Source organism: Falco biarmicus, chromosome 2 (genome assembly GCF_023638135.1).
Source record: "Falco biarmicus isolate bFalBia1 chromosome 2, bFalBia1.pri, whole genome shotgun sequence".
NCBI lineage: Eukaryota > Metazoa > Chordata > Aves > Falconiformes > Falconidae > Falco > Falco biarmicus.
Genome location: NC_079289.1, coordinates 93,420,469 through 93,487,705, shown reverse-complemented (window position 1 = coordinate 93,487,705; position 67,237 = coordinate 93,420,469). Strand labels below are relative to the sequence as shown.

The following is a 67,237-nucleotide window of genomic DNA, read 5'->3' as shown; positions in this document are numbered from 1 at the left end:
AAAGATGTTGATTTACTTTCATACCCAGCTGTGATGTCAGGCTTCTAGTGGTCTGGGCTTGCACACAGTTCACATCTCTGTCCTTACCAGTACAAGACAGCTGCCCACGGTGCATTGAGAGTTGCTGCAAATAATCCTCTTTTACATCACCTAGGTGTAAGTCATTCACCACTTCCATGCAGGGACCATTTTGGCACCTGAGCACCTGGTCTCAGAGTCCTTCCCAGTCCCTAGCAGGAGCGGTCATCACAAACAAAGCCTGGGTACTGCTTGTCTTCAGCCTTCTCAGCCGAGTCAGGGCTTCCTGAATGGGGCAGAAAAAAATCCTGGTCACACTACAAAGTGATGGCTGTGCTCTCCCTGCCATTTGCAATCCATCAGAAGGACTGGTTACCTTTGTACTGACAGACCTAAGGGATGTCTGTCCTGGAGCCAGTGTACAACCAGCATCAACCCTCTAACCAGTCATCTGACTAATTTGATGGAAATGCAGTTCTGCCTGTATCTGATCTGGATACAAACCAGATCTGGTATCAGTTATTACGAAGCCACAGCCTGTTAACCAGACTAGATTTTGTTTTACTTTTATTCCTCATCTGTACTAGAAAGCTGAGATAGTCTGTTTAGTTGCAGATCTAAATTTCTGTTTCTGCAGCCTTGCAGCCACATCAAAGCACCTTAACATTCGTGCATCAGCTGTGTTAGAAGGTCTGTCTTAGAGGTCGTCTGTTTGTACCTTTAAGACTGTACCTGACAAACTCTTTTAAAAAATCCTGGGAACTTATATTGTAGTTAACACAAACTGAAGTGCCAGAACTCTCAGTTGGGTTTCAGTATTAAAATGCTAACAAAATGGGCTTAACTGAAAGTTAAAGAAGTGTAAGTACTTCTTGTTGGAAGAAAAAACAAAGGTGCAGCAGCAACAGCAGATGGAGCTATTGGAAACTTTAAAATGCCTTTGTCCTGGCGGGGATGCAAAGTATTCTCAGTGCAAAGCTGGAGAACCAGCACCTGGTATGTGTTATTTCCTACTACTAATGCTCCTGCCACGCTGAACGTTGCTCCAGAATATATGCTCCAGGACATTATCAGCACTGTCCTCTGTGCTCATGATACCCGTTAGTGTAGTACCTGCCTGCTTTCTGTAGTTTGAATAAAAAGAACACTGAGTTTCTTCTAAAAACTAAACATGAACGATCCAATATTTTGATAGTTTATACCCAGTTTTAAACTCTAAAGCAAGAGTAATTCATTGTAATTATACTTTAAAATCCATGAAATGAAGCAAGGATTTCTTTACATTGATAGTGTTATTTAAGTTGATAACCTTGAGTACCCAAAGATAAAAAGAAGTTAAGGTCTGTGGAGGAAGCAGTAATTTTTTTTTTTGACTGTTAGAATTGGGAAAACTCAGAGGAGCTTCCAGGCCTGCAAACCCTTCTTAAGGTTTGGAATGGAAGCCACAGATTTCGAGCTTTGGACAGGTCGGAAACAAGCGCTCTGAGTTGAATTTAATTAATGTGGAGCAGAGCAAGTTGGTAAGGTGATTGGCTTCCAGGGGACAAGTGGAGAGGCATAGGTATTATTAGCTGTGTAAACTTTAGGAGTGAGCTGTGGGTAGTTTTAAAGTGTGATGCACAGGGAAACAGTAGATACAAAGAGACTGGATGACTTTGAAGGGATTTACATGATATGCCTTCTTAACTGAGCTACAGGAAACTACTGCGTTTTCTTGTGGAGACAATATTGATAAGTGGTGCACAGTTCTTGTAGCATATGTTGAGCTTTTCCTTGTGTTTCATCACTTGTGTAAGTTATTTTATTCTGAGTGAAGCTAAATAACCACTATGCAGCCATATCTGAGTGTTCGAACACAATTCTGAACAGTTAGCCCATTCACAGGGAGCAAGAAATGCTCTCCCAAGAAAGAAAGAAGTGCAAAGGAGGCATGTGAGTGTGCTTAGACAGCAGGATCTGGGGTCAAGGGAAAGTTTTAGATAAAAGCTTTGCCAATGAGTCACCTAACAGAAACCCATGGGTTGGTCTGGGTGTCTCACGTCACCGTTTCACTTGTACCTGTGATACTAAGCCTTATGTTAGAGACACAGCACCAATTAAAAATACCACTTAGCAAAACAAGTGGGGCAGAAGACTAGGGGGAATGCTTCCTGTTTTATCTTCTTTTCTAGATGCTTGACTTGTAATATTTTTTATATAACTACAGTTATATTTTTAAATATATAGCATATAGTAACACAAACTAGAAATTAAATCGTTAAATCATTGATTATTCAGCTATAAACATTTTAGAGGTAGCTTTTGATGTTTAAAAAATGAAGCAGTTCATGCTAAGTCATGGATCCTCAATGCTGTCAACCTGAGAGGACTTTTCACGTTCAGTACTATTGTGAAGTATGACAAAAGTGGAAACAAAGAAGGGTGTTAATGGCATAGAAGTCAAAATACAGGCCATGACAGCATCCTTTTATGCACTCATTTTGCTTTATTGGCTAAAGAAGCAGTTTCCTTTTAACTTAATTTAAAACAGACATTCTTCCCCCCAAGTGAAAAGTTTTTATTGAAGTTTTTGAGTAACTGCTGATGTAGGAGTCTGACAGAAATGAAATGAATGGTAGTACATAATTTATAACCACTGACTTGTTTGTTTTTTTAATGTAATCTGTAATAAATGAGAACATAGATTCACTTTTCCTGGTAGCCACCCTGTAGTTCCAGAGAGACTAGTTCACTCCATGAGTCAAGAATTAGAAGGTGACAACCTCTTGGATATTTTAAAGTTGAAATGCATTTATCAGTCATTTAGACAATACAAAGGAAACTGGCAGCTGAAGGAGCTTCCACAGATTTTGGTTTGGGTTTTCAAGGTTTCCCTTTTCTTTTTTTACACTGCTGTAAAGCAAAATAACTCTCGATTTAAATAGCATAGTTCCTGGTTTGCAGTGGCATAAGAAAAGAAAAAACACCTCAAGTAGATTCCCATTTTTCTGGAATTTTTTTGGCTGGAAAACAGGAAGGGATCTAAAGAGTCCTTTGGACATCAGCTGGAGTTGATGCCCAAAGGATACATATAGATTTATGTGTTTGCAGTGTACATGAGTATGACAGGATTTATATATGGTCTGTCAACCTTCCTATGAATAATGCTTGCTATAAGCAACGTCACAGTACGTGACATACGATGGCTTTCCAAGTAAATGATAGCAATACTTCCAAGATTTGCTTGAATTTCTTCAGTGTCACTGGCAGTTTCTAAGATCACACATAACTCTGTCTTTCTAGAAGTCACGTACATTTTTTTGCAAGTAGATAAAGTTTTCCTGATTCTTTCAAATGCAGTGTGCTTATTTTGCTATTGTTCTTATTCAGACTTTTCCATTGCCCCCTCTCTGCAAAAAGCACATGCAAGTGAAAGAGAAGTCATGAAAACTGATGGTTTTAGAATCTTCATGTGAATTTATTCAGAATTAACAATTATTATTTAAGTATTCTCATTCTTGTTATACACAGGAATATGTAGAGGCCATAATACAAATATTCCATAAAAGTCCTCCCTCACTATATAAAAATTAAGACACAATGTGACAGGAAGTTTTAGCATTATTATTCTGGCTATGAGATCTGTAAATCACGTCCATATGCTTAAAAAGCAAGTCACGCTGAACACAGTAATAAAAGGCATTTCAGACTTCAAAGAGAATGTTCCTCCTCTGCTCAATAACCTTCCCTCTGAGAAGGTCATTTAGTCATAGGTTAAGAGTTAATGACATCAGTCAAAAAACAGATCTGCTGTGAATTTTACATGCCTCATTTAAGTCTTCTGAATTGTTATATTAAATCTCTGTTATTAAATTCTGAATCGATATGAAAGATAACATGAAACATTTCTATTGTAAAGTTTGTTGAATATTTTTGAATGGATCGAAGAGCCCAGAATTTCTCAAACAAAATAACATTATGAGTTTTTATAAATCCTCATCAAATTCTAATTATCTGCTCGTGTTTCCATCTCCACCCAGAACCTCCTTTTAGTCCTGGCTTTCCATGTGAAGGGTTCGTGGCTGTGCTACGTTGCTAGCAACATCCAGATCTTCTTGGGAGTGTGGCAATGAAGACCATCACACAGCCCTGGCAGTCACAGCGTTGTGCTTAAACTTGAGCTTTTCCACACGGTATAGCAGTGAATGTTACAAATATGCAGTATATGCTCTAGCTTTGGTAATTTCCTAATCATGCAGGAGGGTGGGATGGAAAAGAGCCGTACCCTGCAATGCAGAGACTGGCACGGGGCCTTGGGAGCAGATGATCTGCTGGGATGGGAAGTTGTTGTAAAAGAAAGCAGCTGTAAGATGCCTATGCTGCAGAGTGCTGCACAAGTGCAGTCCAAGCAGTAGGTGGGTCAAGGCTTCAGAAGGTGGTAGTGCCATTCCCTATCCTTTCTTTGACAGGAGTCAACAGAAGAGGAAGAATGGCCAATGCTCATACTCAAACAATTAGTTTGTGGGGCTAGGGAAAGATATGTTCCTGCGCAGATCAGTGTGAATCTGGTCAATTCAGAGCTCTTGGGTGTCTGTGCTTTCCTGCCCAGGACAGTCTCATACATTAGGCGAAGTGGAAGGGGTTGCATCCATCACGTGGAGTTACAGGGAAAGGTAGAGGACTGCATCGCTATCCTGGTGTGTGTGGTGTCCTGCAGCATGGGACACCGGCGAGAGGCATCTCCTTCCCCTGCCAGCCCTGACACAGTGAGTCTGCTCACCTCCACCTTGTTTTGTGACCTGGTGGACCAGAGGCAACTGGGTGACAGATTCATGGATTAATGGAGAGAAAAGGAGTTGTGTGAGGTCCTGTGCTGCACCAGGAGAGAAGGAACTGAGGGTGAGGTAGTGTGCACGTACTCACATGCGTGCACACACACCCAAGTCTGCTATCCTGCAAAGGTTTCAATGTGAGTTTTAATGTTGTGTACCAGAGTCGACAATCATATTTGAAGCTCAAAAAAGTATATTCATAGGGCTTCTGGGAATTAGGGCTAAGAATCTCTAAGAAGCATGAAGGTTATAAACTAGATAAATACTTAATCATGCTGGCTGCTTAAATCACTCTTGTTAGTGAGTGCCACCACAAGCAGTTTCCTTTTCTACCTTCACAGTAAGCCTAAGACCTGTTCTGAATGTGCTAGCTTTCTGGTACCTTGCTGCTGCAAAACAGAAATCCCTCACAGGTAAAAGAACATGTAGGGTATTAAATGTGAAAACAACACTGAATTTTTTGTTGACCTTCAGGTGTGGTTTTGATGATCACACATTCTCTAGCTTGAGTGTGTTTCTATCAAAAATATTTACCTAAGCATTTAACAAAGTGATCTGCGAGAGTTAAGCAAAAAATTTTGAGGTTGAGGGTTAAGTTCACCCAGAGGCTTAGGCTGGAAGAAGCCGATGGACACAGCAAGATCTCACTACTTCCCATTGGGTTGGATCTTCAGTCCTGAGTTAGACCTCCAGACACAGGTCAGTTTTTCAGTGGTTGAGGAAGGTGTGGAAACCTCAGAGCAGGGTTCACAGTGGTGGTGCTCAGCGATGGTACCTTTCTAGCCTGGGTAACCTGATGGCTATTGCACTCTCTTGGGAGTTTGGTGGCTCATGTTCAAATCCCCCTCTGCCTCAGTGAGAAAAGCATTTGAACATGGTTTTCAGCCCCTCAGTGACTGCTTTGTCTAAGAGTTCTCTGGAGCTGAAGCAGACTTATTTGTCTCTCAGGTTGGAGCAGTTCTGTTTTGTAAAAAATAGTTAATATATTCAGTGGGCAGGACAGAAAACTGAGGAAGTCTCTACAGATCAACATCGACAAGACTCAGACATAACTAATACAGGGTTCCAGCTGCTAAGCTTCAATTTAAGAAAAGCTAGGAAATGCAAAAGCCTGAACTCTTTTTACAGAATTTAACTGTTTAAATACTATTGTATAGCTTCACACAGAGGTGTATTTTGTACTCCATATGCCTCTGGTGCCACCAGTTAAGTGTCTGGTTTGCCTTTGCGGCTCCCTGGCTTTCTGAGGAATGTGCTGATGGTGTAGCCTATCAGTAAGACAACCACGAGGTCAGGGTGTCCCCAGCTGAGCTAGGTGAGAAGAAGTGATGGGGCAGTACATTCCTGTTATGAACCCTTGTATAGCTCAGGGACTTCACCCACCATGTACATATGTCTGAATGTAAAGCCTCTCAGAGCAGTGAGGGATATGTAGGAGTGTGCTTCTGCTGCCAGGCTGGTTCACCTGGTTTGCACTGGGGTCACGTACCCCTTCTTGTCCATGCAGAGTGCATGCTACTTGCATGTGGCCTTTTGCTCTAGAGGAAAACCTTCAGCACAAAGCCCAGTGCAGACCAGTAGGTTACCCTGCTGCAGAGGCTCCACCCAGTACACTCACAGGTCAGACTGTGTTGCTTGGTCAGAGGATGCCAGGCCAGTTCCCAACACAGATAACAAAACCAGCCTGCTGGTATGTTTGCACAGATGGCTTAGGAAGTGCTCAGAGCAGTCACCCAGGGTCAAATCCTAAATACCTTACTCGGACAAAAGACATGTTAAATTGTTTGGTTCTTTGTCCAACAATTCAATCAATCATACAGTATTTGCTTCTAATTTTATTTTAGAGCAATCTATTTTTTCCCTATATAAATATAAAAAATCTCAGATGCACATCAAAAAGCCATTTTCTATTCCCTGTGTTGTGTCAAGCTTTCCGTCTTTGTAGCAGTTGTTTCATTTTCTCTGTTCCCTTCATTCACAGTGCAGCGTAGAACTGGAGGATTCAGCAGAGGGGAAAAAATGATTCAGTCATCAAGACTATCACTTCCAGTTTAGGATTATTGCTCATAATATTTTCTCTGGGCTGGCTCAGCCCGGACTTCAGGGGCTCAGAAAATAATGCTGTTCCTGTACTTGATTGGTCTAAAACTGTTACTCAGGCCTCACACTTGAAAGGAATTTCAGTGCAAAGGAGATATTTTCGCAGTATGGTAAGCTGAAAGGAAAACCATCTTTCAGTGAATCGTACCTTTCCAAAAAATCACTGAAGAGTTAGTGCAAGGGTGGCTGTTAAGAGTTAGTACACGGGTGGCTGTTATCCCCTTAGGGAGGTTAACATGCTACACCAGGAACAAATAAACAAATCACACATGGCTGTCAGGCAGATGTGGGAAAAATGACTCTTCTTTACTGAAACTATTGGATCGAGTGACCTTGTCTCGACCTGGGTTTGGGCAGAAGCCAGTCCCAGTGGGACAGACATAAGAAGGCTGTACTTGAGATGGCTTTGGGGTTTTGCTTATTTTTGTTTTGTTGGGCAGAGTTTTAAAATAACAGAGAAAAATGAAAACCACTCGAATAACTGATGTATTTATTTTCTTATATACACTTAAATATGGCACATCTGACAGTAGTTGTACAATAAACTCAAAATGATAATCAAAGCTGGACAGTAGATCAAATAACTCAGTGCTGAACGTATTAGAAGCCAAATCCTGCACACTGAATTTCTGAAGAAAGTCTCACCCAGGAGCTGCATTAGCTAAGGATTGGGAGGCTAAGATTATCTAGTCTCAATTTCTGAAAGACTGACTGGTGACTGTAACTCTATTACCAATATACCAGCTTCATCTTCCACAACGTGACACTGAACTGGCACTTTCCACTCTTTCTCCCACGCAGCCAGCAATTCAGTGGTTGTTGTTACATCTTAGAGATCAATTACCAACGTCCCAGAGGATTCACCTGCAGTTAGTGATTACTCTAATAAATAAATGCAGACTGGATTCATTCTTTACTATTAAGGTGGAAGATGTTCATGTTTACTATTGTTTGAAAGTCAGTGACAGCTACTTTTGCAAAGCAGTGGATTTTCAGAGAACAGGGGAAGCTCAGTCAAGGAGTTTCTTTGCTTTGGGACCCATGAGAACCTCTTTTCTCCTTTGGACAACGACAGTGCCTGGAACACATTGGTTTTGCAGTTGGGCATGTTCTGGGTTGGGATGGACATTTGTCCTCACAGCTGTTAGATAAAGGAGGAAAAAGCAAAAAGAGAGAAGCATTGTAATTTAATTCTTCACTGTCACATTCTTTTTTTTTTTTTTTATTACTGAACACTGCAATGCTCTCTGGACAACATTTGGGAAAGTGTTGACACCCTACAACACAGTGACACAAGACTTTGCTGCCTGACAGTTCTTGTCTACAGAAACATGTCTTGCTGTGGTCCATTTGTCCACAGTCACAACCTAAGTAATGCTTTCATTTCTTGAGAGCAGTGAGGTCCAGAGCGTCAGCACTGGCTAATGCTGCCCTCAACTTCTGCAAAGTACCTTAGCTCACCTGATGCTTCAGCTTTGGTCCTCTAGGAATCCTGGGTATAAAAGTCTGGCTTCAAAGTCCTATGTCCAGATCATAGAAATTTCTAGAAGCCAAACTCATTTAAACAAATGATTGCATTGATCACCTCCCGCCTGTCTGAAACACATAAATGACCAAGTCTCTCATGCTCACTTTAATCTCTGGCGATTCTTTTTAGCTATTTTTATACTTGTTGTCAACGATTTTATGCTTGTCCTTATTTTCAAAACTGAGCCTAAAGGTGCAAAGGTTACTTCTTCCACAGCTGCTTCTCCATGAAGGAACCTACAGAGTCTATGAGAATGGACCCTGTGGGTGACCATTCAGTGAAGTGCAGCTCTGCTGAGGTACCCAGGGAAATTGGATGCTGACTGGCCATGGATAAACTTTCAGACCAAGCTACTGCATGCTCCTGGGTCTTTATGTGAACTAAAGCTTTCTGAGAAATTTGAAAAATAAACTAATGCATGAAAACAGGTAATTTAAGATGGCATTTTCTAAGTTTTGGCAAAGGAACCTCAAAACTAGTTACACAAAAGGATTAGGGAAATGCATGAAGTATAACAGCCCCAGAACAATTTTCCTGCTTCTCAGTGGAATCAGAGCTGATTGAGTGGGTTTGTATGTGTACAAAATTGCATTAGCTGTAGAAAATCACTTGCTCTGAGGACAAACTGAATAAGGAATGTGGTGTATGGTGTGTGTGCCAGCTGAGGGGGCCTTTGTCCCTGCATGTCCATGAGACTGCATTCAGCTGTCACACAGAACACAGGATGGGTTCTGCCTACCTACAAATGCAAAACTCAGTATCTCACTGTATCCCGTGTCACACAGTAATTTCAGTTGTGGCACATTTTTAACCATCACTCCCTTAAGACTGGGGGGGTGGGGGGAGGGGGGATAGGAATAATATTGGTAGTTGAATAGCATCCTTGTCCAGATTTCTTTTAAATATGTTAATTAAATAAACCTTAGACTCCTTCTGTGAGGTAAATATTGTAAATATCTCTGTTATTATTATCTCCTTAACTGCAGCAAGGTGTTTTATCCTGGGTAGACCTCCTAGCTAATTCAGCACTTGCACCTCCCACATCTATGCAAGCTAATTCAGATCTTGTAGCTTAGACACTGAATGACAAGGAGCACTTACCTGCAGGTTTCAGCATGAAATATCTTGTGTTTTAGAGCACAGCTCTCCTGGCTCTCCCTACACAAATAGCAGCTGCAGTTCTCTTTACTTTGAAAAAAATCTGTGGGACACTTCTGTCTACAGATGCATTCACAATTTTCTTCATCAAATTCCATATGTTGTCCACACATAGCCAGCTCAGCTAGAGGAGGGAGTCCTGCAATAGCACACACATCTTTTACCAGTAAGCTTTAAATCTCTAAATCCTGCTTTTGAAGAGACTAACTCTTTCTTTGCAATCACTAGGACTCACACATGTACTCCCTGATAGATTCTAGTCTTCAGAATTTCTGTGGTAAATTACAGTGCAGAAAAGGACTTGGGAGGATTAGGTTGATTATTTCACTTACTGTAATTCTGCTTTTTCTTGTGGGTTGAACCCTGTAGAAAAATACTTTATTTTTGGGCTGTGTATTAAAAGATCCTGGCATTACCTTTTGGAATACAAGATTCTTTACTGGAGAGCAGTTTTTTTAAAAAAAAAACAAAACAAACAAACAAACAAAAAAAAACAACTCAAAAAGGATTTCATTGATACCCATGACAAAAACGCACATTCATGCAAACTGTGACACTCGTCACTCGATGTACTTCATTATCCATATGCTGCAGAAGGTTTGCAAGAGTAATGCTGTGTCTAGTAAGGTGCGAGCTGGTGTAGTGCTTCCGTAAGGAGTATATGCACACTTGTCAGTTAAAGACAGAAGAAAATACTTTGTTTCAGAAACAAAACCCCAGCCAAGTGGATGCACTGTCTAATACTTCATCTATCTTCCCTCAAAATACACATCTGGAGTACAATATGAAGCTAATCCTAGCAAAAAAGGAACACATTTTGTGAAAGCTTTATTAAAATGCTAGCAGCACATCTCCGGTTAAAGGTCATGGCATGTGATGTGTCATTGGGAAGGTAATTTCCTGTAGGTTTACAATTAGGTCTTGGATTTAACCTATGGAATGTGGAATGTAACCTGCATCTGTGACCTCTGCAGCCTAAGCTCTGATCTCAGTGGCCAGAAAAGGCTTACACATTACTTGAAAGAAACCTTCATTATTATTTACTCAGTGCTGGAAAATCAATATCCAGGCAGAATAAAACCTAAGTCCTATTGGAAGGGAGGAGGAATCTGCCCCAAATTCTTGGAAGACAAACCCCTTCCTTGGGGTGATAAAGGTTGGCATGCGTGAAGTGGTGTAGAGTGTTTTGGTCTCACTTTATTTCAACCTCAAAGATAGATTTTAAGTTATTTTGTCCCAGTCACTGCCAAACACGATGTACTTCAGAGAATGATATTTTATCTGAGGAGATATTGAGTCTATGTCAACGAAAGCTATAATTCAACAAGCCACAGATTTTAGTGCTCCAGGCTGACCTTACACAACTCTAAGTTAAGAGGACACGGACTGTTCACAGTCCTTTGGACTTACCCTGAAATATAGAGTACTAATCCTTTAATGAGTGAAAAATCTAACTTGAGCTTACCTTCCTAACCAGAGTGAGAACAGATCCTACAGAAACCACTATGCAACTGATCTCTTGCTTATTAACATTAGGAGATTGTAAGCAACAGACCAGTTTATGAGGTTATTTAGTTTTATTTTAGCTTGCTAGTCTAGGAATTGCTTGCCAGCTTGCTTTTATTGTTGCCTTGGATGGTTTATTCTTTTGCTTGCTGCATGTAGGTTAAACCACAAAGGCAAGGTTCACTTCATTCTGTGTCCATCTTCTCTAGTGCTATGATAATTTTATTTTGACCGGTACAATTTCCTGAGAAAAACAATTTAAAAAAAAACTTTATACAGGAGGTGGAGAAATTTTAACTTCTCTTGATGTGTACTTCTAGGAAGTGTCTTTAGATTTACACAGTTACCCCCTAGAATAGTTCCTGCAAATTTCTTTGACAGATTAAAGTTTTCCAGAAAAAGCAGAGGGATAATGGAAGTAGTGAACACTTCTACAAATTTTACCCTCTTCCGTTTCCTTCCACAGACCTGAAAGGGTATACATGTGTGCCTCTGGGTATGTATGACATATCGGTTTGAAAAGCTTCCTAAACTTAAGACTATAATAAAAAGTAGTCAAATACTTTGAAAAGTCATATAATCTTTTGCACTGACTACAACTAACAGGCAGGACTGATTTTCCCTATCTTACTCCTGATAAAGGCTGTTCTTAAGAATGACCCACAATAAAGATTTAGCATCTTCCCTATGCAATAAATTCCAGGGTGTACTTTTTCTACAGTTAAAAGGTTTTCCATAATGCCTATCATACAATTTAAGGCCCATGTAAAATAAAAATGTACCCAAGGTACCTACGTTACTCACTCTTTTTAGTACTTTCCTATTACCTATTCAGGTTGTAAATATAAAGGGAGTAAAATGTCCAAGCAAAAAACGTGAGACGGGGATAAGCACATATGAGTGTTTATTTTCAGGTGAGTTTCTACACCATAAGCCAAGTCTGTCTAGGGATGTGGAGTCAAAAATGTAACTCTTTCAATGAAAAATTGGGACAAACCCAAAATGGAACATAAGCAGCCTGGAGATAGTAATCAAAAATGTCCGTTTGTATTTTCATCTTTACCTTCTCGTCTGTTGGGGTGCTGTACATCTACAACACATTCACATTTGTCACTATCCCAGATCCATCCATTATGACAAAGTTTGTTGGTAAAGGGGCAGCTAGAAGGAAAAAAAAAAACAACAACCACACAAAGAAAAGATAAGAATTAAAAAAAAAATATATAAATTAGAAGCATCAGTGTAATCATTTGGCAAAATGAGCCTGCTAGTATGCTGAGTCTGCCACTTGTACTATGTGAAGGTATGGCATCAGTGTGCATTACAGCTGCAAAAGAAAACCTTGGGACTGGATGGTTTTGCTGGTAAGGGTCAGCTGTCCAGCTCCCAGCAACTAGAAGTAACAGGTACAGCACCTATTTCAGATACACCCTTGAGGAAACAGCTACAATTTTGCAGCTCCACTTTTACATAAAACAGCTCTACCCCACCCAGGTTAGTCTTTGTTTTACAGTATTCATGCCATGCAACTATTCAATTTCTCCATGATGCCAGAAAGTGCAGCTCCACTTCAAATTTGTCCATACTTGAGGATGTACAGTGGACCGTTTACAAGGTCAGAGAAGCCAGTTTGACTTTTAGGCACTTTGCTCTCGAGGGGAACTCATAAACTGGAAGAAGGCTTAGGTTCTTCTGTATTTTTGTTGGAAGAGGATTCATAGCGGCCAGCAGGCTTTGTGAGGGCCGGAGTGACTTTGCTGAAATGCCACCTCTCCCCCAGCCCAGATGTCTAACTGAAAGGCAGTTATGGGGGCAACCCTACATGCAGGGCTAGACAGAGACATCTGAGCTGACTTTCAATGACGTGTTCAAGCTATCTGTGTTTCTAGAGTCTTTGTTAAATTAACATAGCCTGTTCTCACCAGGACTACAAGTATTTTTTACCGTATTTTGGAGTTAGATGTGAGATCACTTTTCTCCAGCCAATGAGCCTGAGAGTTGAAAACAAGGGTTGGACCAGAAAGTGAAAAGCCACAATTCACGTTGATTCAGATCCAACGTGCCATGAGGTATGGCAGAGGGCTTTAGCTTGAGCACAGCACTCTGTGTGCCCTGGCTAAATATTGCGTGATCAGAGTTGCTCGTGTTAGGCTGAAAAAGTCTATGCACATGTACTCAAACAGCTCCAGTAGAACATATTGCTAATATGTGCACTCTGAGTCCCTGCTCAAGCACCTGAATGTCTTAATGACTCCAGATGCTGCTAAACTAGCTTGCTGTTTGTTGGATTCTGATGTCCATTCACTTGAAATTCACCAGGTTTAGCTGAAGCTTTCTAAGCCCAAGTGATAATCATATTATTTGGAAAAACTGTTAGGATACCAGAAAGTGAATGGATACTATAATGGCCAGATCAGGACAAAATAGTTTTCATACTTTGGACCACACAACATGTGTAGGAGTTTCTAAAGGAGGGAACTTACCCATCTTCTTCTGGGTACTGGACAGATCTTCGTATGATGGTGTACTGATGGCGCGGAGTATTTGATAGACACTTACAGGCTGTGTGATTGGCAATTTTGATTGGCACGGGCTCAGGAACACTTGTCAAGGGAACTGAGATCTCAAAGAGCTAGGTGGGTGAAATAACATTTATTTTTCAGTTTCCATTATACAGTTAATATTTGGACTTTTAAATCTTATTCTTTGCCACCATTTTTCCCACCCTTGCTCCTTTCTAGATACGGTTACTATAGGTATAAATGAGCAGGTATGCCCACTAAGGTAGGAACTTGCCAAAACAGTGGTCCCAGTGCTGTATTACCAGCTATTAAACACCCAAGACCATTCAAAATCATCTGCAAACACACTCAAAAGACTTTTCTGGATGCTAGGGCCAAATGGAAAAGATATAGGCGATGGGAACTCTGTTCTCAGTTACATCTCAACCACTTAGGGAGACAGCTACTTAACTGTCCTAGGGTGTAATCACAGCATGCATCTTTAGGAGTCTAACTTAACCTCCACCCCCTCTTCCAAGAGGGAAGAAATGGGAATAAATAGAAGAGAGTTAATTTATTTTGCTTCAGCTGGGTTCCAGCAGGGAACCATCCTGAAAGTGTTTCTTTGTGGATGATAGCAGGAGCCTAAGGAGCCAAGCAGCCTACCTTCAGTGCATCAGAATTGTTTAGGGCAATCCGAGTAGCCTTGTGGAAGCCCTGGTTCCTTGGCAGCTACCTGTGGGAGCTGTTGAAGTGACCCACACCCTCTCTGCCCCCCCCCCTCCCCCCCCCCAGCCAGCTTCCTTCCCATGGAAGCCAAAACATAGGGACATCTCTGTGTGCCAGCATGTCTTGGCTTAATGCTGCATCCACATGCAGGGACTGAGTATTCCTAAGCCAAACTGCTTAGATATTTAAAGTTAGGTGTCACACTGTCTAACTTTAAGTGGCATGAATATCCTTCAGTGGATATTCATTACCAAAGAAAAACCAAAAATCCCACATGCTTTCACCAATATGGGAGCAACCCCATTCATTTTAGAGGAGTAAATCTGGACTGATGGTGATGTGTCCAGTAGTGGAACTTATCTGAGGGCTTTTGAGGGAATTGTTATTTTGAAGGATGCTAAAGGAATGTTACACGCTGCAAAACTGCAGGTTTTCAGCAAACTTATGAACTGCTCCTCCAAAACCACATAAATAAATAAATACTTTTTACCCTGACCTAGCTCCCTGAGCATATCAGATGTCTTTTATGTGTGGCCAACCGCTCATAACAGCTTTCTTCCAGTGTGGAATAAAAGCAATTAATGAACATTGACACAACAAAAATGGGCCCTGATTTGTTTTACTCCAGCTCTATTCCAGTACAACCAGACATAGTGGAATTACATTCCAACAAACCTGAAACAGATACGGAAGTGAATTTGACCTGCTTCCCATGAGGACTTCAATTTTATTTTTAAAACAGCCGCCCTTGATCTTTGTTCTGATTTTTAAAAAAGCCTATTTCATAAGTAGAATTTAATGTAGTCAAAAGGTGTTATCACTGTGAGTAGGGATGCACAAGGTGAAGATTCATTAGAAAGGAGCAGTTTCCTGTCCTCCTTCTGTAGGTATAAACACAGATGGTTCCATCTGTAAGGCTGATTGAAAGTACTAACCTTGGAGCTCTGCTCAACCACCCACTGGAGCAAGATGGCTCTGTACGTAGACCCTAGAGGGAGTCTACAGAAAGAAGCTCTCTGGCTACTCTCTGTGTCCTCGCTTTTTGGCGTTGGTCATTAACACAGATATTTGTCACCTGTTGCACCTAAGCAGTATCTGACTACGGGTTTAAACTTTTTTTTTCAAAGTAGCTTGTGATTTGGGACATTTAGATCCTGAGGCATTCAGATTGAGAGCGTCTGGTGTCTCCTGCTGAAAATGTCTCCGCTTTAGGCTCACGAAACTGCCCATCCAAAATTATTAGCCAGCCCTTTTGGCATTGACGACAATTTTGAAAATGCAGTGCTTGGACTCCTGGCCTCACACGGCACAATTTCTCAGAGTTTCTCTTAATCCTTTGGTGCAGGGGATACCCATAAGCCAATATTCTCAAGAAGCCCCAGGTCCAAGTAACAATATATTAAAGAAGAATTAAACTCCTTAATATAATGGGAGCCTACGGTCACTTTCTCAGGGCCTGATTTTCCATCTTTACACATACATATCCATTTTTTATTATGCAAATGAATGTAAAATGCTATTATTGCACATGTCTGCATTCAGTCCACATGGATAAAAATTAAATCTTCAGTTTGTTATGATAGTGCAGACAGATCTTTCATAACAGGATTTCAGAAACCATACGTTCTTCTTCCCCTCACTTCTTGGAGAGCCAGGGTAAAACCAAAACAGATGAATAGTCTCATTTACCGTTTTTGACACGTAAGTTGTACTTGTATTCATGCAGCTCAGACTCTCCTCATTGCAGCAGCCTCCACATCTGAACACATTCACACAGGGAGGCTTGAAAAATTTGTTGGTTGTTGTGCCCAGCTCTTTGGCAACTTCCACACAGGTTTCCCTTGGCACGCATTGAGTCTTTTGCCATTCCTCATCTATGACTGGAGAAAACACCATTTGTATGAGCAATCACGGCAAAGCTAAACCTTTGATTAGTGAAGCAGAAGCATTATATAAATAAAAATGAAGTGCTGGCAGGCCATTTGCACTTACTTGGATCGATTTGCACTTACTTGGATTGATCTAAGCACCAGAGAGAGTCTGAATGCAAGATTATCCCAGTAACTTACACCAGCTGCACTGGCACAGAGGTCGGTGTATTTATCCGCCTTTAGCTTCCAACATGGATGACCAAAATCTCCATTAATTCCAGTGGGTTAAACAGAGCTGCATCTATTTTCCCTAGCTGAGAGTCAGCTCTACAGTGTCTATCTGACAAAACTGGCCCGCACCCTGTCCTCGTACTCTCCAGGGCCGACCTCCTTACTGCCATTTTATCCTCTCTTTGTGTATACCCCACCACAGACTTAGCAGACCCTGGGCCTGACTGAAAAGCACATTAATGATTAACAGATTCTGGTCAGAGAGCATTAATACTCCTACTGGATGTCAGCCAGTAAGCACCGTTCCCAAAATGTCTAATGGAATCCAAGACAAACATTCTCACACCTCAGTACCATCAGGGGGTTCAAGTTTGAATAACAAGAATATGAATTCAAGCGTGATTTATCTATTCAAAACACAGTGGCATCTTTCAAATACTGAATTGTTATAGCCTAGTAATTTATTTTAGACTGATCTGTCAAATTCCGACTGTGGGAAGGAATAATATGTTAAGTGACTGAACCAGAGGGAGAGAGCAGTGACATTTACGTAATATTATCTAAAGTCTTGTTAAGAGGTGGCCCTGCTCTTTTTGTCTTTTGCTTACCTGATTCAAGTTATGGAATTACTTGAGAGTCATGAATGCTTATGCTTTAAGTCCTTCTCAGAATTATGGAAAACATTTTTCCTGTCTGTCCCTCCTCCACCAGGCTTCTAAAAGTTCAAAAGCAACTTCTGTACTCTTAAGAAAATTGCTTTCTCTTCCAATGCAGTCCACTTCTCTACTATTGTGCAAGCAGTGCGTACATTTACAGGGAAGTTCTGGGAAAAGAAAATCTTGAATACTTTTAATCTACATGCGATACTTTGTCTACAGATGAGCATTTATTTCTCTCTTTCCTACATGACTTTCCTTTTATTATTGTTAATTTTTTTTCAACTGAATGTGTATATTTAAATCAGTTTGTTCATTCCTGCAAAGTCCTTTCCCAGGGTTGATTAACTCCACTTTCCAGTCATGGAAAAATACAAGACATAAGAGCTTGGTGTCCAAATTCTGATTTTATAGCATAAATTAAGAGAAGAATCACTAAAATCAATAGAATTTTCCAGAGTTATGTTTGTCTATCAAAACAGCAATCTAATCCTAGGCCTTAAAATAGAAAATAAAGTGTTTGCCAAACTCACTAAGGTATGTACATGTAATCACCTCAGATGTCACTTCAATGAGTGTAAGCAGCGATGACCTTTCCAACTGCACACATCCTCACTTTATTAACCACTTTTTAGCAGAAGGGCCATTATAGGAAGGGGTGATCAAAGAAGTAGGTGTCACATTTTGTTCAGAAGCACTGTGGTCATGCTGATTTTTTCTGTGAGCAAGCACAGAGCAGCTCCTGAGAAATTTGGCTCTGATACAGACTCCAGCTTGAAAGCACTGCAGTGCTAGGTGAGCTGAGCTGCTCAGGAGAGACCGTGGTTACACGGGGTGACACAAGCTTTCAGAGAACTCATCATTGAAGTTCAAGAAAGGAGGAATAAAGTCCTGAATTCACCCTGCTGGAGTTTGGGGTGCTGTGGAAGATGGTCTAGCAGTGAAAAAACAAGAAGCTTTGACCCAGCCTTCTCATCAAAACACTTTATTAAAACAAAACAGATGCCCTTGGCAAAGAGGTCAATGCTTAATGACTGGGAAGGGTGTGGGAAAGAAATACATGTTTATGGGCTTGGGTTTTTTTAAAAGGAGCTTTAGTACCTTGAACATATTAAGATATTAGAACAAAAGTAGTTTCTGTCTTGGGATAATTCCACTGTGGATTGAAGAACGGAGAAGATGACCCAATAGGGTTTTTTTAACTTAAATTTCCATGGCTTGACTTTGAATGAGAAAACGGACATCTCTGTGCCTAATATTAGACTTTTAAATGGAAAACAGAAAACACTTAACAGATGTTCCAAGCAGAAAATTACACCTATATGACTATATAGTCATCTGACTTTATTACCTGAACAGTTACATTATCCTGCCATTTTAAAAAGCCCATTGCAATATGCACAGGGTAAGTAACACTTGATAACATCATCTGTTGTATTGCTGTTTTCACAAAAGGAACATTTTATTTTTTCAGAAATGCTGGTGCTTACTAAATGATCAATAGTGAGTAGAGAATTACGGTATTTGACACTGGGTACTACTTCTAATAACTCTATGGATCGTTAATAGTGCTATGTAGACTTGTAAAGGTATGTAAACGAAATGTTTATCATCAATTAAAGCCCTCCAAGTATTCTTCCAGTATGTATTTGATTTAGCTTCTCTCTGTACAAAATTTCTATGAGAAGTTTGAAACCATGCCTTTGATGTGACAACCCTTTTCAGACTGGTACTCGTATCTGCATTCCTGTGCTGTGGCTCAGAGAAGCAAATTAAGGCCTTTGCTCAGCCATAATTCAGCTGAGTAATAGTGTGCAAATGTGGCTGTGGTTATTGTAAAAGTGGTATTGGAACAGGGTCAGCAATATCTGATTTCCCAAAAGGAGAGTGATATGATCACATCACTTCAGGGTAAAGACTGAACAAAAAAAAGTATAGCTCAGGCTGTCCTTCGTTAGGCTGCAGTGTGGCTTTGCTGTAGGATATCTGTGTGCTAGACCAAAGCATAGTAACTGATCTTTTATTTTACATCTATGAACATACAGTGCCTCTTGGGTGTCTGACCTACAAGGAACAATATTCATTTTTGCTACAGATAGGGCAATAGATTGTGATTCCCTGCATTCAGTTGTCAGTTGGTTGTTTGAAGATATTCTTCTCTCTGGAGAAACTGCCTCAGATGGATTGAAATTAAGGCAATACCTTTTTCCTCTGCAGTTCCCACCCGGACACTGCTGCTGGTGCAGCCAGTGCCTTATGTCAGAGCACACCTAATAAAAAAAGGATTTCTATGCCTGCAGTAAAGCTCATTCGTTTCTACCTGAAAGCAAATTCTGAGATTTAGCACAATGTTGCTGGCTGGCCCCTCGGCCAGTCATTCCAGCCTGTTCTTTGCACACTGACTTCCCCTCTTTTCTGTGGACTGACAAATCCATACATAACACATCTTCCCTTCGGAGAGTGTACAGGGAGCAATAAGCCTGATTTAGCCACAAAACAAGGAGGCATACTCAGGCTGTTGTCTGACATTTTTTCATACAAAGTAATTCTCCATGAATGCCATGTTGTTTCCAGTGCAAGTGTATTTTAGGAAACCCCTGGTACTTAATGCTTTATTGCACAAGAATTAGTGGTCCTGAAGCCAAGATCAGACTCAGCCACTAGCTGCACCTACCTTTCAGTGTATCGATATCATAGAAAGCAGCAGCAAATCTGGTGGAGCGATGTGATGCAGAGCGGGAGTCTAAATTGGCCAGACTCTTGAGTTTTAGCCTGCATTTCCACAGCTTCCAGTCCTCAGAGTGAGTGATGCGAAGCAGCTCTTCCAGGCTGGATGCTCTCCTGATCTGCTGTTCTGACCGTTCCAATGCTGACAGAGATGTCCTCTGGAAAGGAAGAGGGCAGTCAGAAAGGCAGTACCTACCTTTACAGCCTGCCCCCAGTGCAGCACATGGAGCGCTGGCACAAAAAGGCAGCGCATCACTGAGGACAGCTGAGAGTCCCTGGGAAAACAGCAGCATACAGAGATGTACTGGGCTTTGATAGTGTGCAGCACCAGATTGAGCTGCAGGATTTGCGCCCATATAAATTGGGAAGGGGCGGTACCGACTTCCTCACCCTTTCCATCACAGGCCCCAGAGCTATTTGACAAATGCAGACTTTACTGTACCCCTGGTCCCCAGGGAACCTGGCAGACACTGATCTGAGTTGGCCAGCCATGCCAGCATGAATCCCCAACCTGAATGAGTTCAGCTGGTGAGCACAACACGCGTGCCTTTGCAGCAAGCCACCTTGGGTGCCAAAACTCTGGTGCCAGCCATGAGACATCACCGCAGGGGCAGGTGATACAGCTGGAAGCTGCCCTAAGTACAAGGGCCCATCCACAGGGTGGGCAAGCACAACATTCAGCGTGCTGCAAAGGCAGGATGCACCTGCCATTTCCCATCCTGACTACCCTCTGGGTCACGACCAAGTCAGCTAAAGCGGCCTCAAGTCAGCCTCAGCACTGTGGCTGTGCAGCAGCATTAGCACAGTCACTGTATTTTCCACCTGTATGATGTACGTGACCATTCTCTGCTCCCATGGGAGAACGCTCCCTACAAAGAACTACCCTATCAGTTTAATGTTGCTATTCATTGAAAAAATACCTGTTTAACAGAAACTTAATATTGCATAGCACCCCATAACAATACTGGTTTCTTTGGCTGCTGCTTTCCAACATCTGTGTTTGTGCCTTTATCAAGGCACTGAGTATTTATTTCCACTGACTCACCAGTTCTGCTGAAAATTGTTGCCTCCAACCCAAGTAAAAGGTTATCTTTGTAAATGGCTGTGTTGCACTGGGCTGGTGCTCTCAGCTGTACTCTGGTCATGCAGCTGACTGTACTTTTTGATTTGCAAATAAAGGGCTGCAGTGCCAGCTGTCATAAATAAAACACCAGTTCTTAAAAGCAAAGCTGAAGTATAGGAAGCTGGCAGTGAGGTGTGTAGCAGCCTGGAGTCAACCAGTAGCAAGCGAGTGCTCTGTATAGGACTAGGGAAGGGGTAGGGGAAAGGGTCACCTATAAGAGGAACATTTTTAGATGAGATCTGAAACCCAGGCACTGAGTGCATCTGTTATTTATTATTAAAACATCTGTGGCATTTATTTTGCAATGATACAGATGTTAGCCTGTACATACGGGCCAAGTTAGTTTTTTCGGTAATTACCTTCCACTGACCTAAAATTCCCTATGTAGTTAGCTCAGAATAAGTTATTTGCTCTTCTTTTATGCCCATACAGAACATTATATTGTGCACTAGAAATCTGCCATGTTTTGTTATAGGAATAGCTGTTTTTCATAGATGAATGACTTCTCATATATTTCATATGTAGTAAAAACTGGAAAACCCATCTCAATACCTATGGACAGACAGCTCGGATGGAATGTGAATTCTTAGCACCAGTAACTGAATTTCAAGTTAGTTTTACAAACAAGCTGCCCAGAATTTTGCTGATCTAGGAAAGCTGAAATTCAGCTTGAGGTCAATGTGTCAAGAGTTATTTGTTCTAAGAACCGCAGCTTATATTCACTCCTATTCACAAACTGTCTCCTTGACCTTGCAAAATTTGAGAGTGTAAGACCAGCACTCTCACGATAATGGGACCAAAGATATTAAAACTGAACTCTGTTAACTATTAACAAGACTTTTTTTCTCTCTTTGTGTTAAAAAGATGTTCTAGCTGAATCAGCATCCAAAACTTCTAGACCAGACTGAATTTACAGAGAACCTGCAAAATGAGATGATGGTATTCTGTAAATTACAAGACATGTCACTGTACTTCTTGTAAGAGTCAGTAGTTTGAGACTATCTTTTCTATTTCTTTTACTGAAATATCAAGAGGCTTTATTAATTGTTATTATATGAGCAAAATAACCTAAGATGAAAGGCACAGAAAAAGTATACATGCCTCCTCAGGGTAAGCAAAGATCTCTGGGTTTATCTAAAGCAAGAACTTGTACTGTTTTAAGGATTTTTGTATTTTTAAAGCTATACAAATTCCTTAATGTGGACTGAATACACTGAAATTAACCTTATGCCTTCGGAAGTATTACTGTATAGAAAGGAGGAGAAGTTATATTAGTAGAAGTCATTTTTATACCAAAAAGTGCATCTCCAATAGGATTTGAATTCTGGAAATTAAAAAAATGTACTTCTGATATTGACAAGTAGTAGTGTTATTGACAAAGCCTGCCTATGTGTGCAGGGCTTTCCTAATTTTACTGGTCTTCATATATTAGAAATTCAAGAATGGTTAAAGGAATGGAAGGAACAGTGCTCATTACAGAATTCCCTCAGCAGTCATCAGAAATGTGTCCTAATTTACTGAACCATGATCATCCAAAACTCACACAGAGTCCTTGGAACAGAGTTATCATATCTCTGTCAGCTCCAGCCCCGCTCAGCATTGCCTGGGCTATTCAACCCTGAAATTAATCTTTTGCTTCTATTCATTTCATGTTTCCTAACACCTATCCAAGCTCTGCAGTTTGACCTGATCACCAGTTGCCTACCATCACAATGCCAGAATAATTGTCTTCCTTCTTGTATTTGACTTCTTCTTGGAGGCAACGGTTTTAAAGTTGGTTTTCTAACTTCTTCAGAGGAATCCTGATGCAGTACAGAATTTCTTGATGCCCTTTCCAGTGACAACAACAGCATGAGACAAATCAGAGTCTCTTCCTTTGAACACTGCTCACACTAGGTAAGATAGTGAGCTGAAAGCACTGCTAGCTTTTAACAGAGGGCTGAATCCCAAATAGTTGTAGGTTTTTACAGTGTGGACACAATGGTGAGCGGAAAACACTGGTAGCTTTTAATGGAGGGCTGAATCCCAAATAGCTGTGGGTTTTTACAACGTGGACATCTATTTTGTTTGTGAGCTAGTCACTCTCAGCTTCCTCTATAGCCAGGGCAGAGAAATATAGATGCTTTCAGAGCATGATTCATTTGAAAGCCTTTCTACTGGCTGCCCAGCAAACCTGGGCTCACAAGATCACAAGAGGTATCAGTGTGGTAGATCTTTGGTCAAACAAAGCTCACCACAGCTATCTGGGGTATAAAACATCTGAAGAGAAGCACCTAATTTTGTTTCATTCTACCTAAGCACCAAAACAGGAACGATGAATACCACCTTATGTGTTTGGTTTGAGTCCTTTGAGACTACTACAATGCTCTCAAACTAAAATGTTCTTCTAAACACTTGCTACAGCATGGACAGACTGTTCAGCATCCAGAAGGACATCCCTCATCCTTATACACTTTGACCATAGAGGTAGCTATCCGCAACTTAAAAGCATTCAAAACTAAGAGCTTAAAAAATGAAAAGAGCGTGGAAGGTCCATCAGCCCCCCCAGGTGGGCACAGCTCTACAGCCTTGGACACCACAGACTGAACTACTTCAGTCAGGCACCCTCCTTGCTATGACATAGCAGCACTGAATAACGTGTCATCACAGAATCTTTCCAAACCATTAATTTCTAGTTATCCTGTTTTGGAAAGGATGGTATCAAATGAAAACACAGAACCTCATACATTCTCAGATAATACCATAGATGATGTGCCCATAGGGCTGCTGGCACCTCACAGATGTGGAGACTTCTTTCATATATTGCAGTTTAAGTTCAAGCCCTGTTTATATATAGACAAACAGACTGACTGAAAAGTCCCACTTAGAAGAGTGCAGCTTTGCACAGAAAAATTAATGTTTCACAATGTGAAATTGGAGGAAGGTGTTAGGTTTAACAGTGTCCCAAACCTACCTCTCATGTGATGATAAAGGACTTCATCCCTTCTTATAGTGATATGGAGTGGACAGCAGTTAAAATCAGTGTTTGAACAAGAGTGGAGCTCCCTGCTCAGCCACAGAGCAGGGGGAAGCGCGCAGAGAGGTCAGACCTCCACTGACATTTCTGGGAGACCAGCTCCTCACAAAAAGCTAGAGAAACAGAGCTTCCACCTGTCTCCTTCTCCTGACTGTAGCCAGCTGCACATGCTATTTCCCACTTTTCAGATACCCCCCTATTTTAGGCTTTCTCTGATAACTACAGGCCTGCCTTCCAAGTTCCCCTCCCATTCTCCTCTCTGCTGTCATCATCTTGTACTGCTTGGATACCACTGTGCTTTTAATCTTTATTTTTAACTCCTTTCCCCATATTTTGCCATGTGGGAGTCTAATGAAACTTACCTCAGGCTAAGCTGTTCAGCCTCCTGGTGCAGAAGAACGTACATTTTTCTCCCCTCCATAGCCTCATTCTACTTCCCTTACATTGACCCAAATTTTAGTAGTCAGCTGGGGTGAGCTGTCACCACTATGGGAGCTGTTCTAATGGCTGTAACCTAGGTGTGGAGCAGGACTTCACTGCACTTCGCATGGTTCACATAGGTAGCAAAATGCTGATCTCTGGCTCCAGAAAGCTTAAAGTACACATTAAGGCTTGAGAGAGAAAGTAGAGAAGGAGCCGTTGGCAAAGGGCCAGAGTAATGTCCTTTACGTGCTTCCAAAATGAACAGATTACCTGTGGAGCCGTATCACTGGAAAACTCCAAATGTCCTAAACTTTCAGTACCTGTAAATGTACACTCTGTAGACAACCAAATACCTGAGGCTATTGCCTACAAGAAATGTTTGTGTAGAGCTCATCAGTAGCAGATATCAAAGTAGTAGGTTTAAGTACTTCATTCTTATCTCTTCAGCTTACTGCTGCTTTTAATACCATTTTGCTAAGTATCTTATCTAAGAATGAATCCAATATCCAGAGATAAAAATTAGATTCATATTTAAATGAATTTGTATTTTTTTTGTAACATTGACATTTCATATGTTCCAAAACTATTCTTCAACTCAAAGAGGAGTATCTGTTTTCCTCTATTTGGGCTATGAGCAACATCATCAACATCAGGAAATGATAATGTGGGTTAGCATTGTGATTTTTGGATAATTAGAACTTCTGTCCTTCCAAAAGAAACCATAATGGGCTATCTATCTTCTTCCTAGGAATCTGAAATGCCAGAAAACCCCTAAAAGTAGTTAGCATTGGAAAGGAACAAGAGAAAAAGCAGTGGTACATTCAGTGGCCTTTCCCACCTTGGACCCTGGCTTAAAGCAGACACTGAGTTCATTACCCTGTTTACTGACGCCACTTAAATATTTGGCTTATGCATCATGTCATACAGATGCACAATCGCACACCCAGTCTGCACTGTTCAAACTGGGCCTTGTCTTAAGAGTCAGTACTGACAGTCTCCTGCCCAGTGCTGCAGCTCAGCAGTTTGCACCTTTTGTCCATGCTTGACAAGCTTCTAGATTTCTTGCCTAAGAAAAAGTACCCTACCCTTTTCAAACGGATGTCTGAGTCAGCCAGAAGAACCCATGTTTGCAGAACTCCTTTTTTTTGTATGTGCCGCTCTTTCCAGCCTGACACAGATGGTCTTTTCATTAACAATGTGTTTCAGGATCTCCTGGAGGTATTTTGAACAACGGAGGAAAGGTGTGTAGAATATGATAGTAAAAGAAAGGCTCACTAAAGTCCTAAATCTATTTGAGGACCTATAGCACAAACACATGCCTAGGACCCAAAATTAATTCTTTCCAAGGCCATCAGCAACTATCAGTACTTTTATCTAAGAAAACAGATGCATGGTGAATAATGGGTTTTGTGCCTGAGGAGGCAAAAATAAAGCTTGATCAAAATCCATATTTTGCTCTGAGGAAAGTCCTGATAGCATTTCACTGTACTGAAGCACAGCCACAGACCCAGGACATACATCCTGAAAGATTACACAGGTGTCCCCTTTCCTTAAGCCCCACCCTCACAGTCTTTATCCACAGTGGCACTTAAACCTCTGCTTAAAGCTAAACACATGTAAGGGCTCTTCTGAAAAGGAATGTTTTTCTGAGTTAGGGTCACAGATACTATTGTGGCAAGTGCTGCATAAACACCAATGGAAATCTTCAACATTATCACTGTGTCTGGGGCCAGGACAAATGATTAAGGAACCTCTCAATAACCTCGCACTCTTTTGTGATCCATCCTCTCGACACTGAAGCAACAAAAAGAAGGTAACAGCTTTATCTTGCCAGGGAAAGCAGATTGTAGCTGCATAACACAGAGTGATGACTTTTAATGCCACATATCACAAACATGGCCAAACACGTTTAAGCTAAGTTCAGGTTAAATCTTTCAAAATTAACTGGGGTGGGGTGGGGGGTGGGGGGGTGTAAGTAGTTTCATTGCAAAGTGAGGGCACTCTGGCAGCATGCGAGGACATTTTGAACCTTTGTGTGAGTGTTCTGTGCTTAATGCAGCAGTAGCAGCTGCATTAGGTTCCAGAGAAGTCATGTAGAAGATGAAAGCTTGATGCAACCAGAAGTTGAATCCCCCCCATTTTTGTGCTGCTGGAAGGCTATTCTCAGAACTAGACTCAAACCAGTTTAAATACTAGGTAGTTGATTCATTGCCACATGAAAATACCAGGGAAGTTTGTTGCTATACATGCTACACCTGACAATGACGCCCTTTTCTTCTGTGATGCATTTTCCAAGGTGTTTTTACAACAGTGTATGAGCTGGTCATGGTTATGCGCTTATCTTGCAGAGGTAGATTGCTTACAGCTCCCGGCCACCCCACAATCATTAAAAATAAGGAAAATCTGATCCTATGGGTTATTTGCCTGAAAATATGAAATAGTTATCTGAGACTCCTGTTATAGTTAACAGAGAAAAATAGGTCCATAGGGTGCATGTTCATCTAATTCTGAAGTCTGTTGGATAAACTGTGACTCCAGACTGCCTCTTTCTCTCCATTGATGCTGAAGGAGGAGTTGGCAGGTCACTAACTCCTGAATCCCACTCAACTGAGAGCAGTCAAATGAGATGAAATCCCTTCTCCTTATCCAAAGCACAAGCAATTTATGAGGGACAGCAGTCAGTTTTTCTCAGGTACACAAATACAAACAACCAGGAATTGCAACTGCACCCCATGGTCTGAAGGACCCTGGACTGGCTGAAGGCCAGCATGGCAGCTGTCTGGTCAGAAGAAAGTGCTTCATTCCCTGCCTCAGAGCCATAGGGACTAGTTGCTCAGCCTGTGGCTCACAGCACACAGACTGTGAGCAGGTGTGGCCAGGGAACTATAAAGAAGTTTCTGTAGAAAAGTCTTGTTTTCTCTTGGCAGGAAAACAGGGCAGCTCCTGCCATTGCAAAACCAATGAAGATCTACATGGTGTCTGAAGGTCTCTTGTTTGACCATTTTCCTGATGAGAGTGCAAGCTTGTGTGGAGTTTCGACAGTAAGAGGAACCCCTTTTGAGGATTTTCATCATTATTAGTACTATTTTTAGCATTATTGTGGCTGTTAGGAGTACGGAGTCAAGTAGAAACACAAAACAGAGGCAATCCCTAATGTGGTGTCTACAGCCAAAGTAAAAGATGAGAGAAAACAGAGGAAGGCATTCATCCAAAAGGAGTATAGTAACAGAAAATATTGCTCAGAGTGATGGGCCATGAATTTGAGATAGCAGGGACTTAGCCATTGCCAAATTTTATCATAACAAATATTGTATATAATACAGAATCTTGTATCCTTGGGGTGTTGCATAATGGGTAATAAAACAGTGAGAGAATCTTCTGCAGCTTGAAAATGACAGGCTTGAGGGAGTGACTTACTGCCTTATCAACAAGGAACTGCATCACCCTATAAACATCTAGCATGAGGTGTCTAACTCTACCTCATCTGACACATACTAGTTTGCATTAATTTTATCATCACCATTGTATTTCATTTCTGAGCAGAGAAAGAACATCTACATTTCAACTGTTCCAATAAAATCAGAAGTTTGATTCCCTGTCAGCTATGAACTTCTGATATACAAAGTCTCATCCCTGACTGTATCCCCTCTGGAAGCATGATTATCTATGCATTATTAGTGCACAAATAAGCTATTTTTAATTATAGTGAACATGACCACAGAGAGACAAAACAATGAGATATTTTGAATTCCTAATAATATTATTCTATGAAACAGATGGGCTTGTCATGGGATTTTTGAGTGACCATGACAGTCTTTGCCGTCATTATTAGAAGCATAGGTGGTTTCAGGTGCATGCAGCACTTCATTCCACCTTCAAATGGTGACTGTTTAAACAAATACTCAATTCTGTTCTAATACTTAGTAAAAAATTTAGGCTTTCCCAGTGCACTGCCTTATCCAGACTAAACAATATATACTAAAATAAGATGGATCATCAGTTACACCATTAATAACCTGGAGGGAAATGCTGCTTATGGTGGGGGCAAGTTTAGGCCCTGTGAGGCAGATTTCCAGCTGTCACTTTTTTAAGAGGATGCTTTCTCCAATGAGAATTGTATTGGAAGTGTACAGCTATATTGTGCAAGTATCTAGCAAAAATATGCAACTGGACTGAATTTCTTCTTTAAGAGGTTGGAAATGGCCTCTATAGTCTTTCCTTAAATATAAAATTAACAAGGATGGTGTTACAGTTGAGAAATCCTACAGTTGCGGTTGGTGTATGATAGTCAAAGAAGCTGGGGGTTTGGGGCTTGGAGGCAAAGTACCAGGGCAGCACTTTTTGCTTTTCAAAGCGTCCTCAGAAAATTGATACCTTGATTTGCCTGCTAATATTTTCAGCTGTGCCCACTACTTCAGCATTTTCTGCAGCTGCATCGAAGGGAGGTTCCATGTAGCTCGCACCAGCAAAAATATGCATGTCAGACGTGCATCACCTGGCTGTAATGCCCAGACAGCTACTCCCGCTGTGCCTGCCGAGAAGGAGTGCTACTCTGAGTGGAAAGCCTGAAGGTCACCTCTCTACCCTCACAAGTGCCTGCTTTCCCAGAAGAAGCTGAAGGACTGAAGAGCAGGCATTGGAAAAAAAACCCTTTTGCTTCCCTCGCCCACAGCTTAAGCAAAACCTCTCCCCTGTCTGCCCCCAAGGTTAAAGAGTGTTGGCCTTGGCCATGCATCCTCTCAGGAAAGGGCGACTGTGATCACACCGCTTCATCCTGAAGGCCTGTGTGTCATGGCTGCTGAAGGAGAAACTGCATAGAGGCCTGTCCTGTAAGAAAAGCAGTGGAGAATTGCCAGAGCACAGAAAGGAGGACTGACAGATACGTTACTTGGGGGTTTGGGAGGAACATAAAACAATAAAACTTATAGTTTGACTGGGTGTGGTATGAGGGGACAAGAGGCTGACAGGGGGACATTTACCTGAGGCTGCCACAATTCTCACTGATACAGATGTGATGTTTGAAGGCCTCTTTTGCTAAAACCTTGTCAGTACATCATCTGGCCAAGACCCAAAACTGGAGGAGAAACAACTTCTAGGCTGCTCCACCTTTGATGTTCAGTGTGGTAAAAATCTCCCACCAGACCCCCCATCCTGGAAGTCTCTCTCCTTGGGCTCCAGCCTTACTTCCAGTGAAGACAGGAGACTTAATTACAGTTTCCTAAACTTTGTGGTCAAGGTGGTGATAAAACAATTTCTACTTTAGCTGAAGAGGACATGTTTTCACAAGCAAATAAATTAGCTACCGTATGACTTCAAAAGAACAGCTGCTTTATATTTTGAATGGCCTTTTGAACTAGAATAGATCTTCGGTTGTGCCACAGCAAACAAATAGGACCTCTTGCACTTTAGTAGCGTGCTTACATTATCAAAATACTCAGAGATGAGACATTTTGGTTGCTCTATTCTTGGTTTGAATGAACCAAAATATTCAAAGAACTAAAACTATCAGAATTGTGCATGATTTTGTGAAAGCATAAATCTCAGAATAGTTCATATTCTTTTTCATATCCAAAGCAGTCAGAGACTGACAATATTTTATCAAAATACCTCTCACAACTATATACTTTTAGCCAGCTAGGTCTTTACAGCAAAATAAGGGAGGCTTTCTTCTAGCCAGCAAACATTTTGAGAATCAGCTGTAACTCCCATCAAACTAATATTTCTTCCTCCAGCCAGGTCTTTTGGCTCTTGTGGGAAACATCCTCACAGCAGCTGAAGCGTGATTCTGAAGGTGACAACATTCACTGTGCATCATTCTGTCGGCAGTAATGAAAAAGCCGGATGGGCAAGTGGAAGAGTAGGTCTGCTATAGTATGGAATTTCTTCCTGTTCAAGACTAGTCATCTACACGGAGAGTTTACCTTTAGGTCCATCCTACAGTGGATCAAACAAAGCCTATTTGCTTGGTCTGTGAAAGGACACAAATGGATTGTCATAAATGTCCAGGGTGGCAACTCACTGATATATCCCAAATCTACTGACAGCGTTGGGAGTCTTACAGGACATCTTCCGACTCTCTGCTTGCATGCTGGTTTGTATCATCTTGCATTGCTGCAATCTGGTCAGGCAGCTGTGATGCGCAGCTAGGAACGTTACATAGCACTTACTCCATCACAGACAATGTTAGTGCTAGTCTAATATTGTGACAGGGTACACATGTCAAAAATAGCATATTATATGTGTTTACAAAGAGCGTGTCCAGACTGTAGTCACTTTCTTTTGATATTTGTCCATTCTTTGGAAGTCACTGAGGTTTAGACAGTGGTTTTGGAAGGGTTCAGTAATAGAGACCTGAATGAAATCAGATGACTATGCTTGCTTTTAACACTGAAAATATTTTTAAATATGATGAAGGTTCCTTCAGTTAGTGCTTTCATTGGTTTCTGGGTTGCCCCAAGACACTTTAATAAATGTTTTGGAACTGTGACTACCCAATTGGATGGCCAGGTTTCAAAATGTCACTTCACAAAGCAAAGCCATTGCCAGTACTGAATGAACTTATGTTACCCTGATCACATGCACACATTTTCCTGGAACTGTATTTTTTCTTTAGTAATATTTCCCTAACAGTTCAGGAAAGTATCCTAACATGGTTTCTGAGTCACATTGCTAGTTAAAGCAAAAAGTTTTGCCTGTTTGTATGGCACATGCTCTACATGCAATGTGACATAAAATACAGTAACATGATGCAAATTTTTTTGCAATTCAACCCGACTCGTATAGAATTCCTTCCCCAACTGCACACAAAAAGCGACCATGCTGCAGTTGGTGACAATGAATTCTTAAAAATAACCCAGCATGCTTCCCACCTGCAAGCATGGCTCAGACAAAGCCGTCCTTATATCCTGATAATAAGGAGAGCAGCCACCCCTTTCCAAACCCATGTGGCGCTCACGCTGGATTGCCAAACCCCATGTGTTCAGCTGTATGTCCCTTGTACTTGGCGTGACTTTGCTGAAGCAGGAAGAACCCTAGATGGCGTTCTACTACTAGCTGAGTGGTCGCACACTTTAAGTCACATTGGGGGGCGGGGGGGGGGGGGTAATATGAAAAAATATGCAAATATAAATATCCTTCAGGAAGCTGAATTTTTCTTAATGTGAGCAGACTAAAATACCCTGCTCAATTGTTCTGCTATTCATTGATACAGAAGCCCATATATAGCTCTTTCACAAGGATATAAAAAAAAAGAGCAAATTCTGCTTGGCCTTCCCATCAGCAAATGAGGTCTCTGCAGCTGTAGTGGGGGCACACAGCATTTTGTCTCCATTCTTCAAATCCCAACAAGAATTATGAAGATTTGCAAAACATCCTGGGAGTTAGGGAGCAGGTGGAGAAGTAGATAAGGGACTGGCACATAGTGGGAGGAAAAAGGAATTCTTAAGGAATAAGGGTTTCTGTAGGAAAGGTATCATATTAGATTTACTTCCCTGCAGCAAAATATCTCAGGACATCTCCCCCACCTCCCCCAGAAAAGCTGAGCAATACAGTCATTTTGGAACTACATCTCAAAGCTCAGCCCAAGAACATCAATGGCCAGTTTTGTAACTGGATTACTTGCTCTGAGAGAAAGGTCTAAAAGCAACATAGATCCTATTCATTTACTATAAAATAACTATAAAAGCTACTGTAGAAAATTTTTAAAGGGAATAAGAATACATGAGTAATCACCTACAACAACTATATCTTATTTATTTTTCCCAAATACCAATATGGTGTCCACAGGAGATAAGACATAAGTAAACCTTACTCAGATCTAGTCTGGAGTAGGGACAGTATTGATCAGAACAATATTTGCAGACACAACGGCAGAGGTCTCACAGGCCACAGTTTGCACCAGCTCTTTTTTCCATTTTCCAGCAGACTGTTTGCTTCCTGTGGGAGCCTGCATCAGTACTACCACATCAGTGGTTAGAAAGAATGCAAATGCCTGTGAGGGAGAAAGCACAAGTAGGCTGCAGAAAATAGAGACAAGCAACACTCACTGAGCTGGAGCTGATTGCTTGTTTTGGTTTCCTTGAGACCACAAATTAACAGAAAGTTGGTTCACTGCCCTCTGAACCTGCCTTCCTGCCTCCCCTTGTTTTCACAGTTTTAGATTTGAGCCACAACTGATGTCAAAGTTTATGTATTGCTGTCTTCATTTCAAACAGCTGACTATTAGAATTAATTTCTCAAACACTGCATCTGATTAAACAGCCTGATGTACTTTTGAGAGCCCTGCTCTATCCTTGGACATTACAGTCCTAGCTGAGATCGACTGGACTGGATCAGCAGCTGTGAGGGATTTTTTTGCTCTTTCTCATGAGCAAGAACTGCTCTTGATAAAGTAGCAGCGTGTTATAAGTTCCCTTTCCAAATTGATAAGAGCCAAGGACAGATGCATGGCAACAATACAGAATTGTTCTTTTATCCTTTGCTGTACCTTGTCAAGGCAGTAGCAGATAAGTCAGAACAAATTGGCTTTCCTCACAACCTCCCTGATATCTTCCCACTCCTGAAAGAAAAGCACAATCATTTCTGCAGGAATGCAGCAAGTACATTTTCACACTTTTTGGCTCATCGTGCCTATCAGAGATGGTAATCACAGAGAATTAACAGCAGCAGTGAAAAAGCTGGGGTAATAAAATACTTGTGAAAATGACAACTTCATAATCTTCATTTAAAAAAGTTTGCTAACTTTGAAAGGAAGCTGGATGCAAGGATGAAAAGCCTAGCTTAAACAGAAAAATTGTTTTCAACAACCTTTAGAGTTGCTTTTTTTTCTAGCTGCTGAGGAGTTTTCTGTACTTTCAGGAGTTACCTTTCAGGAAGATATCACAGGAGATAGAAAATTTATTAGAATCTCTCTTTCCTAGAAATGGTGCACACATTTGCAAGCAGTTATTAAGGAGCTTTGTAGGTCTGTCTGAAAAACAGTGTCAGTGGTAATTACAGAGACAAAAGCTTATATCCAGCTCTGCTGCTCAGATTTCTTTGCAGAGCTCTGTTTTTGTTGCACAGACAGACCGCAGCTGGCTCTAGGAAGGGAGAGATGCAAAGAGCTTCCTGATTCCTTTCACTCATGGTGTGATGGCTCTCCAGTATTTCGATGCCTTCCCAAGGGCAAGGCATTCTCCACTTAGGTGGTCCAGGGCCTGAGGATCATGGGGAAGTGTTTTTTCACTCTCACCAGTGGGCAAGGGCTATGTACCAGCTGTGTTTGGAAAGTGGCATCCACCTCTGTCCAGCTCACAGTGGCAATACAAGATTGTTGAATCTAGGAAGAGGTGTTAGAGCAAAAATGACCACGCCAGGCTGTATCGATGTTTAGTATAGAAGTTTTTACTTCTTTACGACCGTTTTCAGGTTTAGCTGTGGAAAAGGAGCGCATGTAACAGACAGCAGCCATGTTTACCTCCTGCGCTAAACACATCAAACCCCTCAGTCTTCTGATCAGAAAGCAAATTTCTAGTTCAGTGACACCTCTCAGCCTATCAGCTGTGGATTTCTCTCTAATGAACCAAAGAAGGGTGCACCATGGGGAGAAGGTCTCTGCAAACAGAAAAGACTGTGATTCTGTTATAATTTGGGTATTACCAGTTGCCCCTTACTCTTGCCCTCCCCCTAGCACTTTATTAGTAACGTAAGGGGCAGAATAGGGCAGGGAGCAATGAGACTCAGATTCTTAGAGATCAAGACCTCGCAGCCTCATTAGAGAGGCCGTTGTAGTGTTGGAAGGCAAAAACAGCTCTGACAGATCATTGGCTTTTCTTGGCAAAAAATTCACCTTACCTCTGATGAATATAGGACATAGCTCTTTGCATCTAATTTTAAAATTCTGGAAAAAAGTAGTCTGTATCTGTCGTTGTTCTAGAAAAGGAAAAATGTGTGGGAGAGAGACAGGAAAACAGACAGCAAAGTTTGCGGTTCCCTAGCTGAGGGGTTCCAAAACGTAAGAGATTGTCAGGACAAAAATTCAACACGGAATTTTTAAAGCACTTCCTGATGGGGGGTAGGGGTGGGGGGGAATGCTCAAAGTTCAGAAGACCCATGTGGGAATCCAATTGTTCAATGAGAACTTCATCTGTCAGGCTGGCATCCTGAACCAAGCAACTGGCGTGCGAGGCAGAGGCTTCCTGCCAGCCTTGACGTGATTTCAGCTAAGGAGCCCTGCCTGACACCTGCGTGGCTGCGCTCTCCCAGCTGAGGCTGCCCACTGCTCCCCATCATGAGACTGTTTTCCAGTTGTTTATAACACTGCCAGATGTTAGATGTTGAGGCTGAAACTTTCCATGCCAGATGTCTGCCTCAAAATTATTTGAATAATTTTTTTTGCTTTCTCTGTCAAAATGATTTGACCGCAGTTGAAGATGAAGCTCCTTCTTTATCCGTGCAAAAACATTTTCTGGCAATCTCATCTCTGCAAACGTCTGGCATTTCCCCTCTGTGGAACACAAATGTGAAGTTTTGACACCTGAGGAACCTTTATTGGCCCAGATGTGTCTACTGCTGTCTCTGCAAAAGTCCATGAAAACGTAAAAACCTCTGAAAGCAACAGCAGAGACCTGCCAGGGTTTAGCAGCTAGACGCTCAGCACATGGGGCCTGTGCTGACCCCACTGCATTTGGGAGTGGAGCAGGACATAGGTGCAAGGCACTGCAGGTCCAGCCCATGGGGCTGGGAGATCTCAGGCCACAGGAGTCGGGCAACCAAGGAAGGGAAGCTGCCAGATTTGCCTGTGGAGGGGGGAAGGAGATGAACACTGGTGGAAGAGGACAAGACCTGGCCAAGGAGGCTGAGAGCATCTGGGGAGACCAGAACTAGAAACTGGGGTCAGGAAAAAAACATAAAAAAGCTGGGAAGTTGTGACCACAGAGACAAAGCAAGAAGCTAGGGATGGAGGAGAGAAGCAGGGACCGTGGTCAGACATGACTGGAGAGAAAAGGGTCCAGTAGGGCTGTCTCTGAGGAAGTTGGACAGACCTCCTGAGGGTCTGAAAGAGAAGCAGGACATCCCCACCCAGGAGGAAGCAAGTAGAAAGGAGAGCACAAACAGGAGCCCAGTGGGGAAACCGAGACCCTGAGTCCTGGAGGTGAGGGAACATGGATCAAAAGCTGGGGTTGGAACAGGTCAGGAGTGGTGAGAGGAAGGAGCTGGGCGTGATGGGCGGGGGACAACCAGCCTTGGTGTGCACATATCGGGAAAAGGGACTCCTGTGCCCAGAAGAGGATGGGGTTTCTGAAGACTTGGGAAAAGCCAAGCACAACGGGGATACTTCTGTATCACGGCAGCTTGTACATAAGCTTTTTAAAATTCATGGCATTAATTAGGATACTTGCCAAAGGGGTATAAGAAAGTATTTAAATCCTTAGCCCCCCGAAACTGTTGCATAATACCATTCTGACACCACCTGATGTTTTAAACCATCAACAGGATTAAAACTTCAGGTGTCCTGGGCAGAGCTCAGCTGCCTGAACTCATCTAACGGGGGGGGGGGGGGGGCAGGCTGCTGGTTGTTCGCACTTCCTGGGTCTCGTTAGCTGCGTATTACCTGCACCCTGACCTTGTGGTTTTTATCCAGGCAATACTGCCATTGATCTTACAGAACCTTAAAAATATAAGATAAGGTAGGTGAATGCAATACATCTCTCCTGTGTTCTGCAAGTGCAATTTGAGGTGCAAATGGTAAGAACAGGCATAACCCTGTGTACCATTAATGCTGTAACATGAAGGACTTTTTGTGGGGTATATTCACATACGTACGCACACAAAAGCCCACAGGTCATACATGCTTTAGCATGACCAGACATCTAACATACCATGTAAACTATTAAAAGAACACTAATCAACAGCTTAGCCAAAAATCTCTACACAGAAAGAGCCAGAACAAGTGGAAAACCAGTCCTTTCCTTGTGACAATCAGTAACCAATGCATGTGAAACACAGCCCTTTTTAGTGTGATCTACACAATACCTTTAGGATAATCTTGGAAGCTAACAGTGATTTGTCATTATGTACAGTACGCTGTGGCTAAGCTGGGGTAGCCAAATTTCAATGAAAAGAATTACAGCTCTGGATGTTGGACAGACAATCCTATCACAGTCAATAAACTAAAACCCAGTCTAAATTAGCAAGAAGAGCTCTTGTATTTTTTCTAGGCAAAGTGGATATGGTTTCAGCATTTAATTAAAGGACTAACTAGCAGTGTGCTACTATGCTGAATAAACTTGTTTCCCACATGCGGACAGAATTATCACCACTGCCAATACTATCAACAGTAAGTATTCTATATTAGAAAGCGCTTTCTGGTTTAAATAAACTGATTCCTGCATGTAAGAAACCAGTCCTTTATCATGCAGTGCATAAAGGTAATGTATACAAGGCTGATTACTCTGGTCAAAGAACTGATTACTGAGGTTGTAAATTAAAAGCTTGTGAATGGGGAGGAGGCAAAGGAAGGGGTTAGTCATCAGTCATCCTGAGGCACACATTGCTCACCACTGCTAACTTCTTGTGCTGGCAACAGCAGCCTGCAATTAAGCACATAACCTAGCATTTCTTTTCCAAAACACAGGTCAGTATGCAGTGCAGTTCACAGGCTAGTGTGTAGTCATCTCTTGCAAGCAGGAGGTTTTCTGAAGTGAAAACGAAAGTATTAGCTTGTTTTGCTCTGTTAGTGAAAAACAATAATTTGTTCTGGACCACACACTGAATTAATCATTTTTGGACACAATGCACATGTAGAAAGTTGTTGCAGTTGTTGTTCTGATTTTTCTAAATGATTGTCCTGGATGGTCTCACATTGTCTCAGAAAGTCAGATCTGAAAAATCCTACTCGCAAGGTGAGGCTTCAGCTTAAATTTTGTTGCATGTATTATATTCAGAAGAAAGGCTAATTCCCAGGCAGCATGCTCTATTATTACTAGTTGCTGCTTATTTTAAAGTCCTGGATAATATCTCCTAAAAAAACAAAAGAAAAATATTTTTCTGATTTCTGGCAAACAAGCAAACAACTGATGAAAGCACATTTTTAGAGGAAAATTTTCAATACCAGAATACTAATCCCTGCAATTATAAATACCTAAAATAAAAAAGTATATTTAACGAGTATTCTAAATGTTCTAACTTGCATTTTTGTTTAGATTTTGCTTTTATTTTGCATGAATGACACTAAAAGTTTAACTTAAGAACAAAGTAAACAAGTACTTAATAACTAAAGACATAAAATATTAAATAGCAAATATGGGTTTAACTTTATAGATTTTTTTTCCTCTATGGCTGCTAACCAACTGTGCAACTACACCATCACAAAAAGGAAAAAAAAAAGTACCAAAACATCAAAAAGACCACAACCTTGCACATTAAATATATGTAATTCTGTCAATTTTGATTATTAAGAATGACTGTAAATAAAGATCACCTACCTTCACAGATCCATTCTCATAGTCAGATCCTTGCAGCAGATGTAGAAAAGAAACTATGAAAATATTCACAGTTGCCCACGGTTTGTACATTCTGATGTTTAAAATCCACAGGTTACTACGCAGTTGTTATCATACAACCAGAAACGTCCGTTTTGAAATGCATTTCTCTATCACCAGAAAAGAAAAGCTTCCAGAATTTCTCTTATAAACTCACAAAAGATCCCAACATCGGAGAGTAAATATCTGGCTCTTTACTGCTCAAAACAATTGTAAGTTCATCTAGAGAATGTAATTTCTTAGAACAGATTTTAGATACGCTTGAAAGAAAATCATGATAAGGGTTTAAATAGATATATATCTGTATGTATACACATACACGCTCACAAGTGATCGGGTATGGATTCCAGTTAATGAAGTTAATATATCTTCCATCAAGACACAGCGAAGCATTCAAAATCCATCTGTGGTCCAGAAAATGTAAGAAATCTGCTCTATTCTGTGCTCCGTGTTACAGCAGGCTTTTAAGATGGTAGCGTAATGGCCAATGTTTTGAGCTCGAGAGCTGTAATCCAACTCTGTATTAAAACTTTTTTCACAGCCTTCATGGAAGCTTGCAGAAGCATGTGTCTTAAATCTGATACAGACTTTGGCAGTAACGCAGTCAAATTTTGGCTCTAATCCCATTTTGTCCCTACCAATAGCATAGCAGTTTTTAAACTAACTGATGCAATCTGGATTCCCATTATTTTAAAGAAGATTACCTGAAACATGAAACTTCAGCACACTTTCTTACACACCACACATATTTTAAATTACTTCTAAAAAAAGGGAGGGAAAGGAAAGGAAAATAGACAGACTGACTTTCTTTAATGTGTTCTATCATATGGCATCAGATTTTCTGAATAATTTTAAAAAGGAAAGTCAAAAACTATCTTTGACAGCAAGGTTTTGATTTTCTTTTAATGAAAGCTTATAAATCTACAGATATAAAAGGAAAAAAATTATTTTTATTGCAGTGAGACACAATCACTGTTTCTGCCCCAATATGTGCAGGCTTTTTCTCTGTACATTTCTATATTTAAAATCCAAAATGGAAATCAAACATTTAAAATTATAACATAGACAAAGGCTCTGATAATTATGAATGTTAAATCTATATCACTGTACTCGTGTTACATACTGTGTTCAGGAGAGTAGTTCCACTCTCACATGGCTTAGGGTTTGCAGAATCAGACTCTATGGTTGTTAATATAAAACAGTCATATAGCTAATATTTCAGAGCACTGGTTTCCTACCTCTGACATCCAAGCAGTAGCTCTCTTAAATACAAGTCATACTCCTGTAACTGTCATTAGCTTGCATAATTTCTTCCTTAGGTATTCACCACAAACAGACATTGGAGAGAAAATTATTTGAATCCAGCTGTTGTCAGTTAACTGAGTCATTATGTTTTAAAAACATATATGTAACTGTATTGTTTTTTAGCTTTGTCTTTTGCCACTTGTTTTGGGAAAGCAATCTATTTCTCATTTTTTGGCTTATAACCCCACCCAGCCCACACTGGTTCATACAAGGACAGCAGGACTGTCATGTCTTTGAATTGGGTGTGAAAAAGCTCCTCTCCCTGTGTGCCTGCTTCTGCCCCTCGTACCTTCCCTGCACGCAGACTGCCAGCAATGTTCACACAGTTTCAGAGGCCCCACGCTACAAGGAACAGTCGGTGTCTGCACTTTAATTTACCATTAAAATACTTTAACTATTTCATTTATCATTTTAAATTAATGTGTTATCTAATGCTTATGTATGGTCACCTTGACCTCATGTAATGTCTCCGTTTTCCCTCTGATACTAATATCCATGTCTTTGCAGGAGCTGAAAGCCTATTAAAATAGATGAATATGCCTTAGCTTTGGATGCACTGCTTCTGCATAAGGGTTCAAACAAAAAATAACCACTTTACTCTCAGGGCTGCACGTTAATAACTTTCCCTTGACCTGTAGTTAACTGGAGGGAGTGCCTGGCCACAAACATCTCTCATTTACGACATCATTATTTGAAACACAGAGCCAGATCCACAGAGCAGGCAAGGAGCAATGCGTGCCCTAAAGCTTGGTGAGTGGGATACTTGCGCAGCCTGTCCCCAGCACAGTTCAGGGATGAGCTGCTCTGTTCCCCCTGGCAGGGCTGGTGCATAATTTCACCAGCCAGACTCCTGGAGCAAGCCTTCCCTCTGGCTGTCAGCCAGGCTGCTGCTGTCCTTCTCAGAGGCATCATCTCTCCTCAGCGTAAACTGGCAGAAGCAAAAGAAAGCCCAGGAGCAGCATGGAGGGTTTTAAATACCAGCTATGGAATTTCTCCCGTTAACCCAGTGAGTGTTTAACTGCTTACACAAAGCAAAACAGCTTCAGCGGGGAGAGTGAAAAGCACCTGTGGTGGTATGTTCTGCAAGTCAGCAAGGAAGGCACGTTTCAGAGGACAAGAGCATAGCTCAGGTCTCTGCTCTGAATCAAGAAGGAAAGCAATTCAAACCCAAGGGGTCTCACATCCTTAGGCTCACGGTGAGGGTGGTGATTGCCTTTCTGCCCTTGCAAGACCCACAAGCTGTAGTTAAGGGACTCTTAGCAAGGTAGCACTAGAAAAGGAAGGCTGTTTGATTTGGAAATGTTGGACGGAAACACCACCGTAATAGTTTGTGTTGTTTTGGGTCATCGCTGCTACTTACCAAATTCAACTCTGAATTACAAATACATTTGGAAAGACCAAACTTGCATCTTTCTCAAAGCAAACCATTTATCAGAAAGGTTCACCCACCTCTGGCTTCAGAGGGCTTTTTGGCAGGAAGGCTGAACTGACCCTCAGGCACTGAATCAAAGTTGTTTACAAGAGCAGGTTAGTTGCTGCAGGCAGAAGAAAAAAATACTAGCCTCTCCCTTAGGACTCAGACACAAAGACTAGCAAAGAAGGAAAAAAAAAAACCTTTTTGTTAACTGCAGAGAGCTTTAAATCTAGCTCAAAGTTGTTAGTGAAAGCAAAGGCAAAGCAAGAGATAGGACAGCAGAGCAACGCTGATGATGGATTTTTGGGAAACAGCATTTTCACCATCTGCACCACCACCCCCGTCCCTTTCCTTATTGTTCTTGTCTCTCACCTCCAGTTCAGGATATGAATCAGTGCTCCCTCCAGCATCATCTCAGCCTTGCTCCTCACACACCTTTCTTACAATTTTTCCAGCTTACTGCAGCACTGAGAACAATTTAAATACTTTTGCATTGGAGCTCATAACTCAGAGGTATGTTGAGATTATATTGCAGGCTGCCTGCGACAACAGCGGACAGAGTTGCTGCCTGACCAGACACCTGCTAGGACTATGCCCTGTTTGCATTTAGTATATGAACACAAGTTAATAATATTCACATTCTAGTTTCTTGTTTTATCTCAGTTTGCTATTGTAGAACCACCTGCTCAGTTCTGTGCATGGCTCAGATTTGTATTTCTTTTCAAATCTAGCACTGTATAAAAACATGCTCAAATAAAATTTACGTGTCTATTTACATGACTCTACTTTTTTAGGTGAATAAGCAGCTCCACTGACATCAACAAGGCTAAATATTGTGTAATGAACTAAGAATTCAAACATTTATGTCATGTTTGGGTGAGCAGCTAATAGATTAATACTGCAGCAACGAATCAGCTCTTTGCAAGAAGATCTTAAAAATTTAGTTTAGTTAAGTCTATTTCAAATGTTGATCAACACGGATGTCTCAAATGGATGAACACTATGGATGAAAAGAAGTTTAAATCTATTTATCTGCAAACAGTATGTATAAGTTATTCAATAATATTTGAAGCATATGACACACTATTCCTGAGTAACAGTCTTGCATACATTGCACAGAAACCCTGATTCACTGACTCCCATACTCCGTTTTTGTGACGGAAGGGAACATATAAAAGACCCAGAATTTGGCAGATATTCCTAAGAACAGATTAATCATACTTTATTGGTGCTTTCCACTGATTTTTAAGATAGAATGAGACCAAGTGCAGCTTATCTACAAGAACTGCTTACCATGGTGCACTGCAGGTTCTATACTTGGGCTTCACAGCACATTTTAAAGAGAAAAAAGGCCAGTACAGACAACTGGAACTCAAAACATAGCACCATGTTTATCTTACGCATTTCTTGCATGCATACACACCCAAGGAACAGAACACTTTCTTGAAAGTGCTGAACAATTCATATTCTTCAAGCTGAAATTCTTTCAGGTGAGATGGTAAATTCCTTCAGCTATTTGAAGATAACTTAACACCCACAGATAGGTAAACCTTATTAATTTGGAGAAATGTACAAAACACAAAAGGAAGATATTTCAGGCCTTTTGACACAAGAGTAAGCCATAAATCAATAGGACTACTCAGATCATGACAGGCTTATAAGGATATGCCCTTAATAAACTCCAGTTAAATTGATCAGTCTAAGATTGCATAGTTAAACTTGGAGATCAGTTAAAGGCAGTTCATTGCCTTTAATTCAAATAAAGTATTATTTCACCAGTTACCTCACATTTGAGAACTCCATATAATTTCAAGTTTCAGCATGGCACAATGTTCAGGGAAATAACATAATTCCTAATGAAAGTTATTAAGTATTTGTAAGATGATTCTATGAGCAAATCTGCACATTCCTTCTAGGAAGTCCACACACAGAGGAACTTTTTTTTTTTTTTAATGAAAATTACATAGAAAAGAAAAATTGGGTCAATTATCTCAAATATTGCAAAGAAGAATAACTTAGACTTAGTAAGACACTCATGACACAGCAACTGTATGGCAATTTGAGGTCACTCAGTACACGTTATTAAATTAAGTCTCAAGTTATTATTACTGTTTGAAATAAAGCATAATGGCAACTGACATCAGAAATTTCTATCAAATAGCAGACTGCTTGAAACTTCACACAAAATGTTGAGCTGGATTGATAAAATTTAGAAAAATGTGCAAACCTCAATGTGCAGAGTTTCAGATTCAGAGCGTGGCAAGACTGCTGAAGCCGAGCTAGTGGAGTGGTGGGGTGGTGGCCATGCCAACCAGCCACCTCCAGAGCCAGCCTTCATGTCAGCCAGGCTGGTACCTTGTATCTTAACATTACGCTTTACCTACCCTTAAATTAGACAGCCTAATTGTCTACTTGCTGCAGGAAACCTAGAGCTCAGCACAGGCTGTAAAACCTGCCCGAGAAGCAGACCAGCCCGACAGGGTGCTGTGCTCTACTGTGCTCCAGGCTGTGGTGGCTAAACTGCTATCCATACATCAATCTAGCTAGCTTAAAGTTCACTAGGGAATGTCTACACAAGCTACAAACACACCCTTGGTGGAAGGGCAGGCATATTCTTAGCTTTAGCAAATATGAACCAGAGTATCTCCCAGTTCAGTCCTCAGCCGCACCACACTGTGGCCCAGCTCAGCGGAGGGATGCTGTCAGGAACGGCATGCAGCGGGAGGAGCACTGCTAGCAAAAGGCAGATAAAAATCACAAACAAACATTTTTGGTTGAACTTTTGAAAGATGAACACACCTCTGAATTGCTTTGTCTTTGAAAGGCTCTGCCCCAGCCCAATGAAGAGCACAGCTGCCTTCTTACCCTGCTCCCATTCACATTGTAATACCTAATGCCTGGAAAGATGGAAAACCACTGTGGCGATGGCTGCTGTGCTGAGCAACAGCTTTAGCTAGCCTGAATATGAAGAAATAGGTGTTTCTTTGGTTTCAGTGCTTCCTTTGTGTCTGTCTGTGTAACTCCAGCTTCTAAGGAGCCTAACCTAGAGGGCCCCTGATCCAGAAAGCAAGACCTTTCTCTCGATTCCTGTAATTCATATTTATCTACAATAATGGGAGCTCTGTGTCTGCTTGTCTTCACATCCATCTATGTTTACATAACCGTTAATGAGGGCACAACTGGAACAATAATCAAGTTTCAATTACAGAGGCATGTAATAGCATTCACAAGCCTTGATTTCACTTGTGACACTTGTAAGTCCTCGCTTCTTTCTACAGGGACATGAGGTAAGGTGAACAGAAAGATAAAAGAGGTCTCACAGTTAAGGAGAAGAAAGAGAGAAAAAAGTGGGGATGGAGGGGAGAGGAGAAAAAGAGAGAGGAGGAGGGAGAGGGGGAGCTCTGCCCAGGGAGCAGATGCATCCTTCACGCCTACCATTGCAGCAAGAGCCATGTCTCCAGGCTGACTGCAGAACACTGGCTGGTGTTTAAGTATGTCTGAGGATCACTACCTGTTCAAGTCAGACATCTGAAACAGCTCACAAAGCCAAGGAAGGAAGCAGAGGATGGACTCAACATCAACAGTTCAATGTCTACATTCAATCTGACACTTCATCCTCAGCTACTGTACAGTAAGAAAGGGAGGTATAACTACAAAGCATGCAGTGAGGGATACAGTCAGTATCCAGACTGCTAAATCCTGAATGGGTTTTGAGCAAAACAGCAAAACTCATGGGTGCTTGTAAAAAAGAAATTTACAACAGGTTCTCCTTTTCTCCAGCACATGTGGCATTATTGCTAAATCACCCTGGGATTTAAGAGTTTGTGCAGCTTGCACCAACTTGTGTAACTGAATAGGCATTTGTTGCATTGTGCACATCAAGCTTAGCATTTCTCAAAAGAAAGAAGTGACAGAAGGTGACCAACATCCTTAACCTTGCAAGCTCCGGTAATGTCTTAAGCAAGTTAAAAAGCCTTATCTGCTCCTGCTGTAGACAGCTCTGTAGTCCTGCTGCAACAGAAAAGGTAGCAGTGTTGGCAAGTACTGTTTGGTCATAACGAGATGTTAGATATTTCCACATGGAAGAGCAACAACACAGCTCGTACTGTAATCATTTCCTTTTACTTATCCAGTACTATAGGGTCCCACAGCAATATAATCCAAGTGGCTGTAGAGTGGATGGTGGCAGCAGAGCAGCTACAAGACATCAGGGAGATCTGACACCTTTATAATGATGAAAATAACATTATAAAACATAGATGAGAAAATACTTATTTAGTGTAGTAACTGTTGCATTCTCAGAGGTAAAAGAGCAAATTACAGGCCTGGTCAGTTAAAGCTGAATTCATCCAAGGATATTTTCTGAAGCAGTCTGTACCACAGGATCACCTTCAAGTGTTCTTGGAGACCTTCACCCAACTCACCACGACATTTCTTTAAGGTAGGCAAACTTTTTGATAGAAGTGGAAAATGCAAAATTAGTTTCATCTTTGCACTTCAGACACCAAGGCAGGCTTCACCAACACCAGCAGCTGGTGGAACTGTAGGCATGACTTAGTCTATCATAACAGGACAACAGGAAAAAGCTGGTCTCACAACTAAATATATTTACCTAAAATGCATACTAGCCTTTGGCTGCCTGCTGGACATTTTAATCATATCCAGGCTACTCAAAAAAGTGATACAGAATACCTCAAGTTCAAGTGCCCAGCCAAGTTCCTGGGCTCAGATGTTTCTTGCTTCCTAGTTCTGATGTCCTGTTAGGAAGGTGAGGCCTTGAAATAAGCAGAAACACCCCCCTGGGAACAATTGCTGTGCCCATGTCCCAGACTCTTGACCCAGTGGGCATGGCCAGAACGTACTATGAAAACATCCTGCCCCTCCAGGCCAGCAAGGAACTCCAGGGTCAAGCCAGAAACACAAGATAGCTTAAAGATACCTGTATTCACACTCTCTGTCTCTCCCTGTCTTCATCCAAAACAAAGCAGCTTTTTGCAGTAACTGTCAGAAGTAAAAATTCCTTGGAACAACTGCCTTCATCCAGCATTTCTCCCAAACTGAGACTCCCATTCCCCATACAGACACTTTCACAAAAAAAAGCAACTAACAGATCAGAGGCAACAGGCAAAGAAGTAGAAGAAAAGATGTCCAGAGGAAGCAAATTTTTACACAAATCCTAGGCAAACTGAATCCACACTGTGGGAGGTATGACAGCAAGAAGGTAGCAGTAGAGGGGTTTATACATTTATTTTCTGCATGTGATTTCCTTGCTTAATTCTGTAGCACCCTGAAGCAACATCCTTGGAGCAATATATGCATATATAACATGATCTGAGAACAAGTACAAGGTTCAGCATAATTGACCTTGCAGTGAACACCCTGAGAGTATGCACACAGCGGTTTGCAATGACAGCAAAGACCCAAAAGTTAATTTCAGGACTTATGCCCGTTTGAGGGCACTTTAGAGTAACAACTCAGAAAGTCTGGGGATGAAATGTTGATTATTTTCATTTGGTTTCACATTCAAAAACACTAGGGCAATAAAAGGATAAATCAGCTCCCTGATATCAGCAGGGGAGAATTAATAATCTCCCTCAATGATGTTTAGAGAAGCAAATGTATACTGTAAAGTATGTATATCACAAAGTTCATCTCTAGCTCTAACAGGATTATCTTTTCACACTTAAAACACAACAGTACTTCTGTGCTTTTCCAAGAGCCCCCTTTTTCTATTACATCCTATTGCTATTAATAATGTATAAACGTAAACATGGTTTGTCAACCTCACCCTGCATTTCCTATTGAAAACAAAATAAAGGATAGCCCGGCCAAATGCCTTTTGTAAAGAGGTTTCATCCCCAAGTTGATGGCACTACTCCAGCTCTGTCTGCCTGCATACCAAGATCAAATGGACACTTCAGATCCATCATCATTTGGTCAGTCAACTATGTGAAAAGATCTACTCATCTCTAATGCCCATCCATTGCACACACCAGGGTTCAGAAGACCAGGTGCCATCAAGGCTTCTCAAAGGATAGGAAGAGTCTTCAAACAGCTCGAACAGTGCCCTGGCATTCATTCATCTCTAAGCCTGCTGGTTTCACACCCAATGCAAACTTATGTTTTTATAAATCAGACTGCTACCTGATGTTACCCACATCTGCTCCCAAGTGTAAGATTCTGCAACTGTGTTCAGATAACACAGAAAGCCTGATGGATCACCCACCTGGCACGGTGTTGTAGAGTAGAAGAGTTCACTTGGCCATATAAACTGTAAGGTTTTACACAGAGTATTTTATAACGTCTCAACAGCTCTGAGAGCCCTCCTCATCCATCTGGGAATTACTCTTTTGGTGGTATTTGATGAATACACCATGAACTTAAGCCTCTAACCGTGCCTTTTGGCCAGAGTATTCAAAACAAAATGCTCTAGGTTCAGGAGGGCAGTCAGGGAATGTCAAGCAAACCTTTGCAATTTAAAAGAAAAGGGAAAAGACAAGAACCAAGTAAGATAATGAGATATTCTTAAGTTCATATCAAGTGTTAGGTTAATCTTTAGATGCAGTGGAGAAAATTGGTAGAAGAATTTCTAAATTAAAAAGCGTACACTATTTGGATTCTGAAATAGCTTTTACTTATTAAAAGTAAGAAATTTAAAAAATGCAAAGAAAACAGGCTGACATGAGTCCAAAAGAAATTAAACCTTAATTAGCTAAAATCTTCTGGGAACATATCACTGATGTGACAAGTTAGAAAACAGCAGTTAATATCTAATTTTCAACAAGTTTTAAACCACTAAAAACACACATTCCCCACACCCCCACCCACCCCCCACCATGATCTGTACCTAAATCTTCAGCCCTTGCTCTTGTGATGCCTCCACTTTATACCAAGTCTCAAAGAGCTGGACATATAGTAGAATATTTTCAGGTGTTCAAAAATAATTGTCAATGCTCCATACAAAAGACACTAAGAAGCAGATTTTGTTCTAATAAACAGGTTTTAATCAATTTTTTCAGGATTGACTGGGAACTGAGGATGCCTCTAGACTGTTAAATAGGAAAGACACAGTCAGAGTGTTTCGAGTGTTGGATCTCTGCTCCTCTGCCCTAATTCATGGTTACCTTGCTCTGTTTTGGCCCACTCTAGTTAGCTCAGCCCAAGGCAGCACCCAGGTATGGTTCTGGCAATAGTTCATTCCAGAGATCACTTTATCTGTAGCAAGGGGATTCCCTGATTCCCCTCACACAGAGCTTTATGGCAGCCTTCAAGCAGGCTTTGCATCTTCAAACATGCCTAAGTGTCTTCCTGCCATGCCCAAAGGCATGGTACACACATAATTATGATCTAACCATTAAGTCATTGAGGATAATGATGTTTAAAAAGTCATAAAAAGGGATAATTATTACTTAAAGCCACAGGAACATCACATGGGGCTTAGAGAAGATGTTTGGCCAAATACTACATAGCCCGGATTCAGCCAACCTTCTCATAAACACTAGCCTGACAGGTTGGTCTGAAATAATCTGGGCATAAGCCTCTTGACCTCAGGGAGAGGGCCTGTCCCTCTTTTATTCAACATTACACAAATAGTCCAAGGGACTACCTGAGGCTTAGAAAATGTATGCTATTAGGAATGTTTTGTGCAGATCTGCATCTTCTATGTCCTTTGATGAAAGCAAAGTTGACTTCCCTGGTTTTAATTGTCTTCTGCTATGGAGGGACCAAAGCAAATACAGTAAACACATTTCAACAGATAATTACTTATGAACCTTTCTGCCAAGACTCCACATTAAGAATATTTCTCTGGCATGCATACCACCCCACCCACCATTGTTCTGAATACAATAAAAAGCACTCAGCAGAAGAAGAAGGAGAACACAGCAAAAGATCAGACGAGATAGACAGAGTATGAGAGAATCCCACCACGATGTAGATTCATCAAGACTCATAGTGACTTAGGATGTCTACTTTGTTTTCCCAAAGAGACACTCATCTCCCCATTACAGTCTCACAGATGACTCCCAAGGCTGGAAAAGTAGGCAATACATGAGACAAACTCATCTAGAGAGCAGTTAGCATGCTAAGTGTAACCACAGGCCTATTATTGTCATATTGTTCTATTTTGGGAAAAAGAAGGACTTTATTCTGGGATAGTTAAAGGTTTAGAATTGCAGAAGAGATTTAAAAGGAATGATCAGTCCAGGTGAAACTGTTCCTGATGATGTCAATGGAAAGGTCCCCTTTCCAATTCCAACTTTGCAATTAATGCGAAGGTTGAGGGATTGATGTGTGCCACAAAAATTAAGAAATAAATGACCAGTTAATAAAAGCACAAGCATTATGGAATATTTAGGAACTTCCTGATCTAAAATTCTGAGAGTATGTTTGTAAATTTATACTTTGAAGGCCACAGGGAGGTGTAAGGTAGGAGATGAGCCCACAGTTATGGCTTATGGCAACAATGTCAACAAGTCTCATTTGAAGTTTTATCAAAAAGTGTCCTGCAGGCTGTGATTATTAGGGCAGAAGTACCTTGTTCCCAAACTTAACAGTCACCATCCGTCAATACACTGTGGGGAAGTTCTAGTTTTTGTCATCATCAGGATCTTTGAATAAAACAGACATTTAAATGTGAAAACAAATTATAGGAACCAAGTTGTATATTCTTTCTAAACACTTCTGAAAATTATTTTGCTGAGAAATATTTATGTTTCTCTTAAAATCAGTTTAAAGTCCTTATAATAATTTTTTTTTCTTGAATACGTTCACATTCAGTTTTTCTCAGTGCTGACCCAAAATGCTTCCAGAATAAAAAAAGGCAATTTCCCCTCTATTTTCAAGCTAGATGTGTGCAGCCAGCCTTTTCTCAAACATTGGGTATGAAGTATGGCCCAAAATCTTTTGTTGTTGCATGGCTGATGGAAAATACATCTATGGAATACTCTGGTATGTATTTTAAAATGCAGGAGATGATGATACAAAGGAGGTGACTGTAAAAACTGGATAGTCCCATTCAAATTAGGTCTTACATTCTTATAACATATATTGCATTGTCTGCACAGGGCTGTCCCACCCTTCAATACCATTTTACCAAGCAACACATAGGATTTTTTATGAAGTACTCTGCAATTTGACCTATCAAAAGTGTCCTTTTAATAAAGGACACAACTACTTCCTGGAGTATTTATGTTCTTGGGTCCTTTTGGAGAATTCTTATTTACACATCACTGGTAGCCGTTTGCCAAAATATTGAAGTTCTGACTTTATAGGGGATAATTTTTCCTTTCCTCACATTTCTAAGGGATGGATGGGAACCGCAGTGTTGTGATATTAAAGATCATTTCAAATTACATATAAATATAGCTCACATGGTCTGTTGCTGGACTGTCAGTTTCTGGCTTCATGCTTAAATGGCAGAGCTTTGACTATATGGCTAGACATTAAAGTCTGTTTATAATATTGGAGAAAACTAGCTATATAAACCCAGATTATATATGTAAAATACGTTGCTATTTATATGTAAAATGCTTTAAAAAGAGTTGCAGAGTAGCATCAAAGACCATTACATGAATGTTCACAAGTAATTTTTCTGATACGTAACAAACTCTGTTATTTTTTGTAAATAAAAAAAGATTCAAAAGACAAAATGCATTTTACATGTCTTTCACTTATAAATACAGCCAAATCAGATAAGAAATATTTTCCATTGCTAACCTGGGCCAAGAATGCTAACTAACAGTACAGTTCACAAGGGTCTCACTGAAAATAGCTTTTCTAAGTATGTGGTTAGATTAGGCTGTCTAAACATTTGTAAAAGCTCAAGGAAAGCTATCTGGAAAGACTGTCTTTCATTTCTAATTGTAATATTTTCATAGAGTATGACTTTTATTGGCTACTGCATATAATCCCCATTGGGTCTGCTTCCCTTTTTTCAGTGTTGAGGTTTAAGCAATAATTCCCAGTATCTTGAGACATACAGACCAAGCCAATAAAACTATAGCATACATATCAAAATTTGATTACTGCTCCTTCTTTTGGTGGAAGTATTGATCAGACTTACAGATTGCCCTAAACCTCTTAGCAAGCGAATTAGGACCACAGGCACGAGCATGATAAAACTATGTCCCTATGTTCTGATCAGCCCGATCATCCATTTACCACCTAGATAGGACGGGAGGGCTGACGGTCAGACGCTGCCATGCAACGTGCAGGTCACCCTGCCGGAGAGCGTGCTGTCGGGGACACAGCTGTCCCCCGGGCTGCTCCCCGTGGGTGGCCCCTGCGCTCCCCCAACAGTGGGCAGGCTTGCAGCCCCACTGAGATAAAAAGGTGGAGAGCATTAGGGTCTAAATCAGTTCCAGCAGGTGGCAAAACAGATCTGGTAGACAACAGTGAGCATGTAAATAATAACCTTGTAATATAAACCCGTTCTGTGGGCATTTTTCTTTAAAGCACAGTAGACTGGAGGAAATTAAAGCAGTGAGCTGTCAATCCAGCAGCACGTTGTTCTGCTCGACCACAGACTTTTTTTTTTATTAAGAGCAGCATCTCACATATACGCAAACCTCGTCATTTTATCATTCACCAGAATGCCATTTTTGTAGAGCTGAACAGAAGCTTTAAGGAGAATTGAATACAGCTTTGCTACCACACCCGCTGCCAGGCTTGTGGTGTGAATAGAGGGTCAGCACTGAAATACTGTAAGGCACAAAAATCAGAGTTGGTGTACTGAGTTTTAAAAAACATATCGGAAGACCCACACCGAACTGGGCCGCAGGGTTTCACCAGACAAGGAGCTGTTCAGGCACAGGCAGACATCTGTAAGCCTTGGGTAGAGTTGCCATCTGAGGAAGAGAGAACAGACTTGGAAAGGTGTGTTTCCTCCTCATTTCCAACTTCACAGATGCAAACGAGGCAGCAGAACAGACTTAATGCTGATTTACAATGCACTCGCAGTCAGCAAGGTAATGCTGGACAATGACCAACTTCCCCAGGAAAGTCTAGTGCCTCCTTCCAAGGCAAGTGGTAAGGGTACATATGTGTGTGTGTAAGCTCTATCAGAGAACTGCAGCTCTGCATATGCTACTTCTCGGTTCTGTGCATACATATCCATGTGCTCTTAAAAAGCACATTGGAGTACATACCCAAGCAGCATTTCCAGCTTCAGCTGTGGAGAACCTAGCAGTCTTGTGCATTGAAAATCTGAAGCCCAACTTAACCTCTGAAACTCCTTGTACTGAGCCAAATCACACAATGTCCAAGGGGATTACTGGTACCTATGACTGGATTAATTGCCTCTAACTTTAGACTTTCACAAGCAAGTATACAGGTTTATTGGACCAAGTACACACACATGCTTTGAAATAAGGACTGTGTCCAAGCGAGCCTGTTTGCTTCCACTGGCTCTACAGTGAGTCCAGGGTGACTAGCTCAGGTGCGGATGGATTCTGTCTTCAGGGCTGCAAACTACTCCTTCAGATGTCCTTCAGCCATGTAGTAAAATCAGAGTGTTTTCCAGCTGCATTTTTCTACTGCTTCTCATATACTGCCTGGGAAATGTCAATTTCCTAGAAACATTTTAAATTATTATGCCGCATAAGCCAATGACTTACCATATCTTACAGAACTCACAAAGCATCCCATCTGGGGTTGTTGCTTCATCTAAATTGAAATATTTCAACTCTGTGTCCTTCTTTCCTCAAGGTGAAATGAAGTAATCCAAAATTTTCTGCAGGTCCCTTAGGATTTTAGACATGCTCTCTATTTCTTAAATAACCTGTAATAAACCCCTCTCTGCCTTAGTTGTTATCCTGTAGCATTAACCTCTAGCAAAGGATTTCCTTCTAGATCAGTTTACTCCCTATTTGATTCAATCTCTTTGTTTTGTTTTAATATATTGCTTCCATCTTTAGAAGCTTCCCTCCATTATTAACTACATTTGTTTCACAATCACATCTTAATCATGCAGGCTGCAGCAGGGATTACTTAAAAGTAAGGAAACACCTTTTGTTCTGTATTGAACTATGCTGCACTACTGCTGTGAGAATTACATTTAATAGAAGATGTGGTTTACTATCTGAGTTGTAGAGTGGTCTCACTGGAGGTGCTACACCAAATATTACACAGACATCTGTTTAATTCCAGTACTCCACAACTGGTGTATATTTCCTAATGTTAGAAGGCTTTAGAAGAAGTTTCTTTTCAATTATTAATCAAATTCTTAAGTGTGGAGCATCTTTTGCATCTTGTTCTACACTTTAGTCTTCAATGCAGCCAAGTTAATATTTTTATCAAATTGTAACTTTGCACTAAAAGAATTTTTGGTGTGTCAAATTTTCAGTATCACAGTGAGAAACATTCATATGTTAATAATACGCACATATTCCCTAAACTACTAACAAGCTAACAAACATCACATTTTCTTTTTGGGACCTGCTACTGTATCAGGAATATATCTGCAGTAAATCATCTGATAGGAATCCCGCTAAATTACACTGACCACATTTTCTACATGCCCTTTGCTTGCCATTCACTTTGGTGATCACCTCTGACAGTGGGGAGAGTGGGAAAGTACTTAAGTTCTGAAATTCTCAAAAACGTCATCTCTTCTATTCTGTACCTTCTAAATCTCTATTTCCCCCCTTACATCCATTCTTTTTTGCTTTCTCTTAATCATTTATGAAAATGAAGGGTAAGCCTCAGTAATTTTCTTTTTTTCTTTCCAGTTGCCATATTTTAAGGCTAGAAATACATAATTGGGGAAACCTCCATGACCTTTTCAAAATAACTTATCTCTGTCTGCAATTAGCTCCTAAATCAAGGCCTGATTCCTAAATAGCACTACAGACTCTAAATCCCTCACCCAGTCCCTCATTTATGAACATCTGTTTTTATCGGGTCTAACCCACTTCTTTCACGCTTACCTTACAAATTTATTTTGGATGCCACACAATCTGCCTCTCAAGCCAAACTGCAGACTGTTGGTTTTGGCTCAGTAAAGTTGGCTGATACCATTCTCCACAGTGACTGAAGAGTGTTGTCAGCTCAGATGTCCAAGGATGGTATCACCCTAGAGAACAGTACCACATTCTCCCAAAGGAATTTTTCTTAGAAAGGTACTTTAGGTTAAAGAAATATCTTCCAACTTCCCTATTAGATGAACAGCACTGTTGATTATGAAAACTGAAAGGACTTGATGTATTTCTTCTGCATGGGGTTGCTTAATGAATTTTGCATTTCTCTCACCCAGAGCAATGACAACAAATCAGCCTTTTCTGGTTTTACTTATAATTGTGGTTTTGTTATCTGCAATTTAAAATTGTCATAAGTTAACTGCAAACTGTGGTATGTTGGCTGCAAAGAAGTAGAAAAGTCTTCTCACTATAATTTTTAAAATTTATGGAAGCATGCTCAGTGCTTTTGGTTATCTAAAGAAATTATTTTTAAAATCCCTCAAATTCTGGAACTAGGTTTTACAGGACATTGTTCGCCAAAGGATGCTTGTGGCACAGGTAAAGCAAAATGCTTCTCCCCATCAATACACCAAGTCCACCACCAAAGTAACAAACATGCCGAGAGTACTACAAGAGTGATAAAACACCCTGGGAGAACTTATGTTTTGGTAAAACAAATTTTAAAAAAGCCATCACCATGCTGCAAAGTTGCAACATGAAGAACAGTGGGGTGCAATTTCTTTTTAAGACATTGCAGCCAAAATAATAACAGTTTAAGCTAAAATATGCAAGAAAATCTCATAAGAAACTGTCAACCAAATCAAATCTTACTTTGTTTTTACATTTCATTAAGGGAAGACATTGCACCAGTTCTCCCTCAGCATTTTTTGAGCAACAGTTATCTTTTATGGATATGGTAGTGTGCAGAGACAGAAGCAACACAGGGTGACTATTTTAAAAGATGAGGTGTGTCTACATGTCATTAAATTCAAAATCCCCATGACACTGAATCTACCTCAAAAACAAGAGGTCAAAAGTGACTTCTTTTACGGCAACTAGAATACTACTCAAACTACCTCCACTTACTGCACTTGTGTATTCACAGAGGGCTGGGTTAGAAACTCCAGTTCTGTGTACAAACGATCATGGAAACTTCACCATTCAAGAAGAGATAAGCAAGTGTATTTGTGATTGAAGTGATCTGCTAAATCAAAGCCACCATCTCCTAACTCATTCATGACATCTAGGTCATTCATGAATCAGTGTGTTACTCTGACCTTTAGCTAAATTTAAAATATTTGCTCACTAGGTTCCTGTTGCTTCACATGCTATGACCACCTCCAGTCATTCTCCCTAGCAAGTCAAAGCCACGATCTGGTATGCTGATTACAGCAATTGAATACAGTCCTGACTACTCAGCTACAGGTCTATTCATACACACCTGTATGATGCATATAATGTGGAATTTGGGATTCATTAGGCCCAGCTTCTCATCTTTATTATTCTCCTAGTATGTAAGTAATTTGTAACCTATGCCCATAAAGACAAAATAACTCATTGGTGGTGTCACATGTTTCTAATGCTTGATTATCTTATTCCTCACCTGCCCTTTTTATGTGAAAGCAGTTAAAAACTCTCTCTTGTACTGCAAATAAGATCAATTTCTGATGTAAGTCAAACCCACTGCAATAGGTAGCAGCGAATTCCCCTTTATACAGCTAGCAAGAAGAAACACCTTACAAATGTGAAAGAATTTTGTAATGCTGAGATTCTGCTAATCCTGAGGGCAACCCCTGACTGCTGTAACTAGCACATGCTGAATGGAGAACTGTTCCCAAGAGGAGGGCATAACAGATGGGTGAGGGTTGCAGGATGTGGCCCCAGTTTCTCTCCAAGCTACCTGGAACATAGTGCTCTTAAACCTTCAGACTGCCTTCCACTGCTCTTGCACTGTGCAGAAATATCTGTTTGCTGTGAGAGCAAAATCCCTGACCAGCTGCTTAACTCTTACACGTGTCTAGTTTAAAGGTGTTACTTAGGCAATGAAAACTCATCTCTCGTGGATGTCTGTTAACCTTTATTTATCATTTCCATTCACTCCTGCGTGAATTCTGTGATGCTGGTGAAGTGCAGATTCTGCGTGATGTTTTCCCTCTGGTTTTAAGGCACCTGCAACATCCTTTTTCATGGGGCCAGTAAGAGTGGAATTCATACTGCAGTCTTCCTCAATAGAGGGCTCTTAATAGAGCTTTCATCCCTCCCTGTGTGCAGGAAGTTTGCTTTGTTGCTTGCATAACTGTTTGTGAGCATTCTCCTTCAGTCTCTCTGTTTGAAACTGGCCAGTGGGTAGACTACTGTGAACTGACGGACACCAAAGACACATTCTACATAGTAAGGGCCTTCCCCTACTACCTAAAAGAAATGCAAACAAGATAGTGTTTATTATATTAGGTACTTCAGACTGAAATAAATATACATTGCAATCCCACCCTGTTTCTCTTCCAAAGTCTGTCTGTAGTAGATTTACACATGAAAATATCTGGTTACCATTAGCATCTGTAATTAATTTTTCAGTTGCGGTCTAACAACAAATCTACAGAAGCCAAACAAAGAAGGAACAACGAAACAGCACATTTGAATACCACATGAAAAATTGTACAGTTTGAGCTGTTTGTGTTAAATTTTTTTCTCAAATACCTACTCATTCATCTTGCCCTCACATTAATGCAGCAGCTATATATGAACGCATTTGGAATGCCTCCTTACAAGTTTACATAGCTGACAACTTCACTTTTGCTTCTTATTTTAACTCCCACCAAGTGGCACTGTTAAGCTTAATTAGCACTAATTAAGCAGCCTTCATTCACCAAAGACATCAAAGGCTCCAACTCTCACTTGAGGGTTTTTTGAACCGTCAAGGAACACAAATGTTATTCCTAGAAATAAAAGGGCATGGTTTTCTACAAAGAAGACAAAGTTTCTTCTCTCGTCCAGTCTATCACTAGTTGAGACAAAGAATTTCAGTCCTCTTGCGGGTATACTTTGGCCTTTCATTATCCAGAAAGCAATGAAGACCTTATACAATCAACTTCAGTGTTAATCCTGGTGACCCTTCCAAGGGACCAAGTTCTTTGCAAACAAGTTACCTCTAGATGGTAACCTATGTCTTCCCACGCTCCAATCCAACACCTTAAAGTCACACTTACCAGGCTGAGATTACATCTTCCAATTCCTGTTGATTTTCCATCAATGGCATTTGAACTTTTCTTGAATGATGTTTCAGATCAATAGAGATATTCTGCTCCCATATACAGGAGCCCAGTTCCTATCAAGTGCTGTGCTGCTCTCTGTCCTGGAAGCAGAATATGGGAACAGGTAATTGCCTTTTTCGGTATGTTTTCAAACACTGAGGACAGAGCATTGCAAAATTAAGATGTTTTCCACCCTATAAAGGTGAAATACTTTATCTTGTTATGAATCACAACCAGTTCATTACATTCCTCTTCTTCTCCCATTTTCTTCCTCTCTCCCAAAATAGTAAGATTCTTACCTTTAGCGAAGTGGTATGTGCTTGATGACTGTCTGTTCTGAAGCCCAGGTACAGATCTTGTACTTACATGTGGCTAAGGAAGAAGCAGAGAAGGAAGATGTTGTTCACGTACTTAGAAGCTAGTTTGTAAGGTGTGTAGGACTACTATTCAAAACCAGTTTGCTTTCCTTTGTTCCTTGGAAGTTAGCTGTAATTTCCTAGATAAATGGAGGAGTAGTTGAGGAGTTAGTAACAGTATAGTGTAGTAACAGAAGCTATAATGGCAGCTATATAAACATAATGTGGAAATGGAGAAAAAAATCGTTGTGAAAGATAAAGCCAAGGTAGCAAACAGGAGGGGAAAAAAACCCAAAAAACAGATGGGAAATCTGGCTGAGGCAGAGGAGTTTGAAGTTAATGTTTAAAACGCTTCACTTCCTCAGGTACGCTGAGCAGAAGTATGTAGCATCCATCAGGAAGGAAGAAGGTCATGGATAGCAGTTGCATCTTGTTTCTGCTTGACAGCTCCAGCACAACATCATTTTTCTTTGTATTCTCTAAATATTTATGTACCTATGAACTCTTCAGAAGACAAGAAATCTGAAACAGGAGATAAATTAATAGTATCTATGGAGACACGACTTGTTACTATCACCATTCACACAATGAAGTAAATTAAGGGAAACTTAGAAGAATTAAAACTTTAAACAATATTACCCTTCACTGGGAATGCTACACTTGTCTTCAAAGATTACAGGCAAACCAGAAGAATCGCCACCCTTGGACTGATATTTACTGGCAAATGCTGGTATTCAAAGGGTTACATCACACAGTTTTATAACAACAAAACAAGAATTCTTTATAGAAATCAATAGCAATTATGAAATCTCATCCATGCAAATGACGTGACTAGAACTTGAACAAATAAACCAATGAAAATATCCACTAGGAATAACAATGCAGTAAAATAATTTTTCCCGTGGGTGTTTACTTGGCTTACCCTTATCTGGAAATAATTCTAGTTGGGGCAATTCCAGATGTACATAAGAAAAACCTTTCATTTCCCTCTGCTAAATAAAAAGACAGTGTAAGTGCATTTAAGTTAGACATCTAGGTTTTCCGAAATATACATTAGTCCTCCCTAGAAGAAAAGCAATGAGGAGTCTCTGGAACTTCCTGCAGTGTTGTATAACAGCCACAAGGCATTCATCTGTCTGCAGCTGAATAAAAGAAGTGCAGCTAGTTACTGGGAAGGACCGCCACGTTCTTAGGCCATTCAGCTGTGATGAACAGGGTCAGGAGGTCAGCAGCAGGCTGCCTAGGTTTACATGCTGACAGTCATATCTCTATCAGCTTTTTCTCAGTGGAATGCTGCTGCTGCATTTGATCACCTTGCAGCTCTGGTAGAGCTTTCTCCTTTTCAAAATTAACAATTTTGGGGTTATTCCTGGAAAAGTCGCGGCTGAGCTCATGTCCTTTTCTGAAGGCTTATTGAAGCTAAGGTAGCAAAACCAAAAGAAAATCCTTAAGACAAGTTGAACTATCTTAATAGACAATTAGATTTCTTCTTAGGAGTTCTGAAAAGGGGCTAAAGGCTCTTCAAAACTCATGCAGTTTGTGGGGGAGACTGCAAGGTATCATTGCTTCATCCCCATGCTATCCTGCAATATATTTTCCTCATAGGATTCCTCGCAGACTGCAGGAGGCTTCACAAGATGGTGCTCTGTGCGTACATGGCAGTGAGGAAAAGCTGATAGTGGCCACAAACGCCTAGACGACAGCGAAGCACGAACACTGTCTTCCTCTGGGCTCACAGAAACCACTCAAATATATATTGCATGATCACAGATAGGACCTTTCCAGGTCTCTGCTGACTGATTTCAGCTACCTATATGTCTACTTGACAGGAAAGTTAACTGTCCATAAGCAAATCAAGTGGAGCTCTGTGTGTGCCAGGCTGCACAGTGGTGACTGGACATGTGCAAGAAATCATCTTTCAGCAGAGGCTCTGTGTTCTGCTGGGACAGGACAGATTGGACTCTCTAACCAGACAGTGACAACTTGCTGAGCTAAGTTATGCACTTGATTGTATCTTTGCAGTCACTTTGAGTTGTTTTTTTTTCATCAAATACTTCATCAAAATGCTGCAGCAGTAATTTGACTGAATCACAAAACCAAAATAACAGAGCACTTCTTATAGCAGATAATTTCTTATAGTCCTTGCCTGCAGTACACTCTTTATTTACATACATTGGAAAAAAATGAAGTACACAGAGTTCAAAATTCACAGCTGCAATGCTCGGTGAATTTAGACTTAATCTAGTACTAAAAACATACAATAAATATATGGAATACCTTCCAGTGCTATTAGGTAGGGTTTGTTACATTTCAAAATATGTAAACAACTGTATTATACCTTTTTTTTTCCCATGAAAAAAAGTACCCACAAAAAATAAAGATTTCAGAAAAGTTCTGGGTATCAAAGGCTCAAAAGGTGAGAATTTACTAAAAAATAACACAGTGCTATTTAATTATTCTAAAAACAAAATGGTGTATCCCATTCACCTGTTTTTTCCAGTGGATGAAGTTCAAACACTAATAGCAAGCAGAAATGGTGGTTGAAACTTTGGAAAGAGAACTCTGGAAAAAAATCAATGAGACAACCCAAAACTTTCCAATAGCTTAAATTAGCTGAAGTAGTAACTTTTGGCTCCCTTTCTAGCTGAGGGAGAGAAACAGATGCTTCAAAGGGTTATTCATCTTCTCTTAAAATAAACAACAAGAATACGATTATGAACATAACCCTAAAAATTTCTCAACATACTGTAAGGAGCATCTTGGGCAACCAACTCTGCAGCAGACGCCTCTGCTAAGGACTTCTAAAATTAGGGGAGATAAATACCATCCTAGTTTTAACCGGGTGTTTTACACCTCAGCATAGTCTACATGCATTTAAAGGGAAATTTTACAATGGAAAAAAAAAACCCAAAGAAACCAGGAAAAAAACTCAAGAGGCATTAGATTGAACATCTGCTTTACAGCACAGAATAGATCACCGAATCACAAAGTCTTTGAGGTTGGAAGGGACCCCTGGAGTCTGCGTAAGCAGTGCTTAGGGCTACGTCCAGTCAGGCTTCAACTGTCTCCAAGGATGGAGAGACCAACATCTCTGGGCAACCTGTTCCAGTTCATACAGGGGTCGTTTACACCAGGGCGTTAAAAGAAGTCAAGACAGGATACAGAGTGGTGCATCGCCCTGCAGAGAAAGGGATTAGAGATTACGCAAAATAGAGAGTATGGAAAATTGTCAGAAGCTGTCTCGCATAGCTTTTTTTTTACTGAGAATTTCTAGGTTTGGTCACGTAATTAGCCTCTGTCTTCTGTCACACAGTTGACAATCATGAAATCAGTATACCCTCAACGGTCATGTTTAAAATACAAACTGCCTATTCTGATATTATTTAATGCACATGCAGCCTAGTCATCTCTAAATTGCTTGCTGGTTAACATGTTTTATTATACACTCTTAGACTTAATTTTACGCACAGACCAAGGAACAGCAGATTTGTGTTTTTTAAGAGTGAAAACTTTCATAATGAAAACCCCAGAAGATTAAACTGCATTCTTAGAGGTCCTCTTTCATACAAAGAGGTTTGTTTCCTTCTCCTGTGGCTCATACAGACTTCCCAGAACATTTATTTTGGGATGGGGATGATTGACGGACTTGTTACTGCTGACAAATCCCCTGATCTGCCTTGGTCTTGGAGACTGCTCCAAACTGGAAAGTCTGCCAAGGAACAGAAGAGGCCACAGAGCACCCTGCGTTCAGGCAGATAATGGGGGAGCTGCCTACCTCCTAAGCAAGTGTTAAATAATACTGAAAATTGAAGCTCTTTCATGTTCTTTTCTTTCTTGTAATTTTACCAATACAATCTCTGTCACCACCACTAGATAGTTCCCTAATTAACGATAGAACCAGCTGAGGAACTGGCCTTTAGCAAGCAGTTTCACATTGTAACCAAATGCACCATTACACAAAACACAAAGATCAGAACTAAACTAAACTTATAAATTCCCTTTCTGAAATGAAGAGTTACCTATACTGCATGCCCTTCAAAGAGTTTCCATTCAGAAGTCTTTAATTTTATCACCGCTAACATTCTTTCTTTCCTTTCCTGGGTTTTATTTGTAAATGTGTTCTTAATTATAAGAAAAAAACATTGCCACACATAAGCTATGCAGCCTATTGAAATCACAGCTGCTCCAACAGAGAGACACTGGAGTTTCTAGCACAAGTATGGGAGGCAAGAATATATGTGTCCACACTAAATTCCCCTTTTACGCATTAGAACTGATTTACAAACCTTTTTTAATTTGTCCATTTTATTTCCAAACTGAACCAAAATATAAAAAGTGAAATAAAGAGGCTGAGTGTGGTCTGCATACCAGAGCAGATGTGATTTTTTTGACATGTGGTTTCAAGTGTATCCATTACTATTTTACAATCGTATTTTTAAATTTATTTGTATTTAATGTTTATCTTCAAGCTTGCTTCATTTTTTTTTAATTTCTACAGAGTATTGTGTTTAATTTCCTGACCCAATTAGGATTTTCAACTAAGGTATGAAACACCATGTCTTAAGGCATTATAAAAAATGAATTAGCTGTCTTCCTTGGGGTTTTTTTTTTCCCCTTCTGGTAATAGTTGTTTCCTGACAGAAAAAAGTAACCGAATAGTTTGCATCCAGATACTGTATTAGGATCAGTTATTCAAAATTCCAGGAACACTATAAGCTGTGCAGTCAAATTGATTTTTGGATGGGGATCAGACAAGTTTTTCTTCAGTTTTGCTTCTTGAAGTGTTCTGTATTGGACAGACCCACTCTTTGAACAGCTGTTCCTATGGGTCTCACTCAGATCTAGTCAATGCATCTTCTCAAATAACTGCTGTTTCTTAAGTACAGTATATGTTGATAATTATATGTGCTTTTGTTTTGATTCACGTATTGCAACACTAACTTTATTTTACTGTACTTCACCTACATTTGTTTTTCTGTTGTACATCCCATCCATCCAGTCTTTCCCCTTCTTCCCTTCTCCTCTCCTCAGCATCAACAAATCACAAACCATAGATGCCATTCCACAGCCATCCTCTCCTTTTAATTCCCTTCTGCTCTCTCCCTAAATCCTTTAAGTCTCAAGCCCAACTTTACTCGAGCAGCTTTGAAATAAACATAGTATCTAGGTCCTTAGGTATCTGCCATGTCCAAATACAAAACAAAAAGGCTGGAAGTCCTAGAGAACTCACAGTATGGCTTCATCTTACTTTAGGACAAAGATCAGCATGGACAAATGGGGGACTAAAGGAACCAGTAAGGCAATCTGGTGATGATAGGCAGTGGGCTCAGCACAACCTCAAGTTATTATCAGACTTGCTGTAGACAACCTGGCAAAGCAAATTCTTATGGAGAGATTTGAAATGCAGATTTTTCCTCCATAACTATCATAATAAACAAATTTTAAAATGCTGCACCAGAATTTATCTAAACGTCTAGTAGAAAGAAGTATAGTAGAAGAAAGAAATGTGGGGTAAAGGCAAAGATGACCCAGGCAACTCTTAGTTCTATCCCTGTTAATTTTTACTTTTCTTAAGACAGAACATTGTAACCATTTTTTGCCATCATTCTTCTGTTGTTTTCTGCTCTCTGCTTTTGCAACAGATATCCTTTCTGCCAAGATCACAGCCTATTAGTTGCATCTGAAAGATCAAAACCTCTCTTTGCACATAGAACTCCGTTTAGCTAAACATAATTTCACACCAGTTTAAGATTCTTTTTGTGTAGATACAAATGCAAAATCATAGCCTCAGACTATAGACTGTTTCAGGCAGTGATCACATTTGTGTGATTCTGTGAAGTGCAGAAGACACTTTGGACAGTTAAAAACACTTCTTCCATCAAGAAAATATTCACATTGGAGACAGTATTAAGGACTGCAAGCCAGTGGCATGACAGCAAGGAGACTGAGAAGGAAAAAAATCTATTTCATTTTTAAGAGCAATAACAACCTCGAAGTCAATCATTTCCTGGCAGTTAATGACCAGATGGATTAAGATCTCCTCCAGATGGCCATTAACTGCCAGGAAATAGCCAACTCGTTGGCCATTAGTCCTTAAAACACCATTAGGATACTGCTCTTCATTAGTCACATTCACATGACGTTACTGTGCACTGAGGATATGAATGCAGCAGAAAACCTTCGTTTGAAAAGACAACAGAACAGAACTAGCTCTTAAATAGATGGATAGTTTCATTTATGCAAGGCTGTATTGCTGCTAGAACAGTAAGAACGCGATGCTCGTGGAAGCCACTGTCAGCAATGTAAGCCTCCACACGCTAATCCACTTATGTGCCTTCTCTTATGTCCTGAAAGGACCACCCCAAGGGGTGAAAGGTTAGTCTCCATGCCAAATCAACTGATGGTTTCCCTGCTAAGATGTCCAAAAAAGTATGTGACTGTTGAGATTAGGTTACTTGACAACTATTAAGAGGACTAAGACAAAAATTCCAAAGCATAGAAAGCACAACCATTTAGTTTTAGTGCATACACACACGTATGTTAGCATACTCAAGGAGAGACTAAAATTTCTTCCAAGTAATCTCTAAACACTATAATTTACTGTAGTTTATATATAGTTTACTATATATATTATATTATAGTTTTTATGTACTATACTATAGGTAATATATAGTTTACTATTGTTTATATAGAATTTACTATAGAACTGTAGTTTCTTGAATCTTGTGCTGTATATACATAATAACTACTTAAAGCTATTGATAGAAAAAAATGCTTAGTAAGACTAACTGGCAAACACATAATTAATTTGAGTCTTATTTATAATAAAATCTCCAAAGTTAAAGCTAGAGCATTAATTTATCTTTGAAAATATTTTTTCTGATTCTTTTTATGTATGTGAACAAACGAACAAACATCTGTGATCTGAAAAGGGAAGAATTTGTGAAGCTATAAATAAAATAATTGTGGAGAAATAACCTGTTGACATCACTGGTGCAAGATAACTAAAGGGCAGCAGAATTAAGAACTGTCTTCAAAAGAACAGCAAGTGCACTTAGAGCTGTATTAGTTTTATTAGTTTTAACAACAGATACAGATACTCCTGCATAGTCGTCAGCCAGTCCTTTTCTGAAAGATAGGAAGAACAGTCTCATCATATATTTGCTGACTTTAGATAGCATTTTTGCAACATATTTTACACAAAGGGCATATTAAACCTTGCCTTGGAAAGATAAAGCTACTGAGGAACTCCCAAGATTTTCCTGCAAAATCAAAAGTCACTGATTGCTCACTTGGTGCTGGTGCTTCAAGGTTTTCCCACTGTGACCTACAAGGATAACACTGCAGCCAAGCTTACCCATTTGGAGAGATCTACTACATAATACTCTGAGATCTAAAAATTATTTTAACACTCAGGTATGCTATACGGGAGCTGCCAGAGAGGTCTTCTTACCAAGATCCCATGCATCACATATTGCATTTTCCCTGAGCTTTGCATCCTGAATATGCTAAAACTTGTTTCCACCAGATGTTGCAGTTTGGAGAGGGCTTGTTTGACAGGGTCAAAGCTATCTTCTTGGAAAAGAGAAGAGGATTTTTTATTTTTTTCTTTGTTTTTTTCTGCATTATTTTGCTACAGTAGATTATATTTGTTATATGTTTCCTGTGGTCTTCATGGGGGGAGATGCAATTCAAAATAAGCCAATGTGTTTAAAATAAGTAACTAAATAAAGGTAGTGAAATGCATATCCCCCAAAATGCCAAAGTTTCTCAGGTGCTTTCTGACACACAGAAAAACACTGAAAGAAATCTCCCCACAAAGGAATCATTCTAAAAGCACCTGAAAACAGATGTTTTATAAAGGAGGAGTGAAGGAAGCTTTTAGTAATGTGAACATGTGTATATTAGTAATTCTGGATACAACTATTGTTAGCTTTTAAGCTAATCCATCAATTAATGGGGAACACTATTGAAAGTGTACACAAACAACTGGGGCCAGCAGGCAGGCTGGGTAGTCACTAAGTGTAATCTTAACTTCTTAATAAGTTAAATAAGTCAAAAAAAACTTCTGTTAAGCTGCCTGCCCTCACAGGCATTCTGACAAAAGCCACACTGCAGCCACAATGCACTATTGCAGCCCAACGGTGTATTAACGTGGCATTCGACTGACACGCACCAGTCCATGGTGAACAGTGGAATCCAGGCTGCCTCTAATGCACATAGGGAGCTGCCACTCAGCATGTGAGAGAAGGTCCTGGATGACTTGCTTATGGCAAAATAGGACAGTTGGAGAGGCTGGGATTTCTTTTAATCCGTGCACTCTGCATTGGTATGCTGGTATCAAAAAATTTCAAACAACAAGCTCAGAACAGGTTTCTGGATGCCCTATATAGCAATGGCTTATCATGCCCAGATGTACCACACAGTTTTTCATCTAGTTACTTCTTCTAGTGATTTATATTCTTTTCTTCCCTATGTGCCCTGCTGGGCCTGTTCTGGTGAGCAACCAGATGGCTTACTCACTACTTGATTACCTCATCCCCTTTTTAGCAAACAAGAGTCCCTGCCAATTATAGGGTACAGAGGTTTTACAGAGTTCAGTGACAAAGTAGTAGGAAATGCTCCTCTGTGTGCAGGCAAGAGCAATGTCAGAAACTTTATTCTTATAATGAGGAATTATGACCTAGGTTTCAACTTCAAACAAGTTAGACATAGCACAATCAATTTGTATCTGAATGTCATCTGCCTCAGATGGGCAGTATACAGAGAATATTCTCTTCATCTGTTGACGGCAAAATATCTACTGACTCCAGGAGAGCGAGAATTTCAGTCCAGAATTTTTCAGGTAAGGTACTTTGCATCATTAGGAATAGTAACATGGGAAGAGCATGACGATTATATTTTCCCAGTTGATTTTATTGACAATAACGTAAAATACTGGTAGTGTGTACTGTCACTGTGTGACTGAATATCCGTTTGAGAAAGCCTATGTGAAGACATTTTACAAGCTAGCAAGCTGCAAAGAGTGCAATAAGAGGGTGGTTTGAAGAGAGCACTGTGGACAGAAATTGGGAAATGGGTCTCTATAACCAGCCCTTCTACCAATTATCTGGCTGGGTGGACAACTCCTTATTGGTGTCGTGTTTCTCATTTCCCCCCTACTTTGTGATGTTTTCCAAGCATTTTTGCCCATTACTGGCTGAAGAAAGACAAACAAACGGTAGAAGAAAAAGAGAAGGTTTCCTCCCTTTTTTGTTCAGAAGAGGAAAAAAAACCACAGAAAAAAATACCCCTACCACATGGACCTACTACATTCTTTCCAGAGGGCAGTAAACGTCAACGCTGTAGTATATTTCCTGCTTTGAAAATGAACCACTTTAATTCAGAACTATTAAACTTCACAGCAGTGGTAACCCCTTCCTGTGTGTTGTCTTTCTGTTGGGCCAGTCTCTTAAATCATTCAACACTGCTGCTTGCTAGAGACTGAATACTCAACAAATGAAACTACCCCTGCAGTCAGATTTCTGCAATAAGGCTATGCTTTGATCAGAGCCTTCCTTCTTTCCCCAAGGATGAGTTAACCTCATAAAAATGCATATCCTGCCCAAATGTTTGTTTGCACTCATTTATTCCTTCCTTAATACTAATAGCAAGATCACTGACCAAACAAACTACTGAGCCTGGGTATAAATACCCACCCTTCAATGGCCATTTTTCAAAGGTGGTCAGGGCCATCCCACAATTCATGCTCTACTTGTAGGCTGCTGTTTTTCTTGTGTTGGTTCAAAGACACCCATTGAGAACAAGCATCTGGTCTTGGAGAGGGAGCAGGGACATGAAATCTGAACAGTGTGAGCAGACACAAGTCTGAGGGTTTTTTTTAAAGTCTGTCTATAAGTTCTTCTGTGTTCTTCCCCAGTATAGATAGTAAAATTGCTATTGGGAATGTAGCTATGTGTGCATCCACAACTGCCTACCACTAAAGGCTTTGTTCAACACCACTTGAACTTAGATCTGGGGCAGATTCCTGCCCT

The 67,237-nt window shown here is 40.5% G+C and overlaps 1 protein-coding gene across 1 annotated transcript; it reads right to left on the bottom strand.

The window, feature by feature from the left end:
- Nucleotides 1–7,402: 7,402 nt before the first annotated feature.
- Nucleotides 7,403–38,516, bottom strand: VEGFD (vascular endothelial growth factor D). Its single transcript, XM_056329364.1, has 7 exons — nucleotides 37,865–38,516; nucleotides 19,784–19,994; nucleotides 16,041–16,231; nucleotides 13,605–13,753; nucleotides 12,185–12,282; nucleotides 9,559–9,754; nucleotides 7,403–8,070 (listed from the first exon to the last, which is right to left on the bottom strand). The coding sequence occupies exons 1-7, from the start codon at nucleotides 37,952–37,954 to the stop codon at nucleotides 7,944–7,946; spliced, it is 1,062 nt and encodes a 353-aa protein (XP_056185339.1). The 5' UTR covers nucleotides 37,955–38,516; the 3' UTR covers nucleotides 7,403–7,943.
- Between the last annotated feature and the right edge of the window lie 28,721 nt (nucleotides 38,517–67,237).

What these genes read in the sequence shown, in the direction of transcription:
- VEGFD (XM_056329364.1), bottom strand. Translation starts at nt 37,954, where the DNA reads ATGTACAAACCGTGGGCAACTGTGAATATTTTCATAGTTTCTTTTCTA. An exon ending in CAGTACCCAGAAGAAGATGG is followed by an intron (nt 12,283 to 13,604) that starts GTAAGTTCCCTC and finishes TTTTCCTTCTAG; the next exon opens with CTGCCCCTTTACCAACAAAC. An exon ending in GCACCCCAACAGACGAGAAG is followed by an intron (nt 9,755 to 12,184) that starts GTAAAGATGAAA and finishes GTGCTATTGCAG; the next exon opens with GACTCCCTCCTCTAGCTGAG.